The sequence below is a fragment of the Micropterus salmoides genome, unplaced genomic scaffold, assembly GCF_014851395.1.
Source record: "Micropterus salmoides isolate LMB-PRFRI ecotype aquatic unplaced genomic scaffold, ASM1485139v1 Ms_hic_scaffold_16, whole genome shotgun sequence".
Classification (NCBI taxonomy): domain Eukaryota; kingdom Metazoa; phylum Chordata; class Actinopteri; order Centrarchiformes; family Centrarchidae; genus Micropterus; species Micropterus salmoides.
Window position 1 is genome coordinate 24,597,169 of NW_024040707.1, and position 65,517 is coordinate 24,662,685.

At 39.7% G+C, this 65,517-nt stretch overlaps 2 protein-coding genes and 1 long non-coding RNA gene across 5 annotated transcripts; all 3 read left to right on the plus strand.

Moving 5' to 3' along the window:
* The first annotated feature begins 3,811 nt into the window (after nt 1-3,811).
* Nucleotides 3,812-4,867, plus strand: LOC119904926. The gene is made up of 2 exons (XR_005444757.1): nt 3,812-4,116; nt 4,364-4,867. It is a non-coding gene; the product is annotated as an uncharacterized LOC119904926 (long non-coding RNA).
* Nucleotides 4,868-11,041: 6,174 nt separating this feature from the next.
* On the plus strand, nt 11,042-18,312 carry LOC119905733 (keratin, type II cytoskeletal 8-like). The gene is made up of 8 exons (XM_038723018.1): nt 11,042-11,560; nt 13,269-13,477; nt 14,203-14,263; nt 14,415-14,510; nt 16,424-16,588; nt 16,841-16,966; nt 17,085-17,349; nt 17,495-18,312. Exons 1-8 carry the CDS (start codon nt 11,144-11,146, stop codon nt 17,725-17,727), a joined length of 1,572 nt encoding a protein of 523 aa, XP_038578946.1. The 5' UTR covers nt 11,042-11,143; the 3' UTR covers nt 17,728-18,312.
* A 6,177-nt stretch (nt 18,313-24,489) lies between these two features.
* On the plus strand, nt 24,490-53,378 carry gss (glutathione synthetase). 3 transcript variants are annotated; one of them, XM_038723019.1, is made up of 13 exons: nt 24,490-24,692; nt 25,744-25,885; nt 26,870-27,015; nt 27,195-27,270; nt 28,284-28,423; nt 28,967-29,083; nt 34,993-35,073; nt 35,386-35,463; nt 35,600-35,669; nt 46,237-46,431; nt 47,483-47,564; nt 48,703-48,892; nt 52,615-53,378. In XM_038723019.1, the coding sequence occupies exons 2-13, from the start codon at nt 25,754-25,756 to the stop codon at nt 52,736-52,738; spliced, it is 1,431 nt and encodes a 476-aa protein (XP_038578947.1). In that variant the 5' UTR covers nt 24,490-24,692; nt 25,744-25,753; the 3' UTR covers nt 52,739-53,378. The 3 variants fall into 3 exon arrangements, with proteins under 3 accessions (XP_038578947.1, XP_038578948.1, XP_038578949.1); XM_038723020.1 differs by having other exon boundaries at nt 24,518-24,600; XM_038723021.1 differs by lacking the exon at nt 24,490-24,692 and adding an exon at nt 25,481-25,631.
* The last annotated feature ends 12,139 nt before the right edge of the window (nt 53,379-65,517 follow it).

Here is a 65,517-nt window from a genome sequence, read left to right on the forward strand (position 1 = left end):
CCACAGAGAGTTCATAACCCACAGCCATTCATCAGTGATGGCCCCACTGTTTCAGCTCCAGACAAATGGTCTTCTTCAGTTAAGTTACAGTGCAAATGTAGACAGCAGGAAAAATACTTCCTCTTCGCTAGTTAGCATAGAAAATACCGTTGGAATAATACTTCTGCCACCTCACTGGAAGTTCTACCCACCTTCTTTTTTACAGTAGCAACCCCCGGAAAAAGGTGCCTGTGTTAATTGCTGCTGTCATGCTAAAACCTCTTGTCTTTAAAGGAATAGTTTTGCAAATTTGGGAAATATGCTTATCTTACTCTGATAAATATGAAGCTACATCTAGAAAACTGTTAAATTGGCTTAGCATAAAGACTGGAAGTGGGGGAAAGAGCTAGCCTTGCTCTCCAAGTTTTAGAGGGACAAATATCTTTACCTTTGGACAGAGCCAGGTTAGCTGTTTCCCCCCTTCTTCTAGCCTTTATGCTATGCTAAGCTAACTGTTTCCAGGCTACAGCTTCATATTTTACAGTTATACATGAGAGTACCTTCTTTTCTAATATGATATGTAAACAGGTTGACTTAGTGTCCGCAGCATGTTAGCAGAGCAGTAGCAGCTAGTGCAGTTCCCCGTCTGTGTCTACAGAATGTGTTCATGCACAGTACTGAGTGTTGGTCAACCATCACTGTGGTTATGTGCATAAAACAAAAAGGTATTTGAAGCATAAAAATACTCTTCTGAACGCAATTACATGCGTATTGAAACACTGTTACTCTCTGCAAGATTGCAAGTGTTTTTGTTTCCCAAAATGTGCTATTCTTTTAATTAAAACATAGAAACACATCACTTTAAATGTGCTTTGAAAAATGCATGTAATGTAATGGGAGGATCATTGTTTTTTCCAAAATCTTCCACTAAGAGAAATTGTGTGCCACTTCTATACCTCTACAGCTCTCCCAGAACTCACCTATTATCACTACATCCTGTTTCCAAACAACTCTCTCCTATTCATTGTTCAAAAAACCTATTTTTCCCTGTCTGCATGCCTCACCCTTCTACAGTGACTCCCCTCTGCTTGAAGCTCACTCCCACTCTTTGCCTTTCTTTGCTCCATTTGCCAATTTTTGCGCATTCCAATCCTCTGCCATCATACATCAGCTTCTCACACAGGTCCTGCAGTCCGTCTGGCTCTCTGCAGTAAACCAAGTTTTGGACAAAGACTCTTTGGTGTTACTCAGGACTCTTTGCCAGCTGTTTCCAGCTACTACCCAGCAGCAATGGAATTGCCAGTAAACTTTATTTATACATTCAGCTAATTTTGAGCATGCTCATTGATCCATCCAATTTTCTATTGTTTGGATTGTTAGGCTTCTGGCCTTATTTTCATCAGTTTTATTAAGAATCAAAGTCCAGCAACTTCAGAAAGCAGGGACACACTTTATCCTCTCCACATACTGTATAATATATATATAGCCCTTTATGAGTCATTCGTGGTCAGGACAGGTCAGATCCAGATTTGAGGCTTAGATTTGGACATGTTCAGATGACTTTTTTTCCTCTCACTTCTTTTTTCTCCTCACAGAGGAGTAGCCAAGAGGGAGTGAGTCATGTCAGCTCTACTTCCCTTTCACGGCTTGCTGTTTGGCCACACAATTGTGTTTCTCTTTTATTGTTTCCCTCTCATCATGCTAATGTACAATTTTGCTTACTTTGGAGGGTGTTAAAAGCATAAGCACATTTCAATCTACGTTTTTGGGGATGAATATAATGTTTGAGATTCCAACATCTAAGTTTTTTATGGGAAAGTGGTAATGTTTTACAAAGACAGGCTAAATTGTGATGTTTGAACAACGACACCAGAAACCACACAGGATTCAAAAGTGCTTAAACACAATGAACACATCAAAGGCTGTTTGATGTGGCTAGTTTTCCAAATTAACCACAAAAAAACAGGTTATCAGTATTATCTTACTGTACTGGTGCCAAAGGAACACACCTTCGCATGAGAACAATAGATGTCATATTACCCTTTGTCCCTAAGTTTATGTTAAGTATCTGATCTCCATTGTTACATCAAATGGCATGTATTATGTATTACAAAGTGAAATTTAATCAGCTGTTTTCAAAAGAACCACAAGGAATTCAGCTCTAATCGTGACAACCCAATTTTCTTTCATCATATAGTCCAGTAGTTTGCCACATAACCATGATAAATTCCTCACACTGCAGTAAACAAACAACCGTCCTCGAAGTCATGTAACAGCTTGGTTTTGGATTTAAATAATTTGGTACGCACTTTGAAACACATGTTCAAAATAAAGTTTCTGTGTTTCCCCTCACTGCCTTTCTAATGTTAAGCATAGTGCTTTACTGATTACCAGACTGGGAGCCCTACATGACATTTTTGGCATTTTTCTCATAACTCTTATCCTTTTCTCACAACTGTTATCCTTTTGCTCAGTGAGGAGGCCTTGTAAGAAAGTATTCTTCTGCATTCAACCCTTTATAGTTTGAGGGGGCTACACACAGAAATTTAATATCCGTTTCATCACAGTGGAAGACTCCATATTCGTCTGTGTTTCTTGGCTCTAGATATATAGATGAATATATCACAGTGATTAAAAGAAACTATGTAAAGACATACTGCAGAAATGAGATTGCGCAAGAGTTCCCATACTCTGCACAGTTCTAATCTGCTGTGTGCTGGATGAAGTCTGCTTGCAGTATAATGTTACAACCCTGTTTCCCAAAAACTTGGCATGCTATGTAAAATGCAAATAAAAACAAAATGTGATGTTGTGCAATTGTGTTTGTTTGTGTGCAAAAGTGTTTGGAACATTTTGAATTTGATGCTACCAACATGTTTCAAAAAAAGCTTACCACTATGTTGTATCACCTCTTCCTTTAACAATACTCAATACTTTCTTGAAATAGGATTTCAATTGCTCAGCAGTTTGGGGTCTCCTTTGCCTTTTAATACTTATAACAAGTCAGATAGTCCCGCTCCTCTTTAGCCTGGAGGACGCGGGGTCCATGATTTCCAGACAGAATTAAAATGTTAAAATCTTTACCAGAGGTAGTTCGCCACAGTCCATCTTAACTGCGCTCAGGCCCACAGAAGGCGGTAGCGTTTCTGGTTCTGGCTTCTAAACGGTTTCCTCTTTGCATGGTAGAGTTTCAACTTGTCAGACAAAGTTTTCCTCAGCCCATGCAGTGATTGCCACTACAGATATTGTGTCTGTTTTTGATGCAGTGCCATCTGAGGGTCCAAAGATCACAGCCAGCGAATATTGGTTTTCAGCCATGACCCTTGCATACAGAGATTTCTTCTGATTCTGAATCTTTTAATGATATGATGTATTGTATACCATGAAATACCCAGATTCTTTGCAATTTGAAATTGTGAAACATTATTCTTAAATTATTGAACTATTTTCCAGCGAGTGGTGTACCCCTCCCCATCTTTACTTGAGAAAGACTGGGATTCTCTTTTTATGCCCCATCATGTTAGTAACTTGTTGTCACATTTGGTCAAAGCGTACACAGAGCTTTCAGTTGCAGTTGGTGAGTTTTATTCAAAAACAAGAATGAACTGATGAACACAGGCTGACATGTGGGCACGGAAAACCAAAAACCAAGAAAAGACACTATCCAATTGCTGAGTTCAAAGACAGAGAATATAAGTAAGAAACAGGGTTACACACAGGACAGACCTCGACATGACACTACAATAACTGGACAGTGACTGAACAGAACTGACTGAAAAATGTATACTCAGGCAAACAAGCAGGGAGGGAGAGCAAACAGGTGGAACACATGAGGCAATCAAGACAGGGAGCACATACAGGCAGGCAGAGTGAAGCACAGGACACAGGACTCAAACTAACACCAGACAAGACTAAACTAAACAGAACAGAAAACAGACCGACTAAAAAAACTATTAAGAACACGAAACTTAAAGGCAGGGTATCCAACGTATCCAACAGAGAAACTCCCACCCCCTCCCTTCTGGGATCCTTCCAAAGCCATGCCCCCGAAACATGTGAACATGGAGCATGAGCAGAGTGCGACGAGCACAGTAGGAGGAGCGCAGTACTGTGGCTAACATCATGTCTGAAACACAGGTAAGAATACAACTACAACTCCTTATGACAATAAACAACTAACCTGGCTGTTAGTACTCACTGTCAAGCTGAGTTTGATTCAGTGTGTTACAGATTACAGATTTGATTCAGATAGCTGTGCTAACAGCTGTTGTAACATTACGCAAAGCGAAGGTGAATTTTGTGTGTTAGACTCATGATGAATGTTCTGTCCAATTATACTAATCTTTCCAACTTGAGGTTCTAACAATTATATATTCCTTTACAGGCCAGAATCTGAGGACTGTGGACAACATCCAGACTACTGTGTTTCCATGCACCACACATGGCTGACCTTCCAGACTCAGTACAGAGTAACAGACAGTTCAGTCAGGCAGCATACGGACAGTTTGTAGTGTGGCAATAGCACTTGGTCACAGAGTTGTGATACCGAGTTGCTTTGTTTGGAAGAAATGTGACTGTTGATCCTCTAGGACAATACAGAGGTTTTATCCTAGTAGGGTGTAATGTCACTAACAGATATACAAATTGCATCCACTATGTGAATAGATACCTGTACATAGTTATAGTTTTATTCCCAAGAGGGTAGAGAAAATACAAAATATGTTTTTCACTGTTCTGGATAATATATTAATTATTTTTTAAATAAATATCAAAATGATAAAAAAAATTTTTACTTTCAGCATAAACAATCAAGCAACTACATTTATATGCATTGTATGTTCCATTGTTACTGACTGCAGCTTTCATAAAAATCTGAAATTGAGGACTACTTCTGTGAATGAGTCTCGCTGACAAGTCTAGTCTCTTGTAAGGAAGTGAGGCAAATTCAGATTTCTAGTGACAAATGTGTGCTGCAGTGTTTCCACACATACCTACACTGCATACAGTATGTAATTACACATTGTATAATTCCATGTATCTCCGTATCCATGGCAACCACACTAAAATTATTTTCAGAGCAAACACGCATGCATCTGGGAAAGTCATCATTGCTCTGTGGTAAACCCCTGTTGCTATAGCAACCGTGGGTGTGGTAAGATAGAGTGACATGGGTGGTAGGCGGAGGATAAACAGGGAGATCACACAAAGACACACACACAGAAACATGAGAGCAACATGTGGTGTTTGTGTGTTTGTGTGTGTGTTGAAAGAAACAGAGAAGGTGGATAAAATGCATATGTGATTAATATAAATAAGAGGAAATGGTTCCCACACTAGCACACATGCTACAAATAAAGTCTTTGTTTTTTAAATCAGGAAATGCTGCTGAGGGGACGGAGAGAGCAGGAGACAGAAAATCCAATAAGGAACCAAACTGGGCTCAGGGCCACTGAGCTGAATAGGATCAGTTTTTTCCATGGAACATTTTCATTTTCTGTTCTCCTGATCCTCTTGTCCTTGTTTATTTTTCCATCTATATTTCTTTTTTTGTTCAAACATCAGTGAGAGAGCTATAAATATCAGACAGGAGTTATTGTATTAGAAAAAGGAACATCATTGGTAGGTTGATCATTCTGTTAGCACTGAAATAGTGTTATAGTGTCACAAGCTTCACAACATAGCATCATCAAGTGTTCAAAGTCGATATGGCCAACCTGCTAGGAGTCGTTCATCACAGCATAAAATTTGTCTATTTATAAACTTTTCTATTGCCAGTAGCTGGTGCTGTGACTTTGAGAGAATACTGGCTTCTGGATGTGTTCAGGGCAGGACTCTTATTACACATGTGAAATTAAATGCAGATGTGAGCATGTACACTGAAGTTCTCACAACTTCCTGTTTTATTGGTGAATCATGGGGTTTTGACGCCACAACACAGACGTATTTTGACAAAAACTCATGCATAGAACAACTTTTTATAATCAGTGCCTTGAGATTACACAGCAAAACATTAAAGTCAATGGGACTAATTGAGAAAACGAGATCCTCAAATAGCCATTGACATTGACAAGACATCGATGCTATGTTGTGAAGCTTGTACGTTTTCACATAAAGAGGTCATAAAATGCTTTTTGGCTTTTTCCCTTTCTTTTACTGTGTTATATATCTTTTTTTGCATGTAAAAAAGAGCCCAAAGTCCACCTAAAACTGAGTTACCATCTCCCACAGAAAACACTGCTCGATTGTTATCCAGCCTGTACTTTCATAACCTATATGCGTCATTATGTAACATGGCGTTGGTGTGGTCCATGTGCCACAGAAATTTCGTACATGTAGGTCACACGTGCTGCGGGGGCTGCTTTGTTAAAGGTAATTTCCTGTTGCTAGTAGGTGGCGCTATGACTATGAGTGGACATTGACGTGTAGATGTCTTCAGGGCTGGACTTTTATTAAACATGTGAAATGTGGGACAGATTTGAGCATGTGCAGTTTTTTGTAGATGGGGTTTTCATTCCTATTTCCCCACTACCATGCCCCCAAACCATATCAGACAAAAAGACTGAAATCCACCCCTTTTGACACGCATGCCCGACACTAAAGAGATGCTTCTCCAGTGTGGTGAGGGCCGACAAAGCAAGCGGAGAAAAAGTAGCCTATTTAATCGATAAAGACATTCTGGTATGTATATTGACCCTTTCTGCAGCAGTTAATTCTGACTGGAATGTCATCTACCAGGTAGTGGTTCTTTCAATGTACCAACAGCATGTTCTCTCCATAGAACAGTGGTCAGGACATTTAGGGATAGCAAAAGTACTACTGCTGTTGTCATGTTTGCCAGATCGCAGGCAAACCAAACCAAATTATCCCCCCCGCACCATGACATTACACCCGATACCAGCGATAGGAGAGCCGTTCGAGTGTGTAATAATTGACTGTGTTGGGCCTTTGCCCCGAACCAAGAGTGGAAATGAATATTTACATACCATCATGTGCACTGCCACCTGCTTTCCTGAAGCTATTCCGTTGCGTAAAATAACAGCCAGCGCTGTAGTGAAAGTGTTGACAAAGTTTTTTACTACCTTTGGCCTACCCCGTATAATCTAGACTGACCAAGGCTCATATTTCCAGTCCAGGCTTTTCAATCAGGTGCTCGAATCTTTACATGTACACCATGTTGTGTCCAGTGCGTACCACCCCAAAACGCAGGGTGCGTACTAACGGTGGCTTTTTAAAAAAAAGAAAATTATAAAGCAAAAACAATAGGTGCCTTGATTTTTATACCAGGGACGGTCAACCAGCAATGACTGGTTTGCCAAGGGCAACTCAGAGCCATGTAGAGAGCTCCATGATCTGTCACTGTGATAGATTGTGTATTATTGATATTTTATATATTAGGAAAAACCCAAAAAGCATCTGAGAAAGGTTTGATGGGGTGGTAATGGAACAGTGGATAAGGCACATGCCTTTGGTGTGAGAGACTTGGGTTCGAATCTACTGTGAGACACCAAAATGCCTGAGCAAGACACTTGCCAAAGGCGTGCGACTTCTAACATATAGCAATTGTAAGTTTCTTTGGAAAACAGCGTCACCTAAATGAATAAATGTAAATATTTCTGATAGTCCAGACACTATTTAAGTTTATATTTACAGTACATGTAGGTTCTTCAAGTTGCTATCCACCTGACTGGCTGACTGGCACAGATCTCTGTAAATGAATTCAGTCAGAGGGAGTTTTTCACTCTTTTCAAAGTTTACCTTATAGCCCAATAGTATAGAAAAAGAACTTCTGTGCTCAGATTATTTTGCTACACATGCTGAAATATTTTAATGAGAAATTTCATGGAAAAATTGAAGTCAGGTAAGTTTTATAAAGATAGCATTCTTTTAAAGGACTGAAAAACTGAAAGGATCTGAAATTTTCATTGATTTTTTTGGTTGATATCTGCTCATGATGATCATAATATCATTTCACCTTTTAAAGCTGCAGCGCAACAGTATGATCCCTCTTGCTAGGCTACTAAAGGCTACTTTCTAAACTAATATATATCCTTAACATCCCACAGAACCTGCTGTTCCTAAGGAAAGTGAAGTAAATCAGGTCTGTGCAATCACAGAGGGTTGGTCGTCTTTCACTCCTTAATGCTATAGAAGATTCAATTGCGACACAATGGGCCCTTCAAACAAAAAGGGTTGTTCAGTGTGCAGGGTGATTGTATTGTATCCTGCAAGGAAGGACGACTAGACAGCTTTATGTTATTGTTAACTGAAGACACAAATCCATTATCACGATAATGTCCATTTTTGGGATGATCACAACAAGTTTACTCTGCAAATCCTGCGATTTTGACACATTTTGTATGATGATTAACCACCTTAACCTTCACCTGGTGTGTCTTTTATGGTTGAGTGGAGTAAAGGGTTTAGAGTGTTACACCCATGAACACACACCCTCAGTGCCTGTACACACACTTACTACAATAGCTATAAAACACTCAGACACACCTTGTGACAGCATTGTGCAGAGCTGACAGCAATAGGACCTCTGAAATATTTATAGAATGTTACAAGGTCCATCCCTGTTCACACTTCTTTATCCTGCTGTGAAATCCTGCTCACTGCTGCTCAACACCAGTCAAACAAGAAATATCAGTCACCTGCTTAGCTTGTGATTAGCCAGCAGATAAAATCAACATCAGTCTACTGATGGTGGTGTAATGACAGATGGACTCACTTCAAGCATGTGACAGGTCCTAATGAATTACCACTGATTGAAATGAAAGCAAAAGAATCGGAGGCATAATCTTACGCTCTTCTTATTATTGCACATAGTTATAGCGTTACTCAGAATCCAAATATGATTTGATAACTGTACTACTAACTCAAAACTGTACCATGTCTCCAAATGTGTGTGGTCACCTCTGTTTCTGTAGTCAAGTAGGATCTACTCTTAACCAACTTAGCACAGCATTTTGGTGGGCGGAGTAATGAAAGCAATATCATCAACCAAAACATGCTTCATAATTCATGGTGGATTTTCTCAAATTCAATCAATTTGCATGTGCTCTGAGAGAGATCTCATGTCACTGTTTGTTTTGAACCAACCTCCAACATGATGTGAACATTGATCATTATGATCTTTCTGCTGTCTTGTCAGTTTCACCAATCAAAGCTGGAATTCCCCTTTGGCACTGTTTTTTTTACTTGGCAGATTTTTTCTTATGGTGAAATGTCAAACTCAGATTCAAAACATCACATCAATATTGCACCATGTTTTTAAGAAAGATTGGTCCCTCTGTGCTGGAGTTGCTAATGCCTCCTTCTTGAGCTGGCATCCATTTTAGCTGAAAGAAGTCCATTTTATTTTGGTTTGTTTCCATGACAGTTATGACGCCAAGAGCCACTGGCGGGAATAGAAGAAGGTTAAAGATGGAGAGTATGGTGGAGGGGATTGGATCAGTAATGCCAAGACTCATGACTCATGACTCATCGTGGTGACTGGAGTAGGAAATGAATGAGGGGGGAGAGGAATGCACATGAATTGGTGGAAGGCTGAGCCACAAAGTATAGTTTCACCCAGCAGCATGGTGAGAAACAAATTAAGTTACAGTACAAACAGAAATGATAGAAGCAATATTGGCTCTGTTATCAGTGTGGTGAATTCTTTACTAACACAGTTAGCAGTTCTCTCAGGAATGAGTAGCAGTTATAGATTATATAATATATTATATCAAGTGCATGTTGTGTAGACAGACGCACACAAGCACAGTTTATATATACAGCCTATGTAAGCATAAATAAACTAGTGTTTGTTGTTTTTAAAAGCCATAGCCAACATACATCTTGTTTGACAGGAAAGCCATCTGGTTAGTGCAGTTCACCTGGTTTGCATACAGAACAGTGCATGTGGTGTGCGTTATACTCAGAACAAGACTAAGGGTTGCATTCAGGTTGTGTGCAGTAGCCAAGGAACTTTGAGCCCTAAAGCATCCAAAACTGCTAACACTCATCCAAAATGTCTGTTTGTAGGATACCACTGTGGAAACAGATTAAAATGTATTTTTAAGGATGCTTGAATATTGAAATATACGCATGTTAACAGTTGGATTTCACCAAGTGCTTCTCAGCATCATAATTTTTATTGATGTTTTTAAGAGAACCAGCAGAATGAGTCTTAGGTAACAAGACTGGACTAGATTTCTAAATAAATCTACATTGGTCTAGTGAAAAGATTGTTAACATTTCTGTGCATATAGGCCACACAATGAGTTATAAACTCTTGTCAAACTTGTAGAAGAGATGGTGAAGGGAAATAAAATTGTAGCAGAATAGATGTAAAGAGTTGCCAAATTTACTATAATTAAACGCCAATGGACCACACTCTAAAAATAGCAGTATCTCCCTCCATAAACACACACACACTTTACTTTACTATTTGATTTGGTAGCTAATAATATGCCATGTGTTTTAAATAGCCTAATTAATTCATCATAAATCGGGGAACCTAATAACTGACATATTAAGCACTGCTTACCACTGAATGAGTAACACACCTTTATTTAAGTAAGTAAACCAGCATTGATGTGTAAGAACTACTGAACCTCTTATCAGCCACCTACCAACCTGTGCTCGCACACACACTGCACTTTTTCTGACACATTGCTTCTGCTGGATATAAATCCTTGGTTTTAAAATTTGATCAGTCCTCTAGATCATAACTGTTGAATCAGCTGTAGTGTGTTTGAATACGTTTACCCACAGACTAACACACACACTCACACACACACACACAAACAAACACACTCAGGAGAGTAATGCAATGAATACAAGCTAATAATAATAATAATAAGCACTCCACAATCCTTTTAAAAGACTTCAAAACTTTTTTTCTATAAACACAGAGAAAGCTTGTAGAAACACAAGGTAATGGAGTGACTGAACAATGTGTCACAGAAGTATAAAGTTACAGCCCTGCCCCCCTTTCCTACTCAGACCTGCAGCCAATGGCAGCTTACCACATTCCCCTCCCACAGAAACAGGCTTTAAAACTCTTCAGTAATTTCTTCTCTGGTCTATCCCTGCCTGCCTGCCTTTCCAGCCGAGACATTCGGTCTGACTTTCCCAGACAAATTTTATCCAAAAGAAAAAAAACACTTCAGATTTGAGAATGTCTAGTTATAGGAGCAACACATACAGTGTGAAGAGTTCTACTGCCCCACGAAGCTTCAGCAGCAGTTCCTATGCTGGACCTAGCACTATCTCCTCCCGCAGGAGCTACAGTGTCAAGAGTTCCTATGGAGGAGGCAACCGGGGCTTTGGAGGAGCTGGCATCTCTAGCAGCTCTTCCTATGCCCTTGGCTCAAGCATGGGTGGCACAGGCATGGGCACAGGCATGGGCATGGGCATGGGTATGGGCTTCAGTGGAGGCATGGGTGCTCAGGCCCCTATCACTGCTGTGACTGTGAACAAAAGCCTGCTGGCTCCCTTGAACCTCGAGATTGACCCCACCATCCAAGTTGTCCGCACACAGGAGAAGGAGCAGATCAAGACCCTCAACAACCGCTTTGCTTCTTTCATTGACAAGGTAAAAACTTTTAATGGAGTTCAGATACAGAAAATTCAAGTTGCACAGGTCTTTGTGTTATTCTTCTCTTCAGACGGAAACTGCTTTTGGTGGGTGGGAAGCTAAGTCACAGTGTAGTCATAAAGCTGAATGTTTCTCTGTAGTGCTGTGACAGTGTTATGCAATATTTGATTTAGAATCTATATGTTTGCCTTATGTCCTGTAAAGTTGATTTAGACATTTTTGCTGCATGGAGAAAGTTGATTTACTCTCCTCTCTGCTTTCACCACAAATGCAGTCAAGGCAGAAAAATGAACATGTATTGTGATGTAGCTTAAACTTAGGGTTAGGTTTTAGTTCAGGGTGCACTTTAATAGTGAGGAAAAACTGACTTTCCAGAAAGAAGGGCCTGAGATAGACAAAGACAGAGAGAGAGCAGGGTGTGTCAGGGCAGAGCTAAGGGCATGTGACACAAGTTGGTCCCTCCCTTAGCTGAGGTGTGGCTCTTTCTGCTGCCCTGGTGGCCCCTACTCCTCCCAACCACACACACACACACACACACAAACAAACATACAGTCAGTACTGAGTGCTATTGTTACCTTAATGACAATACCTTCTTTCACAGTGATGCATTTTAAAGAATCAATTAGGAGTATGATTAGATGTGCTTTTGATCATTCAAATCAGCATTTGAGTCCAGCTTTTATGTCATACTCAGCAGTGTATCTGTTCTCTCAGGCCGCAGCAGTGGGTTAATATTTAAACAGGCCAGTAGGTTTCATGTTCTTGTTATTGCCAGCTAACCGACTACAAATCAACTCTCCTTCTCCTGGCACAATGATTAAGTAGCAAAGTACATTTTGCATACTTCAACATAAATTAGATAAACTCCCACCCTATCACTGTGTTATCTTTGTGTGGCAGTCCATTTGGAGGCACTTTATTATCTGTATTTACTCCAGTTTAAATTACGGACATAAAAGGTTCTTGGTTAGATCTCACCCATAGAGTTCAATGTATCAGGGAGCAAGGCCCTGTATCTACTTTCACCACCTCGCTTTTACTGTTCACAAATATGCAACCCCCCCACCTTTTCATCTTTTATCTTAATTTATTACCTCTTATTCTTTTTTAGGTAATAAATCACTTTCTCCTGCCACCTTGACTTTTCACTCTCTTCTCTTCCCTCATCACATCTACAGTCAAGTAAAAACTACTGACTTTTCTGCATCTGCCTGATGTAACTTTGTGTCACTCCCTTCTCTCTCTATTTGTCTTTCGCTATGAACCTTGCTGTACAAAAACAGGAAGACATGTAGGAAAAGGGTTAACTAGTCTGTTTTCCACCTTCGTGTTGTTCTCCCTACCTCCTGTCAGGATGCACGTACGCCAGACTTTCCTTTGGAAAAGCATGGCCAGTCTAGGAACAGCCAACAGTAGCTTACAAAGCTCCAAATATAGATAAGAACAACAAAGACTGTAGATTATGAATAGGAGGTATGGCGATGTTGATCCTGATGACTGATTATTAGGATTTTAAGCCAGAGAGATGTTTTTATGTCAGGGCAGAGCTGACAGTTACATCACACTTTTGAAGGAAATGTTATAATTCATAACTGATGACGGAATGACGGATGAAGGAATACAACATATTTGTTACAGTAAACAGATATGTATTGATTGATTGCTTTCTAATAATCCTAATTAATAACCCAAATTGTACCCTAAGGTTCGCTTCCTGGAGCAGCAAAACAAAATGCTGGAGACCAAGTGGAACCTGCTGCAGGGACAGACCACCACCCGCTCCAACATCGACGCCATGTTCGAGGCCTACATCACAAATCTGCGCAGACAGCTAGACAGCCTGGGCAACGACAAGATGAAGCTGGAGGCTGACCTGCACAACATGCAGGGCCTGGTGGAGGACTTTAAGAACAAGTGAGTGCGGAGGCGAAAATGAGGGCTAAAAATGAACCGTTCAATGCAGCACCAGGCCTGTTCCACTGCATGAGGTTTATCTTGGAATTGTCTTTTTCATTTAACATGAAATGGCTGATTTTCAAAATGCATAGGAATGTTATTCATAAATAAAATACAGCTGGATTTCTTTTATATCATTTTTATATTCAAGTAAGATCTGTGCTTCAGGACTAACCTTTCTGTACACTGAGTTAATCTTTCTGTGGACTACTCCCTACATCTGTCCATTTTCTTGCGTCATAAAAACTCTGGGGTATTACAACCCCGAGGAAGCATGTTTTAAACACCCATTACATTACATATGACTGGAGGTAAAAACTATTTTATCAAGTTGCTGTCAGCAAGGTTTTCTACAGCTTTACACAAGTGGACACAAGTGCAAATGAGACACACACGAGTCTCTAATACAAAGGGGTATTATAGTGCCGCACATAATTGTCAGTTGTCCACAGACAAATTGAACATATCAGCTAAGTTCAGAGGTGCCCTGAGGAAGAAATATCTGTATGTAATACCTCTTGGTCCTGAGATGACAGACACTGGTTGAGGCAAATGTCCTAAAGGAGTGCAAAAGTAAGGGTTAGACTAGTTGCGCCCCCTAGTGTTACATAACAGGAGCATGAGATTGAATTCTTAATGAATATTCATCATCTAACCATGAACTGTATTTTTATCTCTCTCAGGTATGAAGATGAGATCAACAAACGCACAGAGTGTGAGAATGACTTTGTCCTCATTAAGAAGGTCAGCATTATCATTCAACTTGTCTTTGAGTTGGAAATTTAATATCCTGTTTGTAATTTCTTTCAGCAATTCTTTTGAAGACAATGTCAGGTTTTTGTGATATCTCATTCTGACAAACATCTTTATTGTATTTATATTTTGATGGTTCCAGGATGTCGATGAGGCCTACATGAATAAGGTGGAGCTGGAGGCCAAGCTGGAGAGTTTGACAGATGAGATCAACTTCCTGAGGTCGATCTATGAGGAGGTATGGCTCAATTTCAGCTCAGTAGGGGTGTCGCGGACTCCCCGAAAATTTTAAATAGTTGAATCAGAATAGTCAAGTCTTGCCTATAGTCAACTGGTCGTCAAATCATATGTGTGTGTGTGTGTGTGTGTGTGTGTGTGTGTGTGAGAAGCTGCAGAGCTGTAGTCTTTATTCATTAGTCAGTGTTACTTACACTGTACATTTACAGCCAAACAGAGTATTATTGTTGACCATTTGCTCTACGCCATTCACTGGTCTTGTGCCGAGCCGTGCATGCCCGCCAAGAATTGTCCATTCCAAGTCATGTTTATAAACGATATATTATTCTTTGTGTGGTTAATTAATGGTGATAAATGATTCGAACTTTGCGCAAGGTGCATTTTTGTGAGTACACCCTCACATTTTTGTAAATATTTGATTAAATCTTTTCATGTGACAAAGCTGAAGAAATGACACTTTGCTAAGTAGTGAGTGTACAGCTTGCATAACAGTGTAAATTTGCTGTCCCCTCAAAATAACACAATATAAATAACAAAATAACAAAATAGCCATTAATGTCTCAACCGCTGGCAACAAAAGTGGTTACTTTTTCTTTTGTGAAATACTGTATATCATAATAGGCTGTGCACTGCATGCACAGTTATTAGGTAAGTAAGTATTCTGATTAAATTATTATTTATATGGTCATGGACATGACCATGGTCATGAAGGCTGAGACACAACCACCACTGAATAAAATTCCCAAGTTGAAGCGTCAAGATTGGTCAAACAAATACTGTATGAGAGATTTTTCAAAGGTTTCATGGACAGATAAAGAGAGAGTGACTCTTGATGGACCAGATAGATGGTCCGTGGCTGGATCACTGATGTACACAGGGCACCACTTCAACTCAGGCACCAACAAAGTGGAGGAGGAGTACCAGTATGGGCAGTTATTATTAAGGATTAGATAGTTGGACATTTTTGGGTGGCAGATGGACTGAAACTCAACTCCCAAACTTACTGATGGTTTCTGGAAGATACTTTCTTCAAGCAGTGGTACAGGGAGAAGTTCTCAGCATTCAAGAAGGTCATGATATTTATGCAGGTCAATGCTCCATCACATGCATCAAAGTAATCCACTGCTTTACTATCCAGCAAGGGCCTCAATGATGCCAAAATAATGTCATGGCCTCATTCCTCACCTGACTTGAATCCTTTTGAGAATTTGTGGGCCCTTCTCAAACATGAGATTTACAGTCAGGGAAGACAAAACACATCTTTGAACAGCATTTGAGAGGCTGTGGTTGCTGCTTCCACAAAAGTTGATCGTGAACAAATCAAACAACTGACAGACTCCTCTGTATGGAAGGCTTGTGATAGTTATTATAAAGAGGGCTGGCTGTATTATATTTTTGAAAGGCCAAAATTTAGGCCAATATATTTAATTGTCATTTTGTGTTGTTACAGTGACTCTAAAAAACAAGAATAAACGAGTCATTAGATATTTGATTTGTGTAATTTAGTTTGTAAAATCCGACATTGAGCAGCCTCATATAGCCTAAATGGCACGATCCTAGATTCATAATCTGCAAAGATTCAACGGTGAGATTGGCAGTCGAATCAGGCTCCTTCTATCGAAGCATCAATCTCAACTCTCATCTTATCTTAACTATTTTAGGTCACCCCTACAGCTAATTTTTTTCATACTTCCTCTCCTAGTTTTAAAACTGCCAACCTCCAAAATACAATTTGGGATTTTCCTATCCAGTCATATACTTATGATGCTTGTGGTGTCATTGTGGAACAGGTTTCTCTTTTGATACATTAAGGTTTTTCTCAACATCTGTTCCCCTTGACTCATCTCTTATGTCACCCCTGTAAGTACATTACCTGCATGGGTTTCCTCACTGTTTGTTTTTGTGCTTCTTAAGGAACTGCGTGAGCTCCAGGGACAGATCAAGGACACTTCAGTCATTGTGGAGATGGACAACAGCCGCAACCTGGACATGGACTCCATTGTGGCTGAAGTCAAGGCTCAGTATGAGGACATTGCCAACCGTAGCCGTGCTGAGGCAGAGACATGGTACAAGACAAAGGTAATGGAGAACTCCTTTAAGATTTTTCTTATGTTAAGGTTACTGTCATTTGAATATGCTTCCACTATTTTCTTACATTTAGAAAGGTAAATATGGTGCATGCTGCAAACCCTATTTGCCATATGTATAGGTTAAATTAATATTTGAAAAAGTAAAAACATTTTTCTCCTCAGTAAAAACACAGATCACTTCATGAGTTCTCACCAATAGAGTTTGTAATGTTGTGTTCTATAATTATTGATATTTATTTAGTATGAGGAGATGCAGACATCCGCCAGCAGATACGGAGATGACCTGAGGTCAACCAAGACAGAGATTGCAGATCTCAATCGCATGATCCAGAGACTGACATCAGAGATTGATGCCGTCAAGGGACAGGTACGGGAAAGTGTTTTGGCAAAATGGTATGGGATTTGGGGCAATCATATATAGTTTTATTGACATTTAACAATCAGAAGAGTTGACAAAGCCTTTTTTTTTAATAATCTTCTCCCAGCGTGCCAACCTGGAGGCCCAGATCGCTGAGGCTGAGGAGCGTGGTGAGATGGCAGTGAAAGATGCCAAGGCCCGCATTAGAGACCTGGAAGATGCCCTACAGAGAGCCAAACAAGACATGGCCCGCCAGATCAGAGAATACCAGGACCTGATGAATGTCAAGCTGGCTCTGGACATTGAGATCGCCACCTACAGGAAACTTCTGGAGGGAGAGGAGGACAGGCTGGCGAATGGCATCAAGGCTATCAACATCTCCCAACAGAGCAGTAAGTCATCTTCATCTACCTAACCTTCATTGTCTTTGTATTGACAGTCATAGCAAAAGGTCTTCATTGATTGGAGATTGCACACTTTTCCAGGTTTTGTTTTTTCATACTACTCTCTTGTCTCTCTTCACCTTTCTCTTAACAGCAAGCTACAGCGGTTACCCCATGGATACCATGAAGAGCAGCTACTCAGCTGGTTACTCCAGTGGTTTTAGTGGCGGATATGGCAGCGGATACGGCAGCAAATTGGGTGGCTTCAGCAGCGGCAGCGGCGGAGGCTACAGCACCACCCAAACCAAGAAGAACGTTGTTATCAAGATGATTGAGACCAAGGATGGTAGAGTGGTGTCTGAGTCCTCTGAGGTCATTGAGGATTGAGCTCTATAGTTTAAAGGTGTAGCTACCTGTCTGCTATGATCTCCTCTGGTAGTTTTATATGAACAGTTCACCCCCAACTATTAAAATAAACAGGTCGGAAGTAAAGTGCTTACCAGCCATTTTCCAATAGAGTATAACATTTTTTTCATTAAGCAATAAATTATCCTAACACTACCAAAGATCTGAAAGGGACCAAAAAATGTATTTTTTTACATCAGATATCTGACTATGTGTCCTAAAGTAGTAGTTAAGTGAGATAAAAACTGGGCAAATTGCACATATGAAAAAAAGATATTTATAACACTCCCTTGAAAGCTATGCAACAGCTTTCCCATACACAAAAGACTGTCCTTCAAAATGGTGTTGCATCAAATGGACAGTGGTGTTTTCAAAGGAATGTGATTGTACCGAAACAGTGCTTCAGCGTAACTTCTTAAAATTGCCTGCTACAGTAGGTAGTGCATGTCTTCCCTGTGTGCGTACTGTAACTGAAAAGGTTTGATCCATTAAGAGGCTGCCCACATCATCCTGTTTTCCCGAGGTGCGTTTTTGCTACCAAATAAAAATGTGTTTACTGAAAAAAAACGACGTGTTTGTTTTAATTTTTGATGATGACTCAAAGAGAAAGAAAGAAATGTAGTAGCAATAAATTAACTATGAATTTGTTATGGCAGCTGTGTGGATCCAAGAGCAGACACAAGGCTGGACCTTACCGTTTGTTACCACTGTGGGTCAACAGATGATCTGGCGCAGACTGGAAAATGAGCTGGAGTTTTATTGGAGAGGTTGATTGCAGGGATGAGCTTCAGATGTGGAACGCTGCAGGAGATCAGCTGGAGCGCCCCGCCTACGACCACACACATCAACGCACTAGCCTCACAACCGCAGACCACGTGTTACCACACCAGCCCACCAGTATGGATGTACTGCCAAATTCTCTGAAACCCCATTGGAGACGCCTTATGGTAGAGAAATGAACAGTCAGTTCACGGGCAACAGTTCTAGTGAACATTCCTGCAGTCAGCATACCAATTGCACGCTCCCTCAAAACTTGCAACATCTGTGGCATTGTGCTGTGTGATGGAACTGCACACTTTTATTGTGACCAGCCTAAGGCATTTCTGTGCAATACCCATGCTGTCTGATCAGCATCTTGATATGCCACATCTGTGAGGTGGATGGATTATCTCGGCAAAGGAGAAGTGCTCACTTACAGATTTCCACAGATTTGTGAACAACATTATAGAGAAACAGGCCTTTTGTGTACATAGAGAAAGTCTTTGAGTTCAGCTCATCATGAATGGGGGCAAAAACAAAAGTGTTGCGTTTATAATTTTGTTCAGTGTAGTTGTATGTTTCCCTTTTGATATACTGTAAAACTTAGCCGTGATTTTCAACCTGGGCGTGAAAGAATTGAAAGAAGGCTTTTATTTGCTAAAATCACCCTGACCCTTGACCCTGCCTTTATTTGGGACAGGCATCCATATGGGAGAGGCCTTTAATTCACCTCGCACAAAACTGAAATAGGCTACTATGAAACATTATTGTTTATTTCAAATAGAATATTACTTGTTTAAAAATTATCCAATAATATCACATACATGTCATTCATTTGATCTAGCTCAGACAGACCAGGTCTGTCTGGACCTTTTATATAGGTCTACAGTCTATGGTCTGGATGGCTTAGGCAATGAGCTTTTATTTTGAAGGCAGCAACATAACAAAAACAACATGGTACAAGATGAGAGAAGTGTGGCAGAAGTTAGCAGACAGAGAGCGTTGGACTTCACACGACAGAATTCACAACGTGGATTAATTTTTATGAAAATCTGTTTTGAGTCTTTTGATCGGTGGACCCTTACAGAGTAAAGCAATATAAATGATGAAGGAACGGACACATTCCACGCATTCCACACTCATGTCTGGGGTGAGTGGTGTGTCCTTAGGCACTGGATCCATTGTCTCCTCTCCTCACTGGGGCCTCCTTCACCAGGGGTGGGGTGTCCCATTCTCACTAACTTATGCACACACAAACACACACACAAACAAATTTAGGTTGTCCATGGTTGTCAACAGGTAGGTGCGTTATTCTTTCTGCATGCCAATAAGTTATTTATTTAATTAATTGTTATTATTTCTCTTCTCATGGCTATGCTGAGTTTATTTATTTTGCTTGACTTTTTTTCCTCTTCAGTCGCCCGCAGTTGTTTTCTTATGTCTGCTGTTTACCGTTTTTTTTCAGTTGCTAACCTGCACTGGTCAAAATGAAGTCACATTATCAAAACTCTTTACACAGTCAGCCAAACAGAAGTGTATGTGGACCAAACTGTAAATTGTTTTTCATTGTTTTCAAACAAATTGCATTCAATAACCGCTTTATTCAAAAATCCTGGACTCTTTTCTCTTTAGTACTTCACCACCTGCAAAACACTATATATCTGCAGCACATTTTTGAAATGCTAACACACTTTGTCAAAAACAAATATGTAACAAGAATGAATCAGAAAAGCATTCAGTAATTTACTGGTGAAAAAAAGAAGTTCCTGATATTTCAGTGCTGCAATACAGTTTTTCTCAGTTGTGTAAACAGTAAAACTGGTACCTGAGAAACAATGACCACAGCCTATAATTCATGCACCATGTAAAACTGTAACAGGAGGGCAGCCATTTTGAATATACACTGAAGAGCACATGTAGGAGCCTGACAGTTCTCTCAATCAACAAGCTTGTTCTGCTGTCTTCATGTGGTATTGCCAGTAAGTACGGTTTATTTAGGAACCTGTGGAATAAATAGAAAGTTAAGTTCAATTCAATTTTATTTATATTGCACCAAAATCACAAAAATAGTTATGTCATAGCACTTTTCTTAAAAGAGCAGATCTAGACCGTACTCTGTGATATTATTTACAGAGACCCAACAATTCCCACCAAGAGCAAGCTAGCTTGTTGTGCTAAATATCACAACCACTTCACATTATGCTAAACTGCAAATTGTAAATCAGTTCAGTACAAAGTTGTACTTTGATTTAAAGGTTGCGATATGTAGCATGATAACATAGCAAAGCCCTTATTATAAGCAGAACTGCTCCTGTTCTGAGTGAGTGGCTCACGGTTGGTTTTACCTTGCACATAAGACTTGCTTACAATATAAAACTATAGAAAATATCCTTTTAAAGTATAATCCAGCCTTTTTGTTTTTGTAAAATTTGTAAATGTTGTAGGTACACCAGGTCAGTAGAAAACAGAAATGATAATGGTATTCAGCCCATAGGCGTCGCTAGACCCTTTTTACTGGGGCATGTGCCCCAGAGTCCATGTGCTGTGGCCCAGTAAAATTGTCAAGACCCTTTAGCGTCGTTTTTGGACGTGTAGGGCTCCGCAGTCAAGTTTATTTTCAAAGCTAGTGCACTGAAAATATTAAATACTAAAACACAAATAACTTCAAATTAAATTAATGTGAAATTACTAGCAAACCTTTTATATATATATATATATATATATATATATATATATATATATACACACACGTTTTGAGACTGAATTTGTAGCAAACTTGAATAGAGTTGAAATCCAGCTGGAAATTCATCATTGGCAATAAAAGATGGAATTTTTATCAAAGTTAGAATATGTTGGTGAATTCACTAAAATTCTGATATCTCACCTTTCTGAGTTTGGTATTATTTAAATGCAAGAAACATTGAATATTTGATTATTATTTCGCTTCTGGGTATAATGTCCCAACAATATAGGAATAGTTTTCTTTAGCAATTTACAAGTCTCTGTTGTCTCTTGGAAATAACTTTAAACAAGGGAGGTCAGACATCAGTTGAAAAACATTTATCCTTTGAAAACAGATCATCAGCAATTTTACAATTTTTACCTGAATGATTACCTGAATTTTACAAAACGATCATATTTCTGAAATTGCCTTCTATTAACTCTGGTACATCTATGCAACTCAGTCCTTTGTATTATTTTGTCTTGTAATGTTCCATTTTTCAGGTTGGGGTCTCACTTAACCAATAACCAATAATAGGTTGGATTTCCATGATTTAAATGAGACAACATTTGATACTTGGAAAAGTTAACTGCATGGGGGAAAAAAATAAAAAATCTGACCGTTCCTGGGGGATCATCATTAATCATAAATTTATGTCATCACAATATTAATTGTCACATTTTTCAAGTATATTGCACTGTTTGTATGTTTAATAAAATCATTGAAATTAAGAAAGCAGACTATGTATTCTTTGCCTCTTGCTGTTGCAAGGGACTTTGCGGAATAAGATCCGATATCTGACAGTGATGAGGATGGAGGAGTTGTTCCCTAAAAGATTCACTACGAACTTAGACTGAAGTACCAGCAAATTCAAAGGAAGCAGCAGGATCTCAAACAAGAGCTCGACCAATAAGAAAACGTGAGTATATTTGTGGCACAGTGAAACAACATAGGAAGTTTACAATAAAGACAAATCTAATCAATTGTCTTATCTGGTATCTGATGTATTAATGGTGGCATATTTTATTTGGTTCAAATTCTTTTGTACCCGTCTCCTGACTTATGTCTTTTAACAATGAGATCTCTCTGATGATTTGAAAGCTCTCTGCGGACCATAGCTTTTGTTCGGAGATGCAACTAAGAAAATAGGAAAATCCTACTAGAACAGCTGAACTTTATTTGTGATTAATCAGAGTCACTTTAAATGATGGCAGGTGTGTAATGACTTCTGGTTAACCTGAGTTTGAATGTGGTCGGTTAATTCTGAACACAGCCACATCCCCAGTTGTAAGAGGGTGTGCACACTTACACAACCAGGTTATTGTAAGGTTTTTATTTTTCATTTTTCCCCCTCGAAGATTTCAGTTTGTTTTTCAATTGAATTGTTCACATTATAGGTCACATTAAAGGTGGAAAAAGTTCTGACATGATTTATCTTTGTCTCATTATTTTACATCATAAGAACCTGGCATTTTAACAGGGGTGTGTAGACTTTTTCTATCCGCTGTAGGTTTTATAACAGAGTCTTAGATTTTCTGTCAGAAATAAGATTTAGAGTTAAAGTGGGATCAGACACATCTGAGGAATTTGAAACTGTTAATGGAATTTCACAAGGCAGAGTTATCAGTCCAGTTTTATTTGATGTTATGATTAATGATATTTTTATGAATCTAGACAGAAGGATTAGGTCAGCTCTGTATGCAGATGATGGGGCCATCTGGACAAGAGAATGAGATCCCAAACGGGTGATGAGTAAAATCAAGGAAGCAATAGGAAAGGTACAACAATGGTTGTATAGTTGGGGCTTTAAGCTTTCTCCAATTAAGTTTTGCCATATGATATTTACCAGGAAGAAAGGGATAGATAAACAGAACCTACAGTTATATGGCCACAATATGGAAACAGTAGATCATTTTAAATATCTGGGTATGTGGTTAGTCCAAAAGGGAACATGGAAAATACACGTTGAAAAGGTGGAATCAAAATGCAAGAAAGTCATAAGAGAGCAGTAGTGGGGAAAGACTGGGGAGCAAATAAACAATCATGAACGTATATTTATAGGGCTCTAATGAGGTCAACAATAGCTTATGGATGCTATGGAGCTATATGGAGCAACAGCTAAAACACTTTTATTGAAGTTGGATAGAGTTTGTAACAAAGCATTGAGGATTTGTGCTGGTGTAATGAGATCAACACCAATTTAAGCAATCCAGGTTGAGTTAGGAGAAGTGCCCTCAGTCCTGAGAAGAGAGAAACTCATGCTGACATAATGGAGCCGCTTACGTGGATGTGGTAATGAAAACCATGCAAAGAGTGTTATTCAGGAATGTTTGGAGTATGGTTCTTTTAAAGGTAATGGCTTTGGCTGGGTAACAAAGACTAAATCAGAGGAATATAGATTAATTAATGCCTGGTTTAACTCCCCTATACCTATTAGTAATATCCCTATTTGGTTATTTCCAAAAACTGAGATAAACTTAAATATATTGGAACTAAAGAGCGAATGGGAAGAGAGTGAGAAAGGACATCTGGCAAGGAGCAAATATTACAATTACTTAGGTATATATACAGACGGATCTAAAGATGAAGAGGACAAGGTAGGAATAGGAATATATATAGCAACAGTGAATGTAAGCATTGGGAAAAGATTACCTGATCAGGCTTCAGTGTACACGGCAGAGATGATGGCGATTATTGTAGGACTGCAGCAGGTTGAGGAAGTAAAACCAGACAGAGTGGTGTGTTGTGTTGATTCTCTAGCAGCCCTTTATACTATTCAAAATATGAAATCTAATAGAGAAGATCTAATGCTAGAAATCCAACAAAGTTTAGTTAGATTACAGACACTACGGATAGATGTGAGATTCTGCTGGGTACCTGCCCACGTAGGTATAAAAGGGAATGAGAGAGCAGACAAAATAGCTCAAAAATCAACCAGGACGAACAATGTCATAAATATACCCCTTGGGAAAGGAGAAGATAAGGCCATAATTAAAAAAAAAAAAAAATGAAGAAAGGATGGGGGGGGTAAAAGTGGAAGGAAATATTACAGCTTGCAAAAATATAATTGGATATATAATAGGAAGTAGAAGGGTTTTTTATGGGCGTTTTTTTTTCTTCTTTTCTACCTTTTTTTTTAATGATATAAAGTAGTCCCAACGAAAATAGTTCATGCAACATACTCCGATACAGTAGGTGGCGGTATGCACCTTCAAAATTCATGGTTGCAATCTGGCATAAACCGAAAAGAAGAAGAAGAAGAAGAAGAAGAAGGAAGTCATGAACGACCAACGAGTAGGCTACACTAGTCTTTCCTGAGACAGATATTTCAAAGACATTTTGTTGTAGCGGAGGATAGAAGTGTACTTCTAAAGGTATTCGTTATCGCAGACCAACACATTGTGCTTGTGAAAATCCCTTCGTGTAGGACACAAAACAGTGACTGGAGAAACCTGCTAACCTGACGGTAAATAGCAGTTAAATAAGTTAGCTAAGCAGCTACTAACGTCCCCAGCAGCCACCGGTGTGACGGTTGAAGTGGTGACTAAATTAACTGGTGATAGTCCCAGATGTGTCGCACTGCTAACCAGGAAATACGTTCCGATAACTTTGTTTATCTACATAATGTACCATGAAGATATATGCTTGTGAATGTAGTTTGTAGGCTAACTTACATCGTTAGCTGCACCTCTCCCACCTGCATATTAGTTAAAAGCAAGGACTTTGGACGTGATCATGGAGGAGACTGTGTCGCTGTTTAAAACAAAACGTCCAAATGTTCATGCTGTCTCTCTGATTTGTGCCACGGTCGGTTTTAAAGTGTTTGTACATACATACGTGAAAAAGGCTGAGGTGTTTGACGCCAATCAGGAACGCAAAGGGGAGACCGCTGTGGCAGAGCGCCCAGATTAACCTGTGACACAGCTTCGTACCATCGGTCACGTTTATATTCCGCTATATTTGCAATCGTCATCAACATTATCTTGCCAGTCAACATTTGTATTATTCATCTCATCGTCTGAATTGACCTGAGAACTGTTTCACGCAGCCTGTAAGTGAAACAGTCTGGATGTTTACACGCTGCCGAACACAGCGTGGAGTCAGCTGTGTCCATGGTACATGCTCACATTAACTTAACAGCCCCTCATGTCGCATTTCACTCACTCATTTAGCAAACACACGCACAAGAGTTGGAAGCAGGGGTGCAGAAACTAAAATCAGCTGGGAGTGGTGCAGGCTATAGATGTAGGTGACCTACATGGTCTGTGGTCACTACTGGGTGTGTCAGTAGGTTGAACAGATTACAGTAAATGGAAATAAAATATGAGTGAGTCCTGCTACTGTAGCCATACAATATAAAGCTGCAAAACAAAAAACTGAATTGGAACCTGCTATGCACTCTAAGGTATTGTCATCCATAGTAGAAATAAATGTCTTGTTCCTTTTTCATTATGTGACTAGCAGTGACAAGGCTTTTACTATTTTTCCAAAGACTTTAACAGTTTTTCATATCTCAGGTTAATCAAAATGGCCCAGGGGATACCAGACGAGGTGATGATGAATGCTACCCTGATAAAAGACTTGGGGGATGTGGCAAAAGATGCAGCGCTTCTGCATGGGGTCCTAATGAGGATCCAAGAGACCCCCAATTCATCAGAGGTAAGAAGTTTTTGTTGATCTGCACAGACTATGATAACATAACACAAAATTAAAGTAGCATGTAGTGTTGCACAGTATATACAAATACTACAGTACTCTGCCGTAATAAAGATACAATACTGCCTTTTATTGGCATTGATATGTTAAGAGTGACAGTGTTTAGTAAGAGCCGCTGCGAGCGGAGCAGTGGGTGAGTGGGTCCGTCTGGTCCCCCTCCCTACAGGAGTAATGGGTGTGCCTTACATTGCACCTCCAGGAGAGACAGATCACAGAGTTAGAGACATGGTTAAAAGTACAAGTGCTCTTCCATGGCTTGTCAACAAAGCAGACACACAGAGCGAATTATGGAATTATTTCGCTTACAATGCCAGCACTGAGGGTAAGCTCATGGACACCACAAAGCCCCTCTGTAAAAGATGTTTCAAACCTATGCAGACCAACCAATGGAGGCAACACATCCAGCTTAACAAAGCATCTCACCGAAATGCAGACGTGTTAAAAGAATTCAAAGAGCGACTGGTTTGCGAATGTGATAACATAATTACATGCCCTCAAAATAAGTCATCAACTGTGATTCTGGATATGCAAACGCAGCATTCACACTGGTAACGTTAACTTTACCATAGTTTGCAAGCTGCATAAAAAATGGGGCGTTCACAAGTATGCAGATCAACAACACCAGTTATAAGTGACACATTTACAGTGCATCTGGAAAGCATTCACAGAGCTTTACTTTTTCCACATTTTGTTATGTTACAGCCTTATTACAAAATGGATCAAATTCATTATTTTACAATATCCCATAATGACAACATGAAAGAAGTTTGAAATCTTTGCAAATTTATTAAAAATAAATAAATTAAAAAAGCACATATACATACAGTATCTCACAAAAGTGAGAGCACCCCTCACTGCTTGTGTCTTTTGATAATTAGTTTTTTGATGTCCGCATTCTTGTCTTACATTTTACAACTTGTTTTTCAGTTGGTGACCTATGCTCCATTCACACTCTTCCCCACACCTGTGCCTAAGGCTGTGTTCCTCCAGGCTCTTTCAGTGCAAACTCTCTACAACACACTGGTAGACAAGATCAGCCAGGATCCAGACTTCCTGCAAGAGGCTCTAGCCAGGTAGCATATGATAATTATCATAATTATGGCATCCTCAGTAGTTTGGAAATGTGGCTTTACTGTGTGCTTTCAAGCAGCAGCATTCAAAGACAAAACTTCTCCCAAAGATTACATTATAGTTACATTCTATGAGGCAATCTGAGCAACTATTTTAACAGAGTGACATTCTTTGTTTATAGCACCATTGCAGTGGATGATTTCACTGCAAGGTTGTTCAGGATCCACCAACAAATCCTAAAAGAAGGAAGGTCTCAGGTATGTCGGGAATAGAAAATAAAAGGCCTTTGTCAAATTACTGACCCTTGCTGGTACGTTTATAATCATTATATTGTCTTTTCAACAAATGTTCCACACTTGATCACATTTAACTGGAACTATTAAAAGATTTCTCTGTTAGTTGTAGTCTGAGGTTCAGTTGGAGGATATGGTGAATTAATACATTTAATAGCTTGAGTCATGATTTATGCCATAAAGTAAACCAGTATGTGTGGCACAGTTCTTTTAAATACATAGCAACCAAAATACAATGTTACTTGCAAATAAAATGTATTATTTATTTATTATAATTTAAGATGAGTAGTGATTTTACCAAAGCTATGGCAGTTTATCCATGCAGCAATGCAATATGCCTCAATATTACGACAAATGGACACACAAAATGTTATGAAGACATAAGTCAGCATAAACTACATAACCTTGAACAAATGAAAGGAGGCCTTGTCAGATAGGTATCCTTCATCTTCAGAAACGCTGATCATTCAGTAGTTATCCAGCTAGCAAGAATAGGCTCGGGTCAAAGAGAAACATGAAGTGGAGGGACAGTGGGCTTTAAATCAGAGTTATGTGAATTGACATTTTATATTATCTTGTAGAGCTTTTTCCATCCAAATGATTATAATTAAAGTGTGTGTGTGTGTGTGTGTATATATATAACCAGTTTATTAGGACTTTGAAACCTACGAATGCTAGTGAGAGTTTTTTAATGTGACTTCTTTTCTGTGGCCACTTTAATCCTCAGATTTAAGCCTTGTTAAAATTTTAGTTGTGAGTTACCAAAAATTTTCTGTCCATTGACTATATGAATAATTTACTAATTGTCTATTTTTACTAATTAGACAAACTATTTACTAATAATCTACACACATGAGGAAAACGGCTCAAGTTTTGTGCCTACTCGTAGCTGTCTGCTCTGAATGATCAGACGTACTTGGATCATAACAGTTTATTGATCTAAGTAGTCTAAGTGGGGATTCTTTTCTTCTTCCCAGCCTATTGTGTTGGGTCTCAATCGGTCCGACTACATGCTGGACCAGAGAGAGGATGGGTCTTTATCGCTGAAGCAGATAGAGATCAATACCTTTGCTGCCAGTTTTGGAGGTCTCTCATCACGCATGCCAGATGTACACCGGTAAGTCAGTTATTAGCAAATCACCAAGAGACTGTGTTAATTACAAAGTGAGGGTTTCTGAAGTATGATGAAAATATTAAGGTTAGTACAATTAAAACTAAAATTAAACTAAATTTATGCCATTTTTATAGCTGGTGATTTAAAAAAGCTCATGACCTGTTGATCATAAGCTTTTTTTCATGTTTAACAGGCACCCCAGGCACTCTGATTTTGTCCACTGTCAACCATTTCATATAGTTTGGTTGCCTCTTTAAGCAGCTACTTTTCCTGTGTAGCATTAACACCACTAAATAAAGGTCCCACCAGAAATATATGAGAATAATAAAGCCTCAGAGAGGCATTTTTAATAGAGAATAATAGGTGTCCTTTAACATTTAAAGTGCTAGACCCCGTAAATAAGACGAGGTGAGCTTTTAAGAAGAATTTATTAGGATCAGGAAAAGGAATACAAAACTTACAGAGTAAAATAAAATGCGGTCAGGAACTAATATATCATCTGCTGCAATTAGTATTGCTGTAAGTATTCTTCATCTTGCTCGACAGGCACATCCTTACGGTGGCAGGCCTACAGGAGCAAAGCAAGCACATCCTAGCCAACAACCCTGCAGCTGGTCTGGCCATTGCAATTGCCAAATCCTGGGAGCTCTATGGATCAGAGAGGTAGGAATTAAGGACATCCATTGAATTCTGCCTTATAAAACTACATGTTATTGCCTTCTGGATGTACTTACTTTTACTCACTCACTGTTCTGTCTGCTTTTTTTAAAATCAAGTGCTGGATACTGTTACAGCACTGAAATATAAGTTCACCTTACACAGAGTCTTGAGAGTCACAGAAGAGCAAGTTTAAGCCTTTAAGCAAAAACCTGTTAACCAACGCCTGATCCAATGAAATCATCCTGATTTCTGATTCCAATTTGAAAGGGAGATTATTTTATCTTAAATCTGTACCCAGATTCAGTACCCCCAGGACTGGCTGTTTACATTGGCCCTGGTCACAGACCTGAACTGACGTGCAAAGAACAATAACAGACGTCACACGCATGAATTCTGACCACTTGTGTCTGACTTAGGACCATGTAATGAAAGTGGCCCAAATCAGAACTGAAAAGGTCAAGTTTGATATGATTTGTGCTGTTCACACTGTTATGAAAAAACATCTGATCACATTTTAAATTTGGGTGAATTTTGCCTGAATTCTGAACAATACCCTAAGTAACACCAGATGTTCTTTGTCTGTCTTTCCTCACCCGAGAGACCCGTGTGTGCTACAAAAGACAAAAGCTTGATTTATACTCCTGTGCATGGTCTACGTGCGTACCTACGCCGTAGGCTACGCACGTAGCCATGCATTTATACTTGTGCGTCAGTGTCTCCATCATTCTGCAATTACATCCCCAAACACTAGTCGGCGGTATCTCTACAGCATCCACTGTGTTGATTTTTGCCGGCCAAGCAGGCTAAATTCCGGTTTAGCCCTCTGCTAATGTGAATGGGGGTAAAGTTGTATATGTGCGGCTGGTGTAGCCTTTTCAAATGTTATAGGCCGAAACGAGAAGAAGAACATAAATGTGTCATTTCGTTCGAGTTGTGACTGTCAAATATATTGATCCAGCCGCTTGATTGGCTGCTAGTAAAAGTTACTTCAAAGCATGGGGCACTTCCTCGTGGCTCAGAGGCATTGCGAGGCTACCCAGCTGACCAATCACAGTTCTTACGGTCCGCATCGCCTTGACGTGTAGTTGCATTTTTAAGATAAGATATAAGGCATACTTTACTTTTTATATATACTTTTGAGGAGGGGCACATCAGGCTACGCCGTAGGTGACGGTGTAGGGTAGGGGGCTATGCAGAGGCTACGCTGTCGATATAAAATACTCTCTTACGTCATCATACAAAACCACCTATCAAGTCTAGAGTAAAAACATCCTGCTGGTAGAATATTCAGCTCTGCTTCTTAAATACCAGCTGCATTATTCCAATACCATAAACTAATAGTGGATGGAAACCTGGTACAGTATATTCTTTACTGGTGGAATGATATGCTTAGCATTATGTAGTTGGAAGCACAGGCATAAAGCTGCTGCTATAAGTCACGGATGATCACATGTAACACCAGACTGACTTAACTAGGTCTGATTCTGAGTTGATTAAGAAAATTCTGTAGTATTTGCTATTAGAAATGTAGAAAATACGCTGCTCAAAAATAAGTGAAAAATTGTGACTCAACACTGTATAATTTGTTGAGAGCATAATGACATAATGGTCAGTGGAATCCAAAATAACCAACTGATTGCTGGATTCAAAATCAGGCCGAAAACCACAGTAATAAACTGAAATCACAGGCTGATCCCTACTTGCGTGACTTTCATCACAGCAGCTCATAATGTGAATCAGTAGTGTGTATGGTCCCCACGTACCTGGATGCGCTCCTGACAACATCTGGGTAGGCTCCTGATGAGATGGTGGATAGTGGCCTGGGGGATATCCCAGACCAGGATCATGGCAGCAGTGAGCTCCTGGACAGACTGTGGCGCTACTTGGCAGCTTCGGATGCACCAAATCATAACGTGCCAGAGGTTTTCAATTGGATTCAGGTCTGGGGAACCTGAGGGCCAGTCAATTGCAGCAATGCCTTTGTCAGGGCTCCAGACTTACTTTTGTCCCCTCTGTCCTGGAACTGTCCCGAAAAACAATTCTAACCGTCCCGAGGTGAATGTAAACCATCCCAAAATCTAAATGTTGTTTCTTTACATTATTATCGTCAATAGTTGTTAGTGACATCATAAAATGCCATTAAAATGTAGATGAAATAGTTTATTTTGGTTTTAAAAACAAAACTGAAAAGTTATCTGTTGGGGAATTCATTTAATTCATTTATAAACTCCTGGGGCCTCATTCATAAAACACTGTGTAAAATTCATACTAAAGGTCTGTGTGCGCACAAAAACCTGAAATGGCGTACACCAAAAAAAAATTCAGATTTATAAAACTGTGCTTAAGCACACCTTCAGGTAACTTTCCCTTTATAAATCATACTCCACCTGGAAATGTGTGCTTGTGAGCGCACATTTTTTGATGCAGTGGTTTCACAAACAAACGGAAACGCAGCAGCTTTAGAAAGGTAGACATTATATATGGTTGAACACACTTGTCACGAATTCTTGCTGCCGTCGGGGGTGAGAAGGCAGATCTGTTTGTGCGCTACTGTAATGTCTGGATGCCCTCTGTGTGCCTGGCAGCACAGTATATTCACTGCAGTGATTTCACACACACAAACTATATTATAAAATTAATATTGAGAATCCACTTTGTGCATTCTCGATATATTAATAATATTATTAGATATTAGTAAAAACTACTGACGCTCTGTTCTGCAATTTTTATATTTGACTAATAACATCAGTTAGCCTCGTTGCCTAGTTAACGTGGTTTAAATACATAGTATAATCATATATATATATATATATATATATATATATGACAGAGTCTTCGCAGGGCTGTCATGAAACGAGGACTATACCATTTTGGCTATATAAGGGGGCTCAACGTCTGGTTTTACATAGAACTGCTGGGTTTCTCCTAATAAGTTCATACAGCCTATTATGATATAAATATCAGCATATAATGCTGTAAATGAACATGTGAAAAGAAAGCTTTTAATAAAAAATTTTAAAAGTTCAGTGTGTAATTTCTGAAAATGTATTAACAGAAATGTAATATAAGATCCATAACTATGTTTTCAGTGATGTATAAAGACCTTACATAATAAACCATTAAGTTTTTATTACCTGAGAATGAGCCATTTATATCTACATCCCCTCTGCCATGCACCTCGCCGTATTGTGTCGTCACGTTTCTACAGTAGCCAACAACGGTCAAACAGAGCTACAGAGCGCGTTTCGTCATCACGGCGTTCTTCTTCTGCTTGTATAATTCCGGCAGTGTAGACGCCCGTCACTACATTGAATGTGTACGGAGAAGAAGAGGAAATAATAATAATATTAAACAGAGTACACAGAGTATTACTCAGAGTCTCTGAGTAGTCTTCTGGTTTATTAGAAGTAAGAAGAGAAGTGACATTTGGACAAATGAAGGAGAAAACGTGTTATTTAGCTCAAGAGCCGACAGCCTGTGGATCTTCATACATGAAGCCAGAGGAGTCAGGACAGATACAGACAGATGACAGCAGAAATCACGGATGTAATCGGTGTGGATTTTCCCAGATGGAAGGCTTTGATGTGGGACGGATGTTTTCTGCTGGACAGGTACTTAAGTCAGTCAGACTTTAGCGATGCAAATGAAAGCTGTTGTTTGATAGCTTTAGCTAGAAGCTGGCCATAATCACAGAGAGACGTGACGTGTTTCCCCTGTCAGTGGTGTAAAATATTTAGTTGGATTAATATTATGTAGCCTAGTTATTCACCTGCGGTTTGGTTTTGCCGGTTATGTTAGCGAGACAATCAGCTGATCAGTAATTGGCAATAAAACGGTAGCTTACAGCACGGAAGCTCAGATCATCCAGCTAAACCTTTACTGCCCTAGTAGAATTGTAATTTCATGTAATTATTCTACAATGCTCTGTTATGGCTTTGCTATGTGGACAGAAATGTGCCCTTACCTTCCTGAGACAAACCACTGATGAATATTATTGGCAATAAAACATTAACAGCCTGGAAGTTCAGATCAGCAGCTAAATTTTCACATTTTACTGCCCTGATGGAAAACATGCACTGCTAATGATACTTGTAGTGATACAATAACATGACCTTATGCCTATCAAGTGACCAATACTTTCTGAATTTGCAAACAGTTTTTTGGGGATATTGCTTCCCCACTGTGCACACAAATGTGTAATTTGTACTTTCACATGCTAAATGCCCATTAAAAACGTTGCACCATTTTACCACAAACTGAAATTATGGCTGTCAGTACTAATCTGTGTTTCTGTTGTATTTCAAAAAACTAAAAAAAGACATTTTGGTAAGATTTGCAGATTGCTTATCTAATTAAGCAAAGTGAGAGGAGCTTTGATCCTCACCTGACAATGCCTTTGTAAACTTCATGTATTATGTGGTTTATAATGGACTGTGGTGCAGAAACAGTGAGGCTTACATTTCCCCGTTATCTGTCAGTGGTCATACTTGATGCTCTAGATGTTTCATGTACTTTAGTATGTTGGTCCAGATGAGCCAACCCTCCCAAGATGTAACAAAATGTATGATTACAGTACAGTAAAATACTGTATTACAGGAGTACGAGACATCATGTAGCACTTCTTTTTTTTGATGTTGTTTAATGAACAACAATAATATTCACAATAACTTTACTAAATAATTAAGTAAATAGAAATTCTAAATATATCTATGTAAAGAAACATAATTTCTTGACTCTTGACTGGCTACTCTCTGTCTCATAGACAACATCTTTTGTCCTGAGACGAAACTACTCGCTTGGATGGGGGGGTGCAATTCGTAACCCTCACCACTAGATGTCACTAAAACTTACACACTTAACCAGTCTAAAATTGTAACCCTAACCCTTAAGGTAGGGGGTGTCATTGCACATCGGTGGCATGGCATGTGTTTGTATGTGGTTAAAGACGACGAATATTATATTATTTTTAAGCAGTACTTGGAATAGACAAGCGAGGAACCGCGATGTCAGCGAGTCGGCGGGCACAACTCTGCGCAAGACTGGTGAAAGGCAGGCTAGCAGAGCAGAGAGAAAATGGTCAACAAGAAGCTAAACAGCAGTTTAGCTGTAAATGTACAGACTAAGTTACAGTGACTAATGAATTGAGACTGCAGCTCTACAGCTTCTCAAGAAAAAAGCAGAGCTATTGTGTGTATCGCTTAAATTAGGTTATATCTTTTACAAGTGAAAGGTGTGTGTGAGAGGCATCATCAAATTTGATTCCCCTCAAATTTAATTTATTTTGATGTTAAACCTTAACCACATCAAACTATGGTGTAGCGTATCAGCAATATAGTGATATATGTTTTATATTTGATCTGTGTTTTTTCATTGGAGGACTGAGCTTTATTTTGTTATCTCACCATCTGGCCCTGCCGATTCCCATGTCTGAAAAACATTGCGTGAGCTCTAAGCTGGGTGAAAGGATATGTGGAAAACCACACAGGTATGCTGGATGATGTAGCATCATCCAGCATACCTGCAGCTACCAGTAGTGACAAGGACACAAGAAAAACACAAAACTAGAGAACAGTCAGGCAGGAAGGATAAGGAGATTGCAAATGCCTGTTGCCACCACCTGAAAACCATTCCCGTTTTGGGGGGTGTCTTGCTGTTGCCACTCCAGTGCACCTGTTACCACTTCCATTTGCACCAAAACACGTGACATTAATTCACAATTGCCTGTGCTTTATAACTGGACAGATTGATATCACTGAAGTTTAATTGACATTATGTTATACTGTGATGATTAAGTGTTCCCTTATTTTGAGCAGTGTATTTGATCAAAACAAGTGACCAGTGAGAGTAACCAAATGTCCACAATAATGTTAGCAGTGAGAGTGTTTTTACATGAGGAGTTGTTGTCATTGTAGAGCAGTCGTCATGTTCTTGGTGGAAGAGAGCCAAAGGAACATCTTTGATCAACGATACATTGAGAACGAACTGCTGAAGAGGTATGTGCGAATACCGAGGAGATGTTTGTGAAGAAGTAAGCCATTCCCCTAGGGCTGTGTGAAATGATGATATATATTGTTGGACGATAGAAAAATGTCTTACAGTTTAAAATTATGCTCTAGTGTTTATTTAGTTATCTTTAATACCACTGCGTGTCTTTCCCTGACCAACTGGAATATGTTGATGTTTAATTATGATAAGTTATTCCATCATCCAGTTTGAAAAGGACATTCAGGTAGTTGACTAGGATTGTGTATGGTGTGAAAAATTGTGCTTTTTGTAACCAGCACACTATTGTTGTTATGTTTCAGAAACATTCCCACAATACGAAAGCGGTTTGACAATGTTTGTAAAACAGGGTACCTTGATCAGGACAAGAGGCTATTTGTGTGAGTCCGTTTCTGTTGGTTATATTTGTATAAAATATATTATTCATTCATTAAAACTATATGTTATATGTAGCAGTAAGATATAATTATGATTAGTTGTGCTTAGTGTCCGTTTCTGTTTTTTTTTTCTTTTTAGTGATGGCCAAGAGGTTGCAGTGGTGTACTTCAGGAATGGATACATGCCTCAGAACTACATTTCTGAACAGGTCTTATAACTTTATTCCTAGGTCTACTAGTGGTAGTAACTAGTGCAGTCAGGAGGGAAAATTATGTTTTCTGCAGACACACCCACCTTTAAGAGTTTAGTTGGGAATAGACATAAAATATATTATGAGGAAAGATTTTACTGCTCTAGAAAGTTATCAGGGTTGCAATTTTCTTTGTTGTCGCACCAATCACAAGGTAGGCCATAGAAAAACTGCATTTACATTCCAAAGTAATCTGCCAGGAATATGTGCTTGTACATATTTGATTGGCCTTTGCAGCAACCTTTTTGCTGGAGCCCACTTTCGGTATATTCCAGGGTGTCCACAGAGTCTTAAAAAGTCTTAAAAGGTAACTAATCAATTTTGCGAAAATTAAGGCCATTGAAAGTATTAAAAAGTCTTAATCACCATTTAACAAGGTATTAAATTTTGTAGATATTTTGTCAATGTGAAAATCCAGTTGAGTTTGTCAAAAGTATATATATATATCTATTATATAGGTATACATTAGTGTATTATTATAATATAAATATTATAACATTAAATTTAAAGTTTAATGTTAGTATAATATTTACAGGTCCTTTTTTGGATATTCTGCCTACAGATAGTTTATTAGTTGAGTTCAGCTGTTTCACAAATAAAACCATTCTCAGATATTAGCCTACACCACTGTGGTTAAGGTTTGATTAGTGCTAATGTTTGTTTCTTCATTATTATTTCAGATAATAGTACAGGCTTCTATAGCTTTCCATTAGTAGCCTAATATTAATTGCAGTTGGACAAAACAACAGTTTCATTTTTGTGTATTAAAACAATCCACAAAAATTTGCACAGAAGTGTCTTTAAATTATTGTGCAAGAAAAATGCTCTACATGATGGTTAGTCTCTCATTTGTTTATGCAGAATACTAACTTGTCAATAATAAAAACCTTGAATACAGAACAAGAAGTTCAGCATTTCTAAAGTTTGCTGTAGCGCCCTTGACTGCGCACATCTGGCTCGTGATGTAGCCTACAGAACATTCTCCACTAAGTTATAGCCTAAAACCTATAAGCACTTTAGAAAAATAATCTACAGTAGAATGAAAGGGGACTGTTGCTTTATTATTCTAAATAGACATGACATTGTTAGTGTACAGTTGTGGTTATAGTACTTACTTTTAAATTGCTTTCATTTGATATAGTTATAAAGCAAAAATCTTTTTCATTTGACAAATTACGGTTAATTAGGGTTAGTCGACTACGAAAATAATCATTAGTTGCAGCCCTAGAGAGAACAGAAGAGGTCCGGTGCCGGTACATCAAAGAGTAAAATGGAAAAGTACCTGTGAATACTGACCCACTTCAAGCTCAAATGGCTTTTATATTGTTAGAAATCACAGCAAGTCATCTCTCCCATTAGCGCTAGCTTTATAGCGGAGCATTTAGGCGCAGTCAAACCAACACAGCAGTTGGTTTATTAATCCAGCGCCAGCTGCATGTGTAAAATACAGTGGTTGTGGAAGAGAGGAGAGGTGACTGCTGGAAGTCAAGATGTCGTTTTTAAGTTTATGTTCTGCTTGCTCAACAGTTGTGTGATAAATGGCTATTGAAACACATTCATAGAGGAATTGATTTTTTTTTTTCTGAATTCTGATCATTTTGGCGCTGGTGATTTTCCTTTGGCGCTCGCATACCCATATCTCTGATTGGTTTAAAATTACACAAGGTACGTAATAACACACACAATTGTTTAAGATATCAACAATGCATTAAATGACAATACATTATTTTTTATTGATGTTATTTGAACTCAGAGTTGGTGATGTGCTTAATGGGTACATGAGCTTGTTCAAAACAGACCCCCCTGGTACCAGGGGCAACGGGGCTTAATGGCTTTACACTCATTCCACTCCACCGAGTGAGCACAACATAACTATGCAGCACGCTCCCGTAACCGGACAAAACTCTGCAAAAAAGTTATGCTATCCATTTTTGCCACAACAAAACACACATCAAACACAAAGCAACTGACTAACCTTATAGTAAAACACACTGTCTGAACAAAGTCCGTGCCAGTAGTTACAGCACTCCTAAAATCTAATGTTGCCCTATCAATACAAACCACTCAAATGATTCAGGAGGTTCCACAGAATCCAATAGTGTAACTTACATCACTGTACGGCCAAAACACACGGAGTAAACCGTCAGTGAACAACAGAAAACGTTTACACATGTACCACTATGAATTGTGTCTTATCCTGCTGTTTTGTGATCAGAAGTTTTGTACAATGCCATATCAACGGTGTTTGCGGTTACTCCGATGCCTCTGTGTCACTTTGAAATGATTCTGGACAGTCTGCAGCTATTTCTTGCTATGATAACAGGCTGTGAATGAGGAGTGGGGTTGTGACTGCTAGTCCTACGCAATGTATTTGTTGGCTTCTGGTTGGCTAGTGGTGTCGTTTACGCGGATTTTGGGACTGCTCCTTGATTCTGTTGGTTCTGATGGTTTGATAGAGGTGTCCATCATCCAAATTGACCAATCGTTTGCGGTGATATGACTGTGCGTAAGCCGGCTCCTTCGCCTTCAAGACGCAGGACGCACAGCGAAGACAGCAGAACACACAGCTCTAATAACAGTAAGAGCCGTTGTCTTATTTGAGTGATTATTGAGCCGTTCTTTTGTATTTCTTGTATCTAATAATGGCTGACTGGAAAAGGCAAAAGAAGATTTCGGAGGAGCTCCGGTCATTCCCATTGACTCTTCTTCGGATGATTAAGATCTCTTTGTTGCTGAGGGCACATCGGACGGCAGTGACCCTGATTATAGACTTCATCGGAAAGGTTTGTAAAATATGTTTTGTGATCATTTACTCATCATGTTGGTATGAAATTACGGAGTTCTTCCGCTATTATTACTGTTAAATTACCCATTTAGCTAGCTAGCCTATTCCATACAATGAAGGGATGAATACACACACTCAAACTGGTTCAAACTGGATTGTTTGCTAACTTCCCCAGTACAAGCAAGTCTACCACAACAAAACGTTAGTGTTTTCAGTTACAGTGAGTCATTACTGTTCCATTACATTTCCTGTTTACTAAAACAAAATCATTGCCAGTCTATGAATATATCTTTTTTTCTTCCTCCTTTGTTGCACAGTGATGATGAAGATTATGAGGGGCCTTCGTCGTCTACTGCCTCTGCACCAGCCCAACCCTCTGCCCCAGCTATCTGGACCACATCTATCTTCATCAGCTATCTTTACCACCCGACGTGCTTCTGCTCCTCAGCTACAGGCGAGGCCATCTATACCTCATCCACAACCATCAAGCACAACCCCCACCTCATTTGACTGAAGGAAAGGAAAAAACCTGACCCGCTCAGGTTCATGCCAGCCAGGACCCCAGGCCCCACCTTTGATACAACAGCATCATGGTCTCCCCTCACCCTGTTCCAGCTGTTTTTCAGTGCATCTGCGGTCAGGACAATTATGAAAATACGAATTCCAATATTGCTAAGCGAGTACAGGCTGGGATGAAGTTAGTATGGAAGGTGCTTACAGCAAAGGAGTTTTACATTTTCATGGACATCATGGTTTATACAGGCGTTGTTCAGGTACACCACAGATCTGACTACTGGCGAAAAGGCATGGCCATACAACTTTCACTTCCCTGGTGAAAAGATGTCACGGAGCTGCTTTGAAGCCATCTTGAGGTCCCTGCATTTGAGTAACCCGGAAGAAGATGAAGACAATGAGCGGAAGAGGAACAGTGATCACTATAACAGACTTTTCAAGAACAAGCTTCTCTACACTGAGATAGTGCCTGCCAAGCCAACTTTCATCCCTATAAAAACATTTGCATAGATGAGGATGGTCGCAACCGAGGCCCGCATCAGCATGAAACAATACATGAAGGACAAACCCACAAAGTGGGGCTACAAACTCTTTGTTCTTGCTGATGCATCAACACATGGAATTTTTTTGTACACCAGCAAGAGTGGGGTCACCACAGGCCATGGTCTCAGCTACACTGCAGTCATGGACCTTTCGCCATTTTAACTGCTTGGTGGGGGCTACACTTTGTTTTTAGACCATTTTTATAGTAGCCCTACCCTATTTCTGGACTTCCACAAACCACACAAAACGACCTCCACAAAAAGACAGAAAAAAACAAATGTAGAAATTTGTGCAAATTTATTAAAAAAGAAAAACTGAAATATCACATGGTCATAAGTATTCAGACCCTTTGCTCTGACACTCATATTTAACTCACATGCTGTACATTTCTTCCGATCCTCCTTGAGATGGTTCTACTCCTTCATTGGAGTCCTGCTGTGTGTAATTAAACTGATTGGACTTGATTAGGAAAGGCACACACCTGTCTATATAAGACCTTACAGCTCACAGTGCATGTCAGAGCAAATGAGAATCATGAGGTCGAAGTAACTGCCCAAGGAGCTCAGAGACAGAATTGTGGCAAGGCACAGATCTGGCCAAGGTTACTAAACAATTTCTGCAGCACTCAAGGTTTCTAAGAGCACAGTGGCCTCCATAATCCTTAAATGGAAGCAATTTGGGACGACCAGAACTCTTCCTAGACCTGGCCTCCAGCCAAACTGAGCAATCGTGGGAGAAGAGCCTTGGTGAGAGAGGTAAAGAAGAACCCAAAGATCACTGTGGCTGAGCTCCAGAGATGCAGTAGGGAGATGGGAGAAAGTTCCACAAAGTCAACTATCACTGCAGCAATCCACCAGTCGGGGCTTTATGGCAGAGTGGCCCGACGGAAGCCTCTCCTCAGTGCAAGACACATGAAAGCCCGCATGGAGTTTGCCAAAAAACACATGAAGGACTCCCAGACTATGAGAAATAAGATTCTCTGGTCTGATGAGACCAAGATTGAACTTTTTGGCCTTAATTATAAGCGGTATGTGTGGAGAAAACCAGGCACTGCTCATCACCTGTCCAATACAGTCTCAACAGTGAAGCATGGTGGTGGCAGCATCATGCTGTGGGGGTGTTTTTCAGCTGCAGGGACAGGACGATGAATGCGGCCAAGTACAGAGAGATCCTGGAAGAAAACCTCATCCAGAGTGCTCTGGACCTCAGACTGGGCCGAAGGTTCACCTTCCAACAAGACAATGACCCTAAGCACACAGCTAAAATAACAAAGGAATGGCTTCGGAACAACTCTGTGACCATTCTTGAATGGCCCAGCCAGAGCCCTGACCTAAACCCAATTGAGCATCTCTGGAGAGACCTGAAAATGGCTGTCCACCAATGTTTACCATCCAACCTGACAGAACTGGAGAGGATCCCCAAATCCAGATGTGAAAAACTTGTTGCATCATCCCCAAAACGACTCATGGCTGTACTAGCTCAAAAGGGTGCTTCTACTCAATACTGAGCAAAGGGTCTGAATACTTATGACCATGTGATATTTCAGTTTTTCTTTTTTAATAAATTTGCAAAAAATTCTACATTTCTGTTTTTTTTCTGTCAAGATGGGGTAATGAGTGTACATTGAGAAATAAAATGAACTTTTCTGGAAAATGGCTGCAATGAAACAGAGAGAAATTTATAGGGGTCTGAATACTTTCCGTACACACTGTAGATATGCCTCTAATAAATTCTCTATAACTCTGCTATGCTTGACTCTTATAGCATCAGTGTGTGAACAGGTGATGTTAAGATGTTATTTTATTGTTTTCTACAGTTTTTGGGCTTCAAACAGCATTATACCTAGGGGGATATTCCCAATAAAATGTGTTATCTTTTCAGGCGAGAATTGAATCTTTCATTTATGCTGTTTTCCATCTGAGTTTACTCTTGAATAGTAATAGTTATACTTTTACTTATAATTGATTTATATCCCATAGCTTCTGACTTATCAAAGGATACCAGAATTATGTATGTAGGCCTTATGGTTGAGACGTTATACCTGTTTGATTTTGGGTATGCTATTTTAGCCGTTTTTTCCTTTTTTGGGGTATGTGTTCAACAGGTTAACAACCTACCTAAAGTAAAGGTCAATATCTCTAATTGTATAACAAACTCATGTTTATACCTTAATATCAGGAAACCTGAATGTATGTTCTACTCAAAAAATCGTCAAATAGAGATCCAGACCAGAGGTTATTGTAGCAGGAAGAAGGTTGTCAGTAGTGTGTAAGTTCAAATATTTCGGCATCATAATAGACACACACCTCACATCTAAAAAAGTTTGTTGCAAAACACAATGATGGCATTGGTTATAGGCGCATTTCTAAGCTTCTGAATGTTCCAGTGAGCACTGTTGGGGCCATAAAACGGAAGTGGAAAGACAATCATTTCACCATAAATTTGTTTTGACCAGGTGCTCTTCGCAAGATTTCTGACAGAGGAGTGAAAAGAATAGTCAGAAGAGTTGTCCAAGAGCCAAGGACCACTTGTGGAGAGCTTCAAAAAGACCTGCAATTAGCAGGTACTGTTGTCTCAAAGAAAACAGTAAGTAATGCACTCCACCGCCATGGCCTGTATGCACGCTCACCACGCAAGACTCCATTGCTGAAGGAAAAAGCATGTTGAAGCTCATTTAAAGTTTGCTGCACAACATTTGGAAAAGCCAGTGAAATACTGGGAGAATATAGTGTGCTCAGATGAGAGCAAACAACAGTGAAGTTTGGAGGTGGGAAGATCATGGTGTGGGGCTGCTTTTCAGCAAATGGTACTGGCAAACTTCACATAATTGAAGGAAGGATGAATGGGCAAATTTACAGAGACATTCTTGACAGAAATCTGCTGCCATCTACCAGGATGATGAAGATGAAACGAGGGTGGACATTTCAGCAAGACAATGATCCCAAACACACTGCCAAGGAAACTCTCAACTGGTCTCAAAGAAAGAAAATAAAGCTGCTAGAATGGCCCAGCCAATCACCTAACTTAAATCCCATTGAAAATCTATGGAAAGAACTGAAGATCAAGATTCATAGAAGAGGCCCACGGAACCTTCAAGATTTGAAGACTGTTTGTGTGGAAGAATGGGCCAAAATCACACCAGAGCAATGCATGCGACTAGTTTCTCCATACAGGAGGCGTCTCAAAGCAAGTCATTACCAACAAAGGCTTTTGTACAAAGTATTGAATAAATATCAGTAAGCGTGTTCAATACTTTTTTCCCTGTGTCATTTCACATTATTACACATAACTTTATTTCTGAACTTCTTTGTTTTGGTTTCTTTGTATGTATGGATTACTTGGGTTGTTACCAACATCTGGTGAAAATGTCAGTAGCTCCTTTGGAAATATTTACTGAGAAAAATGGTGAGGTGTTCAATACTTATTTCACCCGCTGTATGCTTATCTGTGCTTCTCTTTTGTGCTTATGAGCCTGTGTATGTTTTAATATTTTCTGTTATCCCATCGACCTGCCAGGGACTGCAGATGAAAATAAGTCTGTATGGCTAAATCTGGTACATTTACATACTGGATTGAAGTCCTCATGAAGATTAATGTGCACGGTTCCTTTAAATACATAAACAAATAAGTTTAATTTGACTGAGGAGAACTCAGTCTGCAGTTAGTACAGAAGTGAATGAACAAGACTATGGGTTACCTATCAATTAACGTTTTGTAGTGGACCTAAATTTATTAGTTATGTATTTTAATAAATTTATGAGAATTGATACCCAATTATGAATTATTATTCATAAAATCAGAATTTCCTCGTAAAGGGCACCACCGGAGTTGTTATAATCCTAGAGTCTCCGGACCTCTAGGTAGTTTTGAATAATTATACAATTATTACCAGTGATCAGTTAGTTAATAATCGCTCAATTATCTTAAATCAGTCAGTCAGTCTCATATCTAAAGGGTCAATTCTCTTGGCAGGAACTATAAATAGGCAACACACACAGCTCTTGATTATATTACAGTGAATTTATTCTCTAACTAAGGTGATAAAAGATGGTTGGATACAGGGAACATAAACATTTGCTGAACACTGAGCCTGGAGGTTCGATTGAGGGAAGCATTCGACTCATACGGCATAGAAGAGCTAATGAGAGTAAACTAATGCTATAGTTTAGGAGTTAAAATGGACATCTGATCACAGGACGTGTGTTAAGTCTTACTGCTTGTCGACAGCCTGCTTTTGGCCTGTTGCACGGGTCCCACGCTAGCTGCCGATCCTGGCTTTTTGCTAGGGATTCTCCGGGGTTCTCCGTGTCTGATTGAAAACGCCTCCTCCGTCTGGCAATTCGGCTGTTTGCAGGTTTCCTTGGTTGTAGCTGGCGAGACCACGTGGCTTGGTCTGACCTCGGTGAAGTTGGCTTGACGAAAAAGGCTTAAAATGGAACTTGGTCGTTCCTGAATTAGTCCAGTGTAACTTAACGGACTGATAACTTTAACAAACAAAAGAAATAAAGAAAATAAAACAAACTGAAGGCAGATCGATGTCACGGCACTTCAGGTGTGTAGCTTCAGGCGAACAAAAGGGCCTGTTTGCTTCGCTGGCCGAGTCTGGGCGTGTTGCCTGGCGAGGCACGCCACGCGCGTGCCGAAGCATCCAGAGGGCCAGAGTGGAAGAGAGCCAACAGCGAAGCGAAGAGAGGAGACAGGAGAGTAAGAGTGAAAACCGCGAGCAGGTCGCGTGTCGCTCTTTTGTTGCCTGGGGCGTGGTTCCCCAGGGGGCGTCTCAGGTTTCCCCAGGAACTGCCTTTCTAAACTTAATGTCTAAAGAAAAGAAATCTATTTGCACGTATTATAATCAAATATTTTCCACAATCGAACCTCAATGGTTGAACGGTTGTACTGTTCTAGGCATTTGGTAACAGGAAACAATTGTCACATTAGTGGTCAGGATTTTTATACATTTAACCGCATTTCCGATGAGGGCATGTAATACTTATTTCGTCCACTTGGGGGAGCTCAGGTTACATGAGGAAAGCTTGGATTAAATCAAAGATCGTCTCTCCTTAGGAACCGGGGAATTTGTTGATTCATCCTTAAATTCAAGCTGGCGATTAAGAGTATAGTAAAACATTTCTTTGTCATCATTTCTAAAGGGATTTTGTAAGAAAGTATTATGAACAAGCATTGATTACATTAGATGAAGGAGTGTCTTGCTGAAAATAAAAACATTGCACAAGTAACTTCTTTTCAGCACTAATATCAACAACAGATAGCAACAACAGTTAACATAACTACTCAAATAGAGGCAAACATATTCAGGTAACTAAAGATTTAATTAAATTTAATTAGATGCTTTGAGTCTTTTGGAGATTGCAGTCCTTTGTCATCCAAAGTTCAGTGTCTGGAACATGTCACACTTAGGTGAGACAAGGAGTATCCCTTTGATGTGGTAATAAACAAAGAATAAGGTCAGTTTCCACGGAAACGTGTGTGGTGGGGTAAGTTTTGATAGGCTGTTCAGGGAGATGCCAATGGCTGGCTCGTGTCCCTTTGTCAGTTTAACAGTCAGGCCCCGCATTATCAGCTTCGGAATCAAAAAGGTGCCAGTTTTATGGTCGGGCTAGCACTTCGAGAAAGCAACTTTGACCCCTCCCCATCTTCTCTGGGGAGGAGAAAGGAATTTAGGGGTAGCTCCAAATTTATTCAATATAAAATGCACAAATCCACATCGTTGTTCACTACAGTTTATATCTAAAATAGATAGTTTGTCTTCAAAGTAAAGGTTAAGTGTTAACTTTACACAGCTTTGAACTTACCTTAATGATGCCAACAAAATGTTCAGTTCCTACTGACTTGCAGTGGTGATTTTTAATGTTGGATATTGTCAGTTTTTCTAAATGTAATCATTGTTTACATGGAAATGAGTTTTTCTTAAGAGTAGCCATTTGTTGTGTCTTCATTTTATCCCATAACAGTGGACTAGATGTCAGAAAATATTTACAAGCAAGACGGTGGTCATTGAGCGCCTTCTGTTGGTGAGATTGGGGCATTTAATGTCAAATGAACATATCTGATCAAGGATGAAAGTTAAATAATAATAGTCAGGTGGCAAGGGTCTTGCCATTAGAGATTAAATACTATTCAGGACATGTTAACTAAATGGAGCAAACCTGAACAGATGAATTGCTGATGGAGCAGCACCTTGCAGCGGTAGCAGCCAAATGTGGCAGCTCTCATACATATTTTCTTTAGGAATTGCCCATTTTAGTTTCTGATGTAATAATCTGTTGATATGGTTTTGATGTGTCCATTGCCCTGCATCAAAGTCCACTAGAATCGTCCCAGAAGCGTTTCAGCAGCAGAGCATGCAGCCTGTCTTACGTTATAAACTTATTACTTATTTTTTTGTGTGTGTGCTTCTGTCTGCTACCTTCTTCACAGCTCTATGTGACCGGGTTTCGTTCCGTAAACTTCATGCTGCATATCCCACAAAGAGCATTTCAGAATCAGAGCGTTTTGCCTGCATGGTTTTGCTGACATGTTTAGATTTTGTTGATGTACATTTGGTAATCAGTGTTTGCTTTTTGTGCTTCTATGATTAAGTAGGCTTCGTAGTTAAATGAATTCTTTTTGTGTCCGTTTTAACCGTGTTTATTGTTGTTGTTGTGTTTTGTTTTGTCTTTATTTTAGACTTGGGATGCTCGTCTTCTGATGGAGCGCTCTCTGGCTGTGAAATGTCCAGATATCAGCACTCACTTGGCTGGAACCAAGAAGGTCCAGCAGATTCTTGCCAGACCTGGAGTTCTAGAGAAGTTCTTCCCCAACCAACCCCAAGTAGTGGAGCAGATCAGAGCAACTTTCGCTGGCCTGTACACTCTAGACATGGTGAAAAAATAACACACACTACACAGTTGTTTCTGTTAGGGCCGCACCTAACCATTATTTTCCCATTAGTCAATTAATCTGTTTTTTGATTTTTTAAGTATTCTTTTTTTATTACTCGATTAATATAAGTAAACAATTTATCCAAAATAAATATTAAATACTTGTCTCATTAATAATTCAATATTTTATTCAATCATCCTGAAAGGGACACATAAAGCACATTAGAATAATGATAAGAGGTCTATCTTAAGTCTTATTTCCAAATCACTGCAGTGTTATATTAATAATATACATTTATCTGACGCTTTAATCCAAAGTGACTTACGCCTCTGGAGCAACGAGGGGTTAAGTGTCTATGTCAGGGACATATTGGTGTCTCACAGTGGATTCGAACCCGGGTCTCTCACACCAAAGGCATGTGTCTTATCCACTGCGCCATCACCAATAACAGAACCTATTTGTCAGATCCCTGATCAGAAAAATACTCTACCTCAGATTCAAAAGGATTGCTGTGACACACAGAGTGATGTAATCACTGTATATCAAACCTTTTCCTGAACTGAAGAATCAGTTTTACTTAAGTACTTGATTAAAAACTTCAAATGCTTATGAGATCGTTTTGTTTCGTCACTGGAGTAATAAGCCATAAGATAATCACTGGCAAGTGTATTTTTCACAGTATTAGATTCTCTTTGTGGTGGTAGCTATTATCTTTAAAATAATAATAATAATAATATTAAATAATACTGTAAATATCGCTCAACCATAACCTAACCTCAAATCAGCATCTCCATATCAATTTAACTGAAAGAGCAGCATCTGTATTGTTGACAGTATTGAAAATCATGCCTGCAGGATTTCTAAATACCTTATATCATACCTTGATATGGCCGGGCCTAACCTAACCTAGTAAGTTGATGTTTCTGCACTGCGAAATGTATACAGAAAAAGTTAATGTAAAATCATTTGAAATAATTTAATTTTTATGCTGTGCTAATATGTCCTGGTATTTTATCTTTCCTGTTTCTTGCTTTGTCCATTTTGCCTTTAGGGACCAGAGGGTGACAAAACAGTTGATATGGCCTTGGCAGCACCGGATCGCTTTGTCCTGAAGCCACAGCGAGAGGGAGGAGGTACAATGAAAGAAACATCTTTAGAAATACCCCCTTCCATCAAATACTAAAATCACTGCCACATTGGTCACTATTTCTTAAACCAGAAGACTTTGAAATGTCAGTAACTCCATGGACATGTATGTCACAGTTCGTACATTCGTTCGTAGCATTGAAGGTTTTATTGAAAGGTACACAAGTTAAAGCTATCTTACCAAGGTGAGAATTAGTATGCATTTTTTGTCAACAGTTGGTCACAGAGCTGTTTAAAGTCCAAGTCATGTTTCAAGTCTTTCAAGACAAGCTTACATCAAGTCTCAAGTTTGTCAGATCATGTCTCGAGACAAGTCACAAGTCCTTAAGGGTAAGTCGTAAGTCAAATTCCCATGAGCAACTGCAGTTCAACATGTCAGTCTTTAGGGTTTTGGAATGCTGGTTGTAGTGTGTGTATATATATATATATATATATATATATTTTTTTTTATTATTTGTTTTATTTTTTTTCAAATTTGTTAACAATAATAATAATTTCACATAACTGAGACCAGTAGGTGTGTTGCTTTACTAAGGGTATATCAGATAACATTTGTCCATGTACTGTGGAAAATAATGCATGCTTATGTAGGGTGTTAGATAGGACCACAAAATATGAAAGCCGAGAATGGACATAAATACATACAAATTGACTACTAAAATTGATTTATTATTTGCTGATCAACCACTGTGAAAGAGACAAGAATCATATTGGTATTTTTACTTCTGGAAAAAGCATCTGTCTAAAGGTAGTCTTGTCATCACTGTGAGGTTACTAGGCAACCAGCTAAGACTACAGGAAGTTGCTGTGCCCAATCTAGAAACTGTTTGGCCTCCTGTAAACCCCCATTGTCTGATGTTTTTTACCTTTGGACAGAGCCAGGCTAACTTTCCCACTGTTCCAGCAAAGCTAAACAAACAGTCTCTGGGTTAGCTTCATTTTTAACGTACAGAAATGAGAGCGATATTGATCTTCTGAACTCTAGTAGTAAGTTTGTAAACTAATTTAACTAATGTACTTCTTTTAAGGCATTGGGTCCTTAAGTAAGTCAAGTCTTAAGCCAGACAAATCCAAGTCTGATTCTTAAATGTTTTTCCATACTTTGTTATGCCATCATTTTTCCAGGTAACAACATCTATGGATCAGAGATCTCTCAGGTTCTGGAGGAAGTGAAGGAGAGTACAGAGAGGATGGCCTATATTCTGATGGATAAAATCCATCCTACCCCTTTACAGAACTACCTGCTTAGGCGAGACTCCCCTCTAAAAATCAGCAACTGTCTCAGTGAACTGGGAGTGTTTGGAGCATATGTCAGGTATGTAATCACTATTTCATTGGCATTAAATAAAACTATGTTGGAACGACACAGTGGCCAAGATCATGCCAACACACGGTTAATTAGCACCAGCAAGACAAGCAGGAGGACTGGATACAGGGTTATCAATCTAAAAGTGGTAGTTCTCTCTGGAACTGTCTCGGTGCAAATCCTAAGAGTTAATCATTACCCTAGGAAAAGGGAGGGAGGTAGATTTGTCACATGATAACAGGTTATATTTAAGCAATAGCTCACGACAGGATTCGCGTCGGGCCAGCAACCCCCTTAACTGTGATATAATAAGCGTTTATCACGGCCTGAAGTGAGGTATTTCTTTTATAAAACTGTTACCAAGTGTGGCAAAAAGAAAGTACGCACTACAATTTGACTTTATTTCATCAGCAGACATTTCTTTATGAATACAAAAAGTAACTCCACCAGGCTGCCGGTAGGCTACATAGGCATGACGGTTGCTAAGCAACATACATCAAAGGCTAGAATTATTAGAACTATTTATTTACATCTATTTGCACGTTGCCGTTTGTTGTGCAGCCACTAAAAACTGTCCAGCGTCAGTAGATTGACTTTGGTAACTTATAATATGCTTGCTCTTGTGTGCGGTCGGCCAGCAGTGTGTCAAATAATAACACTTTAATATTATACCTACCATAAAGGCCGGTCTCTCCTTCAGCAATAGTCTTTTGAACAGGCTATTGAAACTTAAACTTTGTTGCAATATTGCAGACATCTGGGGCGAGTAGTGGACTGCTGAGTGTGTGTGTGAGGGAAATGTTGAATCACGTAATAAGCAATGACTTCTCTCTCTCTCTCATTATTTATTTATTTATTTATTTATCTCCGCCGGTAAAATGCGATCTGTATCAGATCACATTTTCATACCAGGTGTAAATGGGGCGTGAGACCCCCACGAAGCTCAGATTATAACTCGAACCCTGTTTGTCGCGGAGTGATACGGATCTGTGCGAAGGAATTCGACGCTAATTATGTCACTACTTTGAAGCAATCAGATTGCTTGACTTGAGCTACCCATTTAATAAATTGAGTTTGTATCTTCCATCTGCTACATAGCAGACAATGTACACTGACCAAAATTATAAACGCAACACTTTTGTTTTTGCCCCCATTCATCATCAACTCAAAGATGTAAGGTGGCCTTTATTGTGGCCAGCGTAAGGCAAACCTGCAATACCAAAGGAGAAGTGCTCACTAACACAGATTTTGAAACAATATGTGAGAGAAATAGGCCTTTTGTGTACATAGAGAAAGTCTTAGATCTTTGACTTCAGCTCGTGATGAATGGGGGCAAAAACAAAAGTGTTGCGTTATAATTTTGTGTACATTAATATTAATAAATAAACTATAATCAATGGAGCAGTGCTGAGCATGAATTTGAGCTTAGGGTTAGTTATGTTATGTCAGTAGGGGTGTTATTTGTTGTCTAATATGGTCATGCAGCGTGGTTGTGGAGAAATGGCTCCATAGCGCCCCATATAAAATTTCAAAGAAGCAGCCCCCGCCGTACATTTTACATAGCTGTACGAAATGTGGGGGGCCAATGTATCATCTCTAGACTTAAACATCACCCTCTTGGAGGCATACAAATCCAACAGGAAGTCGGCTATTTTGAATTAAATTAGTCACTTTACACACAAACTCCTGTTAGAGCTTTAACTCGATTGACTTCAGATGTGGGCAGCGCAGTCTTAGGAGCCTTGCAATGTTAAATTGCGCAGTTTTTCTTTGATCATGTCCATGGCGTGACGTTGAATTGATTTCGACATGAAAAAGGAAGTAGCATGTGAATGGACTAGACTTGGTCAGATCTGTCCCAAAATTCACAAGTAAACCTCTTAGAGACTTATGTCAATATCCAGTCATAGTGATAGCGCCACGCACTGGCATCCAGAAAGGACATGTTTCAAACCTAATTTCTTATGCCCAATTCATATTTTTACCCCACTAAGCATTAATGGACAAAAATGTCTATAGTGAGGCTCCTCATAGGAGGTTGATCACATCCATCTCAGAGTTCTTGGTACTTGGTGAGTAATTATTCGCAATTACACAGGAAGCTGTTTTTTGAGAGCTATACCCTAAACCCAACCTGAAGTCAGCAACTTGAATTGAATAAGTAACTGACATCAACCACAAATAATTTCCACACTTCACCTGTGTAATATATTCAGTGTGAACTTCGGGACTAAATGGAAGTGATGTGCATGTGCTTCCATAGAAATGAGTCCACATGGTGGCGCTGTAAATAAACGTTCAGTGTGTAATGTTTCTGAGGATATATTGAAAGAAAATCTAAAATCCATAACTATGTTTTCAGTGGTGTATAAAGACCTTATAAAATGAAACAGTATGTTTTTGTTACCTTAGAATGAGCCATTTCTATCTACATAAGTGTCGTGGAAATTATATTCCTGGTGAGGGGCTGAGCAAATAATTGAGTTACAACAAATTATCATTGTCTTTGAAGAATTTATTTAACAAAAGCGAATAAACAGAGAAGTACTAAAACACAAATCAGCTGGACCAGAGGTTCTGTCTCCATAGACAGTCACTAATGTCTGGCCCCGAGCAAAGGGATGCATCCTTTACACAGTGTAGGTTTCTGTGTTTTGGGTAACAGAGATCCTTTCCCAGCCTTGAATGAACATTCCAGGAGAGGAGAGGAACAACAAGAGAGGAAAGCACCAAAAACAATCTCACAGCTCTGACCTAAACCCTAGTTAATGTGGACAGACTAACATAAGTAGTATAGGAGAGGAAAGGTTAAGGATAAAACACAATACATAATAATAATAGTAAAAGAACATACATAAAAGATTAAATGTAAGAGGACACAATTTTCTGCCATAACAATAACCACGGGTCCCCCCCTCCCATGGATCTCACCATGTTGCACCGTCATGTCTCTACAGTAGCTGAAAATGGACAAACGCTACAGAGCACGTTTCGTCACTACATTCTTCTTGCTCGACTTCTGGTAGAATTCAGGCAGTGTCGATGCCCATCACTAAGTTGAATACATAAGTTTGAAGAAGCAGAAGTAATACTATACAGCAGGGGCCGCAAATATATTTTGCATTGGAACAAATCTCACAGGATATTTATGTGCCCCAAGTATGCCTGGAAAGTTTTATTCAAATCGGCCCTAGGGGGCGCTACAACTGCAAGAAATGGGCCTGGCATTACACAGATTAGACTATAAAAAAGATATTCACTCTCCAGTCATCACAAATCTCACAGGATATGTCCTCATAACTAATTGAAACTTGCCCTGAAACTTAACCCCTAGTTGCTCCAGAGGCGTGCGACCAGTCGCTGTGAATAAAAGCGTCAGCTAAATAAATAAATGTTAATCAGACTATAAACAAACAGCTGTTTGTCTTGTCAATACAAAACTCACAGGATGTGTTTCATTACAATTTAAACTTTGTGTTTGAAACTTTTTTGAAATCACAATACTGCAAAAAGATTTGAACCCGGTAACCGCCGCTTGCAGCTATATTTCAAAGTGATCTTGTATTTCTGCTTTATTTCAAAGGCAAACAATTTCCATGTTTCTATATGAAACTGAATGCTGTTGTAACTAAACTATACATTGCCCAAAATGCCAAGGGAGGGAAGGAGGCAAGGAGACGAGGGCCCGTTCAGCCTGCTTGCAGATTTAATTTGTCTTTGTTTCCTTACAGGCAAGGTAAAGACATGGTGATGAACGAGTGTGTGGGTCATCTGCTGAGGACCAAGAGTTCAGAACACTCAGACGGAGGCGTAGCAGCGGGAGTGGCAGTGCTGGACAATCCTCTCCTCATCTAAGTTACACTACTACCTTCTCAGCTTTCAAATAAAAACAAAATCACAAATAGACAACAGTAGAATCAAGTTTTCACTTTTGAGTCATGCTGTTACTTTGGCTGCTAGAGCATGATAATGATGCAGAGCAAATGTGTGTCCCACATTTACTGGAGACAGGTTGGACAGAAATACTACCAGTGTAGGCTGAGGAGATGCTCACATCCCTGGAAGCTTCCATTTTTTCCTTTATTACCAACATTGAGCGTTTAGTGTTTCCCACAAAATGACATTCTACCTGGGTGGCGGTGGCGGTGGCTGGGGCTGTAATGGGTGGTGTTGTGGTTAGCAGGGTACATTTCTATTTCAAGTAGCTATTTATTTATTTCAAGTGTTTATTAACTAGCTTACTTGAATTTGAAAGCTACCTTTCCCTTCAGTTATCTTTTCCGCACACATCTGCTACAAACACAGCGGCTTCCCTCACCTCTTTCTGTGTCTCTTTCCCTGGTAACACTTTACAGTAAGGGTACATGAATTATCATGAATTATGCATTACTTTATGCATTAATCTCATGAATCATCAGGAAATGGCAGTTCCGTCTTTCATTTGTGACTTCATGGATGAACAACATAGGAATTAAAACATCATCATGAATCATGATTTATTAAGCATTATGTTTTATTTGTGAAAAACATGCTCTTTGCTATCCATTGTGTGTAGAGATAAAGTTATTGTACATGAATTATCATGATTTCCTGCAGGAAAAAGCATGACTTCACGCATGTAAGACTCCTTGAATTATTAGGGGAGTATACAATAATCCACAGTACCTCGAAGAGTAATGTTCGTGTCTTCTTCCTAGTAGCCTGCAGGAAAACTGGCAGACCCCAGAAGTGGCCAATCAAAGCACAACACATGAATTCTATTGACATCCAAATACAGTATGACTACTGTATTTACTGTACTGCTACTGTATTTACTGTACTGTCATTAACTAATAGCTTCTCATGATTTCATCATGTCTGTGGCCCCCTAGTGTTGAATGTTCCTTTTGAAACACCAGTGAACAATGTGTTATTCATGATGCCATAATCCTGAAATTACATGAATATGAACATCAAAGTTCAAACTTTTACACACAACGTACAACGGACACAAAATTACACTGAAGACCTTTGCTAAATTCTTAAACCAGTATAAGGCAGTGAAATCAACAGCAATGCCTGGGGAGAGCAGATGATGCATCTACATCAACTTAAACTGCCCTAAAACTCCTCACACATGAACAGCTTGGAATTTTTTTTAAGGTACTTAACCATGCCCTCTCCAGGTGCAGAGTGTGAGCTCCACCAACCGGATCAACAAACCACCTTGAATGATTCACGGTGAAATGCCTGTAGCCCAAACAGACCTATATGCCCTCCTCTACTGTCCTGACATCTTTTAAAGAGTTGCTGAGCTTTTAGCTATGCCATCTGTCTTCATATCAACCCGCCTCATTTGCAGGCCTTGAGAAAAGCAAATTTACCTGAATAGAAACATTTACTTGAAATCACAGCATGTATTGAGTTTTATATATACACACACACACACACACACTCACAAAAGTGAGTACACGTTTTTGTAATAAATCTTTTCATGTGACAACACTGAAGAAATTACACTTTGCTACAATGTAAATAGTGAGTGTACGATTATTGTTAACAATTATTTTTCAAATCAGTTAATTTAATGATTAATTTTTCAATTTGTCAATTAATCTGACTCTTTTTTTTGTGCATTCTAATGAAAACAGTATGTTATTACTATATAAGGCAAAGAGCTGCATATATATGATTTGTCCACCACCACTGTAAACACTGACTAAGACACAGCGGTGACTTATCTGAATGGAATAAATGTTTGAGGAGGTGGGCTAAAACATGTCTTTATTTCATCCAGTAAAGGTTGCTTGCTAGTGTGAATAAATCATTTGAAACTTATTGTAATCGTTATTGTAATTTAGAATCCAGGTCAGTTTGGGGCTGAAGCCACTCAGCAGTCTTGAAATTCAGTTATTCAGCTACAGTGCTAACCGTTCATGTCTATGTGCATACCATTACCATGAAGGGAATGACATGCTGCACACAGCTTTCTCTCTCACACCTCCAACATGCCTGGCCATGCAATTCAGGCATGATGTAACTGGTTTGATTATTATGGATGTCTGATCTCATACAAATCAGGTTCCAACATATCTGACATGATTCAGATTAGTGGTAGATAAAATACTATCAGCCCCCACTAACCCTGACCAAATGGGTGAAAAATATGAGATCAACTTGGTATCCCCGGTCACACAACAGGAATCTTTGTGTACATTTTTGGTGTATACTCAATGATTAGTCACAATAATAGTGCTCAATATTACTTATTGTGTTCATGGTATAAGGTCAGTGACTACCTGAAATGAATGATTAGCATAATTGGGGACATTTAGAGCGAGGGGGTTGACTCGTTGTACGTGGGACCATGAGATTTTGCTGGCAAGGAAATAACTCGCCGAGGAGGCACATTTGCTGCTTCTCAAGTCTCTTAATTGCATCCACGTTCCCCTCACTTGCGTCTTTTCCTGGAAGCCAAGCGAGGAGAGAAGGGACGAGGAAATATGTTTTTAGAGACATGGGACGTCCTTTCCTCCGAGGCGTCACATGAAGCGACGTCCGTTTGTGATGACGGCGGCAGCTGATCACAGTCTGTAGAGACTTGATGGAGTTTGTGTCTGCACACATGTGCGCTGTTCTGATACTAATAAAGTCTCAGTTATCAGTGCACAGCAGCATGATTCACTCTGTAGCTTTTACCAGTTTAACAAACACCTGCACATGAATAATTATAGGTTTCTGTGTCCTGCTCAGAGGCACGGGATCATTTCTTTTGGCACAATACTCACATTATTATTTTTTTAAGAAAATGGATTGGATTATGTTATATTCACACCAACACAGCCCAGTCCCTGCCTTCATGACTCAGCTTAGATGTATTCATTCATGTTATTATACTTAACATCGGAGTTACTTGCCATAATTTGCCACACTGATAGACTAACTGCTTGTCAATGGCAATTTAAGAACAGGACAAGTAGTATTTTGCCTTGGCTGATGATTTAATCTGTCAGTATGATGTTCTGTATTACCTACAGTTAATCATCTCACAAATATAATACTTTTTAGAATGTAAACTAACACATCACAAATACATATACACACAGATGTTGGTTGCCTAATCAGACATCATGGCATTTTGCTAGAGCACATGTAGCCCACAAGCTTTGACACAAAAAGTGGAATATCTGAGCCAGGTGGCTAGATGAAAGAAAGCCTTACAATATGGTTTCACATTTTATGATTCAGGGAGTCCTGACAAATGTTATTCCATGAAGAAGTGTGGGAAGTAACACTTTCCATAATTTTTTAGATTGACTCTTCGCCAGTACATGCAACCCTCAATCCCCATGTGCATGGCCTTGCTGTGTACTTTGATGGTCAGAAGGACCTTATGATTGACTACAGGTTGGGCCGACAGTCCATGGAGGCCATAATGAGGATTCTGCCATCAAAGTACACAAAAGGCTGGTCATATGAGGTACATGTGTTGATCACTGTGTACTGGCTGGCACACGGCTTGCCATACAGTGTTGTGTCCCGGGCCTTTCATGTTCCCAAGTCTACAGTGTGCAGATTGGTGCACACTGAAGTGGAGAAGATTTCAGCCCTTCGCAAGGAGGTCATCAAACTGCCCACAGCTGAAGCACTGGGTGAGGTTGGCCAATATCTTGTCTTATTTCAGGACTTGTCTGCCCTCCCACCATATGTGATTGCCTGTCCCCACCCTAATGTGCTCCACCTGCATCTCATTGTCTCCCCTGTCCTAGGGCCTTTCTCAATATGTGTTCTTGTCTGTACTTGTGTTCTTGTGAATCATCATCATCTTTTGTGGCCCAAGAATTGTCCTAAGACACAAGTTTGCATTTTGGCAAGAACGGTTCAAAATCCCAGAAATGTTCTTGACACACCTACAGGTGCAGGTCATATAATTAGAATATCATGAAAAAGTTGATTTATTTCAGTAATTCCATTCATAAAGTGAAACTTGGATATTATATCCATTCATTACAGACAGACTGATATATTTCAAATGTTTATTTCATTTAATTGTGATGATTAAAACTGACAACTAATGAAAATCACAAATTCAGTATCTCCGAAAATTAGAATATAACTTAAGACCAATACAAAAAAAGGATTTTTAGAAATGTTGGCCAACTGAAAAGTATGAACATGAAAAGTATGAGCATGTACAGCACTCAATACTTAGTTGGGGCTCCTTTTGCCTGAATTACTGCAGCAATGCGGCGTGGCATGGAGTCCATCAGTCTGTGGCACTGCTCAGGTGTTATGAGAGCCCAGGTTGCTCTGATAGTGGCCTTCAGCTCTTCTGCATTGTTGGGTCTGGCGTACCGCATCTTCCTCTTCACAATACCCCATAGATTATTTATAGGGTTAAGGTCAGGCGAGTTTGCTGGCCAATTAAGAACAGGGATACCATGGTCCTTAAACCAGGTACTGGTAGCTTTGGCACTGTGTGCAGGTGCCAAGTCCTGTTTGAAAATGAAATCTGCATCTCCATAAAGTTGGTCAGCAGCAGGAAGCATGAAGTGCTCTAAAACTTCCTGGTAGACGGCTGCGTTGATCTTGGACCTCAGAAAACACAGTGGACCAACACCAGCAGATGACATGGAACCCCAAACCATCACTGACTGTGGAAACTTTACACTGGACTTCAAGCAACGTGGATTCTGTGCCTCTCCTCTCTTCCTCCAGACTCTGGGACCTTGATTTCCAAAGGAAATGCAAAATTTACTTTCATCAGAGAACAGATCTTTGGACCACTCAGCAGCAGTCCGGTCCTTTTTGTCTTTAGCCCAGGCGAGATGCTTCTGACGCTGTGTCTTGTTCAAGAGTGGCTTGACACAAGGAATGCGACAGCTGAAACCCATGTCTTGCATACGTCTGTGCGTGATGGTTCTTGAAGCACTGACTCCAGCTGCAGTCCACTCTTTGTGAATCTCCCCCACACTTGTTGGCATTGCATTGAGTAAATTTGTAGCCTAATTATCTTCAGTGTTCTTATTGTAGTTCAATATCTATGATTAAGATGTAAAGGTACAACTGCACATAAGGTCCATTGTAATAGAAAAAAGGGAGCCAGCGGAGAGGGGTAATAATCCGAGACAGAATGTAGATTAATCTACATGTAAAAAAACTTATTCTCTGACATTATAGTCACACATTTATGAGAGACACTTCTTTGCAAGGCTGCAACATCACACACACACACACACACACACACACGTCTGCCGTGTACTATGCATGCATTGGACTTTAAACTTTGCAATCTGTTTTAGCAGTGAGGAAATACTCGTGAGTTTAGCCCACAATCACTATCATGCGCCGAAGAGACTTTGTCATGGATCGGGTGTTTTCAGAAGAAAAACCAGAGGGATTTTTTGTGACATTAATTTCAGGGAATTTCCGATTTGTCTTCTTGTAAATTTCACACTTTCAACTAGGATTTTTTTTTTTCTTCAGTTATTAACCCTCACCCTGGCTCCCTATTTTTTGGACACATAAAATAGTCAATCTAAATAGGCCTGTGTGAAAACACAGGAGAATTCAATTATACAGATGGGCTAAATCTAAGAAATGATCCTGTTAATTAGCCTAATTAAGATTTCTTTCTAAAATCACCGAGGCTGCAGGGCTCACTGTCTGAATGTAATGCTGTTGTGTTCAGAACTTCATTGCAATCGCAGTGGAACAAATCAGGATGAAATCTAAACATATTTTATGAAGTGGTGTGTATTAATATCCTACTTCTCATCATTAACACTGAGTACAGATGTGGTGTGTGGTCCACGTGCAGGGTAACTTCGAGATAACCACGAACAAAACCTGCTCGGAGCAGTTTAGAGATGCAGCGTAAATTGCCATGGCAACAGACCTCGGGTAACACCTATCCACCTTTCGTAGTACGGGTTAACCGGGAAGTTACACCTGACGTTACTCCTGAAGTTACCTGGATAAGCCAGTTACCCTGCTTCGTAGTACAGGCCACTGGGAAAACATATAAAGCTATAGACAGAACAGAACACAGAATCCAAAACCAAAACCATGAAAACACATACTAATTAAACTAGAACATGTGAATAAATAAAATAATAAAACAAGGCTACACAGAGAAACACAAAACATGGATGTTGAGTCGGCTGACTCCTCCAGATATTTGGCATGCTAGATCTCTGGCAGACTTCGGCAATGTGTCGGGGAGCTGTTTTGATGAGTCGAGTAGTTCACACATAACGACTGGTGACCGCAAATCGATAGCTGATTTACCCTCTATCAAAGCCTGACGGTCGCCGAGCGGCAAATCAGGCTTAAAATCGTGAATTGTGCACTAGGCTTTAAGGCTAGGGGTTGGCCTGATGCAGATTGTGCATTGATGCTTCTGTGTGTGCTGACAGGAAGATTCCACAGGAAGCTTATTCACCCTTGAGCACAGAAGAGAACTCTAGCTCTAGAGACATAGTGGTCAAACTTATATGGCGTTTGCTCAGGAAGTAACTGGTCATTTTAAACGTTGGTTGGCTGCACTGGAGCTCACTACTTCTGAGGATCTGTGTGATCTTGTTGTTTTGGAGCAAAACATGCTTTCTGGTCACATTGCAACATATGTTAGTGAGAAAAAGTGTCATGGCGGCAGGTGTGGCTGCATCAGCAGATGAATACTTGTTGCTTCATAAAAGGGAGTTTTAGAGGGTGTGCTACAACGCGTGAGCGTTCTTGGAGAGCTGGTGCACCAAAGTCGGAAGCAATATTGGAAGGGAATGTTGACAACACTAACTGCAACTGTCGTGAAAAGGGTCACCAGAAGGTTGATTGTCCGCTGCTACATTTTACAAATAAAACTAACATCTAAGGTGAAGCCCGTGGCAAGCAGCTGCACCGGTTGTTATGGACTGTGTATCGGAGTTGCTTACAGCGGAGCTCGAACCTGATGTTTATTAGAGATGGGTTTGTGTCACTGGTAGGAAGTGAGACTAAGGTTCCAGTAAAAATCCTGAGGGACACAGAGGCCTTTGACTCCTACATTGTGGGATCTGTGTTGCCGCTGTCAGAAGAAGAGGTCCCGGGTTCAGATCCCGGATGAGCCCCCATTTTGTCACAACCTGGCTCAAGGGCCAAGACAGAAGAGGGAACGAGGCATCGTAAATGATCAAAAAGTGATTTATTTAACAAAAGAGTGAACTACACATAACCATTTTAATGTGCAAGGTGTGTCTCTGTAACATAAATAAACCCAAAGCAAAATGTGTCAGTCAGGGTGATCAGGCCATGGTTGACGATAATGTAGTTTGACCAGGTGGAGCTTTATCCCCACCGGCTCACAGGTCCCAGATGCAGCAGATCTGCTATCAACTCAACAAAACAAAGATGGTTAAGACCAGTGAGGTATCACTCCCACAGTGACCTCACTGATTCACACAGGAGCCGTCACAGAATGCTAACCTGGACATTTAGTATATCAGATACATATGGCTGCATTGTATACATCATTTCATACATTTCAAAAGCTGAATGAGAAATGGGGTTACTGCTTAGAAATGCTCAGCGTGAGGCTACAAAGAAAGGTAATCCGGATGCCAAAAACACTTTAACTACATGACCGGGATGTGTCTGCACAAGAAGCAGTGTGTAGGTTAACTTATATGCATTAGAAAGAATGTTCCCATAAGGTTTAGTTTGAGCTTATTCCCCTGGGGACGATGCTACGCGTTTAAGCTTGCCTTTGAAGGTACTTAAACAAAATGCAAATGCACAGGATCTCAGCCCAAAGGACATGTGGATGTCAAGTCATGCGGATCGTTATAAGGCCAGACCCATCCATCCATCCATCCATCCATCCATCCATCCATACCTCCCTCATCAACTGCTTATCCTGCGTACAGGGTCGCGGGGGGCTGGAGCCAATCCCAGCTGACATCGGGCGCAAGGCGGGGTACACCCTGGACAGGTTGCCAGTCCATCGCAGGGCAAGGCCAGACCCAAGGATGTCAGTTTTGATCAGATATGTTTTGCTATATTTGTGTCTGAATATAGAGTTGTAGCTAAGATAGAGAAATCTCCAGATCATGTTACATTGAAGTTACAAGAATTTAGGCTTGATTAGGAAACGGACAAGGACACAGCCAGCAGTTGTGCGCTATACACATTTTTCAAATGACACGAATCATGAGAAGTATTTTCAAAGCATTTTGCAACTGTTTTGCCTCGTTGTCCCGTTTTGAAACACTTGAAATTTGCACAGCGCACTATATCTATAGGGATAGATGTAAAAATTCAATATACACCTTTAGGAGAAGAAAAAAGGTCAACACTTTATGTGCTACTTTCAGTGATTTACAGATTCTTGTTGTTGATGAAATTTCCATGGTCAATCATAATTTGTTAGTTTATATTCATGGTAGACAGTTAAAACAGACAGGTGACCACTCCCTATTTGGCAACATAAGTGTCATAGCTGTGGGAGACTTCTTCCAACTAAGCCCAGTTAAAGGAAAACCCTTGTATTTATCAAATACACCAGTAGATTTGTGGAATGGCAATTTTTCTGTAACTGAATTGACTGATATTGTTCGCCAACAGGACACAAACTTTGATTAAGTATTGAACAGATTGCGTCTACAAACTAAAAACACACTGTGTTGTGTCATGTCAAAAGCTTAAATGGACTGACCATTCAAAACTTTGCAGAGAAAACCATTTACTGTAGAAAAAACAAAGAGTACTGATAACATGCCACCATTTGTGCCTTGCAAAAATACAATGTCAACAAACAATCAGTCATTCACAGTATTTTCTATGAATGTGAAAAGTTTACGTGCACATTTGCCTGATCTCACGGTTTCTGTTTTGCCCATGTTAGCTGTATTGCTGTAACAGAAACGTGGCTGTCTGCAAGTGTTTCAAATGAAACAACTGATATCGCAGAATACAATTTCCACAGTGCTCCACGTTGCTCTGCTTCCAACACTGACAACCCTGTTTTGCAAACAATCAAAGACCAACAACATGGTGGAGTTGGGATATATTGTAAAACACATTTAGAATACAACTTTGACACACCAGACGTTAACTTGGAATGCGTTACCTGTCATTTTATTTCAGAAGATGTAATAACGGCTGTGATCTACTGCCCACAAACATACCCTATTTCTCACTTAAAAAAAAAAAAGTCATTTCAACATTTAAGTGACATCCTAAACTAAATCAGACAATGTTATCATTTCAGGAAACTTCAACCACGATGGCAAACCTACATACAGAACCCACCACAGAGAATGGAACATTAATCCATCATGTTTACATTAAAGAAACATGCCATTTAGATACTGCCACAAAGTTCAAGCAAGTATATTTTAGTTGTCATGAAGCAATTCATTGTACATTTACAAAACAAGACACATCCAATATTTTGTAATTCACCTTCATGCCTACCCAACAAGGACTGCAGCATAACAGGCTTTACCGAAAAACTTCAACAACATGAAGCATACAGTAGTACTTTTAATACACTACACATACATACTTTTTTGTGCTCCTCAGAAGGCTTTCAAGGCCCCAGACTAACCTACTGTCCATCTCCCCTGGGACATTGCTGCCAAGCTCTTCATCCACGTCACTGACCAGCTCTCACCGCCTCCAATGCTGCAAATTGTGTTGTTTGATAGAAACACAGCTGATCAGTCCTTGCTTGGTTCCTCAGAAACTAAGCTAGACACCTTCTTAGGGACTTCCAATCCAGAGATTCAGCTGATTAGTCCTCAAAAACTGTTACCCTGCTTCAGGGATTCAGCTGCCTAGCTATTCAGAAAATTTGATATCCACTTCCCCAGACATTATCATGAGAAACCTAACATCTTGCAGAAACACGTTAATATCTTTATCATAACAAAGCATATACATCCATTTTCCTTCACTAAATCACCCTCATTGTGAAATTCTCTAACAATTAAACAAGGCAGAGGCAGTTAACTCAGGCAGATTTATTTAGAGTAGCAAGAAGTGGACTGGGATGTAGGAAGCGGGCAGACAGGTGAGAGGGCTACAAGACAAGCTCTGGCTTAATGAGCTGCGTCCTCCAGCGAAACATTTAATGTAGGCAGGCAGTTTCATCAAACAGGCAGGGATTCTGGCAGGCAGAGACACAAACAGTTAAACCCAGGCACAAAAGGGTTTCAACAGCAAAATTCTGTTCACAAGATCCTCAAATCAGCCTTAGGAGTGGTTGAGGAGCTGGTGTATTTCACTGAGGAGGTTGATTGCAGGATGAGCCACAGGTGAGAGCTGCTGCCGGTGGAGAACAGCCAGGAGAGAGGGAGCCACAGCGACACGCCCACAACTACACACACACACACACACACACACACAGAGAACAGACAAAAAACAGACAGAGACAGCAGGGAGGAGAAACAATGGAAACGAGGGGAGGTGGTGGCAAGGCCCAATCATGACAACATATTGCATTCATGCTATTGTTATATACTTCCATCCTGACTTACTTTCAACAATATCTACTTCTTACTATCTATGAATAACTGATTTAAATGTGCATAAGCCATGAAGTCAAAACATCCTATCTTAGGAAGAGTTTTGGACAGAATCACATGAAACCTTACTGAACTTGTACATCATTGTCTTTGCCACTGTACTTACCTTCCATGTGCTTAGAAATAAAGAAGTTTAAAACAACACACATATTGCACTCATTCTCTAACGTCCCCAATTGTTTGGTTCTAAGTCTTCATTAATTCTCCTAGACATGTTTAGATATATTTTCTTTATTAAAAGGAAGTGTTTGCTTGCCACTGTCAATATTGTAAAGATACACTCTGAACCTGCTCTATAAGACAACTGCGATCGGCATCACCATTCTCTTCTACAAGACAATATCTTTTAGACATGTGCCACTGCTGCTTAATACACACCACTTTGTTTGCTATGAACAGTAACCTTTAATCCACACCCATTACAACATTTATGTATTCATTGCAATAAATCTGCCTTCAATCTGGAGTACTATCTACAAAATTATTGTTTTTACTCTTTTCCACCAGATGGCGGTGTATGTTCATGTTTACTTTAGTCAAAATAAATGTAAGTTTCCTGGTTTTCACCTCAGTCATATTGTTACTTTATCAAGAAATGTTTCAGGCCAATGTTGAAAATGTATCCAATCAAAATTGTGTGTGTGTGTGTGTGTGTGTATATATTGCATCGTAGATTGAACTTCTCTCAAACGTTAATCACTCACTTACTTCCCCACACACATTCTCCCACCCACACATCCACACAATTTAACCACTAGCTAAAGTCACTCTCTAATACTTACTGTGTGATGCACATACTTACTTTTCTTAAAACTCCCACCACTTCATAGATAAGCTATGCCAATACTCATCAACTACACCACACTAGTTTATTCTTGCAAAAAAATCTTACTTTGTAAAAGTGCTTGTCTAAAATATTGAGGCGGAGGCTTTAGCGACAAGGTGCTCCAGTCTGTTCTTGGTGAGACTGTCTGAACTTTCTCAGTTGCCTAAAGAAGTATAGTTTTTGCTGGGCCTTTTTGGTTATGTGATTGGGGCTGATATTCCATTTAGTGTGTTACTGGTGTTGAGGAATCGACCACATACGTCAAATATTTTCCTCACTTCACCTGTGTGATATGTACAGTGTTAACTTCAGAGCCGTTTCAGCAGGCATGCCGTGTAGAGACCTGCCGTGTCGCTCCACCTGAGGCGCTCAAGAGGGTGAGAGCCCGTTCAATGCAACTTGTAGCTTTAATAAGGCTCGAGCACGAAAGTGCAAGGGAACCAACGGTATAATTTTTTTTCTCCCCGGAGAACTCGTTTTTCATGGTATTAGGATACTGAAATCCTCACGGAAATTTGGACACATCTCAGGTCTGGAAATCCAACATTGTCATTGGGGTCGGGCTTGGCCAGGGGGCTCAATAGCGCCCCTAAACAAACACTATGTTTTGGACAAAGTTTCTTTGATCTTCATGAGATTTGGTGGGATTATAGCTCTTATTACAAAGACCACATTTCTGCTTTTTTTATGAGATTTTGCTTAACAAGAAGTCAGCCATTTTGCGCTTCCTGCGTCATTTTAAATTTTTAAACGGATATATGAGGCCTTTAGGATGCTCAAAGAGCCACGAAAATTTGCAGCCAGACCCAAACTGGTAATGTTTCGATGTAATTTTTAAGACTGAGGGTTGCACTTTGGCTCTATAGCGCCCCTAAAGCCTTTTTAGCCGTCACATGGCTAGGGATAGTCAACCCCTCACGAGATTTTACACGCTCGTCGGAACGGTTGTTTTGTTTTGACTGATATGGCTTGGTGGCGTGGTTGTGGAAAATTGGCGCCCCCTACAGAATTTCAGAAAAGCAGGCCTGCCGTACGTTGGACCTAGCTGTACGAAACTTGAGTAACCGATGTTTCTTCTCCATACCCTAAACCCAACAGGAAGTCAGCTATTTTGAATAATTTACATGACCTTTCCCCATTTACAAGCTCCGTACTTTAACGAACTTCTCCTAGAGCTTTAACTCGATTGACTCCAAATGTGGGCAGCGCAATCTTAAGAGCCTTGCGATGTTACATTGCAAAGCTTTTTTTGATTGCTCAAACAG

What these genes read in the sequence shown, in the direction of transcription:
- gss (XM_038723019.1), top strand. Translation starts at nt 25,754, where the DNA reads ATGGCCCAGGGGATACCAGACGAGGTGATGATGAATGCTACCCTGATA. An exon ending in TAAAAGAAGGAAGGTCTCAG is followed by an intron (nt 27,271 to 28,283) that starts GTATGTCGGGAA and finishes TCTTCTTCCCAG; the next exon opens with CCTATTGTGTTGGGTCTCAA. An exon ending in GCCTGTACACTCTAGACATG is followed by an intron (nt 46,432 to 47,482) that starts GTGAAAAAATAA and finishes TTTTGCCTTTAG; the next exon opens with GGACCAGAGGGTGACAAAAC.
- LOC119905733 (XM_038723018.1), top strand. Translation starts at nt 11,144, where the DNA reads ATGTCTAGTTATAGGAGCAACACATACAGTGTGAAGAGTTCTACTGCC. An exon ending in TTGATGCCGTCAAGGGACAG is followed by an intron (nt 16,967 to 17,084) that starts GTACGGGAAAGT and finishes ATCTTCTCCCAG; the next exon opens with CGTGCCAACCTGGAGGCCCA. An exon ending in CAACATCTCCCAACAGAGCA is followed by an intron (nt 17,350 to 17,494) that starts GTAAGTCATCTT and finishes TTCTCTTAACAG; the next exon opens with CAAGCTACAGCGGTTACCCC.